Source organism: Tachysurus fulvidraco, chromosome 6 (assembly GCF_022655615.1).
Source record: "Tachysurus fulvidraco isolate hzauxx_2018 chromosome 6, HZAU_PFXX_2.0, whole genome shotgun sequence".
Taxonomy (NCBI): Eukaryota; Metazoa; Chordata; class Actinopteri; order Siluriformes; family Bagridae; genus Tachysurus; species Tachysurus fulvidraco.
Genome location: NC_062523.1, coordinates 21103551 through 21164498, shown reverse-complemented (window position 1 = coordinate 21164498; position 60948 = coordinate 21103551). Strand labels below are relative to the sequence as shown.

Here is a 60948-nt window from a genome sequence, read left to right as displayed (position 1 = left end):
GTTGTTGATCAGAGGATCAAGGTTTAAGCCCCAGTACTGCCATGTTGCCACTATTGGGCCCCTGAGCAAGGCCCTTAATCCTACCTGCTCCAGGGGTGCTGTTTTATGGCTGATTATGTGCTCTGGCCCCAACTTCGAAAGCTGTGATATGAGAAGAAAGAATTTTTCTGTGCTGTAATGTTATATGGGAAAATAATAAAGGCTTCTTCTTTAATAGGTTAATAATAACCCTAGACACGAACTCCACAATGATAAATATCCAGCAGGGCAACATGACAACAAAGCATACACAAGAAGCAGCTCAGTACACACATTATCAGTGATATTATTAAGGTTTCACAATGGCACTGAGTATGAATAAGCTTTATAGTGTGTGAATGGGCCCTCTGGTGGTGAATTGTCTCTGAGAAATCAGATATATCTGCATATCAGAATGTTTTCAAACAAATTTTTAATCATAAGTTTCATCATTCTATGAAATGTAAAACATTTTTATGAAGCTGTAATATTTAACTGAAAGCAGAAAGATTTGGTTGGCTTTTATAATATGTCTAGTGTTAGCCTTCTGCTTTGCTCTGTGAGGGAATGGGAATTTGAGCATGATGGGTTCTTGAGGCAATGGGATTATCAGAACCTCATGGTGGTGTTCTCCAATGGTCAAACGTAAGGGAATTGTCTCAATTCACGAGTAGCAAGCTCATCCTCCACCCCAGCTGCCACCCACTGTAAAAGGCATCATACAATGCTGTGACGACATTTTTGGCCAGATAGTACCGTCAGGTAGGCAGATGTGAAGACTAAATGCAGTATGCAGGAGAGAGTTTGAAATAAGAGTCTTTAATTAAAATAGGATTGAATAGTCCAAAACCACAAAATAATCCAAACAATTGACCAATGGGGTAAGCAGGATAGGCAGAGAACAAAACAGTGCAAAGACCAATAATCCAAATACCAGTGAATGGGGTAAATCAGAGCAGGCAGATATCATCAACTTAGCTCAGTCTAGTAATCCAAATACAGTGAATGGGGTAAAACAGAGCAGGCAGATATCATCAACTTAGCTCAGTCTAGTAATCCAAATACAGTGAATGGTGTAAAACAGAGCAGGCAGATATCATCAACTTAGCTCAGTCCAGTAAATTTCAGATGAATGTAATAATATGGAAAAATGCAGAATTCAGCAACTTAAGCACAGACAGGGTCAAACCAGGCAGGTAGGATCTTAATCCTTAATCCATGGCAGTAACTGAACTAAAGTATCATAAGTTAATACGTTTAGAACTCAAAATGAATAACCATGATTAAATTGTTAATATGGGAGCGGCAGGACTTCAAGGACTCTCTGTCACTAAAGAAAGGATATACGCGAGAATGATTACCCAGCCACGATGTGGCATGATGTGACCCAGCGATTTGGGAAACACTCAGTCCTTACACTTAATACACATTTATAAAATACAACAATAAAAAAGTATAAAATGTTTGAGCAAGATTTGTCCTGCATTCTTCTTGACTTCTATGAACCCAATGTTCTTCATGTATTTTGTCACTGCTACTCTGGAATAAACTCTTCATTATGTTCATTTTCTTCATAATTTTTTCTTTTCTTCTTACATTTGCAATCCAGCCAGGAGAATGGTGTGGATTATACATGGGGTGCTGTGACAAAACTCCCTTTAGTTTTATCTGCGTGTGTGATGCCTTGGAAAAATAACCATTGTGTGGAACAAAAAGGATTTGTGGAAGATATCCCAGAATTAGACTTTGAGTTACCAAAATTGAATAATATCTTAATGTCATTAATTTAAAGAAAGAACAACCATATTGTCAAAGCTCAAAAAGGTCTGGTAGTAAAAGACTAGGTTTGGACTAAACAAAAGCATGCTGGTGACTCTGTAATTTGGGATTTTACTTTTAAAAATGTTTGTGTATACTGTACATCTTTCTCATTTTTTGTCAATTCATTCATTGTGTTATGCTTTACTTGTTCCATATTGAGACATCAGATTGCAGATAATTCAATGATCAATGTAGGCTGTTCCCATTGGCTATGATAGTTTCTGAATGTCTCTGCTCCAAACCGAAAAAAATACATAGAACCAAATTTTAAGTGTGCATGAGGTGAGGCTGGTGCATAACCAGTGTGCATGAGGTGACAGAGACTCTGAGGGCCGAAGGACGACTACATGAGGTGTAATCTGTGTAAAGGAAATGATGTGACGCTTTAGGGCCAAATGCATCGAATTGGGGGACTGTAAGAAATTACAGATTGCACCCAGATTCCACTACAAGATACACGTCAGAAAGGGCTCATTTCCAAAAAGGCTTAAGTATCAAAAGTTAATATGTTTAGAACTCTAAATGAATAAACATGATTAAATTGTTAGTATGGGAGTGGTGTGCAATACAATGATTAACATTTAAAGAGATCCGACTAGTCGACAATGTACAGTATGACCCAGCCATTTGGGAGACACTCAGTCCCACTCAATATATATTTGAAGCGAAACCCCATTTAAACAACTAAGAGGAAAAACAGTATAAAATGTTTGATCAGGATTTGTCCTGCAAAAAGGGGTCACAACCTCTTAAAAACCTGACCTTTTTATACTCCTTATGTGTTTGATGCTTTTTAAGGTTGTTGTTTTTTCGCTGTTTTACGTTTGGGGTGTTAATTTTATTTTAAATGGATGATTGACTGAGTGCAGTTTTGTGCATTCCTGTCTTTTGTTTAAATAGTTTTTAAACAATGATTAATAGAAAAAAACATGATTATTTTTAACATAATCTTGTCAGAGTCCTTATATGCCCATGCTTTCCTTCTACTACTGAAGAACTTCTGGCTCTCCTAGACTTTTCAGGTGAATCAAAAGAGCCTTCTGTTAGCATTTGTTAGAAGGTCTTTCTCCAGATTGACTTCTATCACAACTGGTGTCCACTAATGTGTCCCAGGGTTACCACCATGACAGATATGAACAGCCCTCTTGCTGCTGCTGCTACATTCAGCATCCACAATCTGGTATATTATTTTTGAAATGTTTTCTTATTTCTTGTTTTCCCATGGTTTCCTTTAGAAATGTAAATCTGGTCTGGTATTCTTTTGCTTTGCTGGAATTATATATGTGTTGTGCTGTTTCATAGCTGCAACATATTCACCCACACATTCATGATTTATTTAGAGAAATTAATCATTAAAATGTCACCTAACCTGAAATATGAGCTAAGATCGCTGTGTTATTTTGTGGACCTTAAACACAAGGCATGTCTATACAGTAGTCTAAAAGTGCACTAAAATTGTTTTTTTGTGTTTAGATTATAACTCACTCACTGGGAATCCAAAAGTTTCTCTCAAATTCTTTGTTTAAGAAATACCAACAAACTATATATAACTATATATAAAAAATGACATGTCATCATATTTATTTATTAAGATAACATTTTATTCCAGAACTTTTGTACTAAACAACCTAAATCGTTTACATCTTGAAATATACACAAATGTTGACACTTTATTTACTATTAATAGCACTTTTCCTAGTTACATTTAAATGACAGATTTAAAAGTAAGCATTATTTATCATTCTTACTGAGGTTTGTCTTAAGATTCAATTTAAATGACCAGTCAGGTACATTTAAAAGAAGTCCAATCATCTGCTACATTAAACATCTGTTTCCTGGATCAAACCTGACTGTGTGATTTCATACCTTGTTTGATGTGGGTAACTTATGCGGCTTGTGACTGAAAACTCAATCTGTACTTGGGTGAACACCAGACAATAGTGTTAATCTTAGGGTGGTGTCTCACTTCTCATTTAATTTAACTGTTTCACTCTTAGAGTTTTTAAAATGTTCTCAAATTGCTCATAACTAGCTGTCTTATAAATCAGGGTTCTGCAGGATACTGTTTATGTCCTCTTTTTCTTCACTGGACCCCCTGCAGTTAGCGTATGATCCAAACCACTACATGGATGATTCTATTGCCTTGACCCTCCATCTGGCCCTTACCCACCTGGACAATAAAAATACATACGTGCAAATGCTGTTCTTAATTTTCACTTCAGCACTTTTTATCCCTCATCACCTGACTGAGAAGTTCAGCCTCTAGGCCTGAACTCCTTTTCTCTGAGCTTCCTCTGCAAATGGATCCTGGATTTCATGACTGGGAGACCTCAGTCAGACCAGGATTGGGAACAGCATCTCCAGCACCATCACACTGAGCACTGGGGCCTCTCAGGGCTGTGTTCTTAATCCACTGCTGTTCACTCTGCTGACTCACAACTGTGTAGCAATGCACAGCTCTGACCACATCATTAAGTTGGCTGATAACATGACCGTAGTGGTTCTCATCAGTAAGAATGACGAGTCAGCATACAGAGAGGAGATGAAACAGCTAACAGCCTAGTGAAGAGCCAACAACCTGTATATAAATGTTGACAAAACTAAAGAGATGGTTGTTGACTTCAGCAGAGCACAGAGCTACCACTATCCACTGAACATCAACATATCTTCCATGGAGATGATCAAGAGTACCAAATTCAAAGCATTATGGATGATCTCACACCCCTCACACGCACTCCTCAGTCTTGTGCCATCTGGAAAAATGTACCGTAGCATTTGGGCTTTCACAACCAGGCTGTGCAATAGTTTCTTCCCTCAAGCCATCAGGAACTGAACTATACCAAACACACACACACAATCCCACACCCAACTGTGTGAACTACACTTATCACTCACCCAGTTTCTGTTTTTGCACACCACATTGCTGTTTTACATACCACATTTTCAATCTCTCATCAAACTGCTACTACTACTTAAGTTTGCATATGTTTGCAATTTCTTTAGGGTCATAATGTACTTTATAATATACATTATGCACACTGGTTAGCGCTATTTTTGTATTTGTCTTGTATTGGTTTGTATTGTCAGTTTGCACTGTATTTGTCTCCCACTGTTTATATGGCTAGGACTTAAGTCCTAAGCTCTGTGTTGTTTTGTACATTTTATGTCATTTTATGTAGGACCATGGTTCTGGAGAAATTTCACTGCGTACTGCATCAACTATATATGATTGAAATGACAATAAAAGCTTCTTGACTCGATTTGACTTGTTTCTTCTTCACCCTGTATTTGTTTACCTCTGTATATACAGTAGTAATACAGCATATCTTTGGTTTAGAATTTACCCAACTTGAGCTTGACTGTGAATACAATATCCTCCAAGCATTTTGTTAGACCCCTAACGTATGTAAAATTAATTCATTTACAAAGACCACACGAATCATACTCTGTTTATGAGAATGCTCACTAATGAGCTTCAATACATTTTATATTAATGTCTCTATCGTCCTTCTTTGTCCGCTGACAAAGTAATGAGAATGCTCAAGATGTATTTTAGCTAATTTTAGCATGGTTTTAAAAAAGCAGATACTGTTCTTTGCATTCAGTGGAGTAAAAATACATTCGTCTGTATTTTTAGCTGTGTAGTGCAGCCTCAGGCAGTGATATTTTTCCAAAAGAGATCCTGTTGCTTAGATTAAATAGTTGCAGACGTGCAGACGCCTCGTATCTGAACTGATTGAGATCTTTGTGGTGAATTATGTTTCCAGATCCTAATCCCAGTGTTCTCACTGACCTGATGCATTGTTATCACACTGTGAAGAACCACTAGATGGTGATATTGACAAATCAATTAGCATAAAAGTTGTTTCACACTATTCAGTATCCAATGGGATTTGTTGTAGCTGCCAGATACTGTAGCTGGTTGTATTTCCTTAATAACTGTTCAAAGATTCATCTCCACCTGTAGGCAGCTAATTACAACCACAATGAAAGAAGTCTAGCTTATTATTCAATGTCAAGAGTCAAGTCAAGTCAAGAAGCTTTTATTGTCATTTCAACCATATATAGCTGTTTCAGTAGACAGTGAAATGAGACAACGTTTTTCCAGGATCAGGGTGCTACATAAAAACAAAGACAGAGCTAAGGACATGTAAGTAGTCTTAGCCACATAAAGTGCAACTGTGCAACCTGGTGCAAACAGTGCAGGACAAAACAGTTTTGATTCTACACACAGGATCTGAATTTTTATTTTTAAGAATTGTTTCAAAAGACGACAGGAAACCCACGTCTTGTCTCATTTCCTGTTGGCCTACATCACGATTTCAGTCTGACTCATTTAGCTAAACTATGAGCACATTCTACACAGATGTGTTAATAGTCTTATGGTGAAAAACGTAATTTGTGCAGTTTAAGATGTGTTTTCTTCAACCTCAGCTGTGGCGTCTCCTCCTGATGATGAGTCTCGGAGGACTCTTTCAGACCGGTGAGATCATATCTTTAACAAACTAATGTTACCAACATTTATGTAAAAAGAGAACAAGAAATATGTAAAATAAATTTGAGAAACTGGGAAAACATGCAAAAAAAAAAGTTCAGTTTAAATTTAATACATACATGTTTTATATAACACAAATATTTACCTTAAATTGTTGACATAACAGGTTTGTACTCAGGTTCGACATGTGATCTACTTTTCTCTGCTTTCTTACGCTGTACAGATATATTTCTCAACATGAATAATGAGAGGAAACCGAATGGCTAGTTGCAGTACAATGAACAATTATAAATGAATGAATAACTATAATTAAAAATAAATGAAAATAAAAAATGGACAAGGTTGTAGTAGGTATATGAACAAAAAAAAACTCAGGATCCTATCTTTCATTTATATTTGTCCAAAAAATTTTAAAAAGAATAAATATATAAACATGTAGTTAAACATTATATGCATGGAAAGGTTACCTAGTGCATTGAATTTATATTTGTTTGTCACTATAAGAATTAGTCAACTCTTCCTACCACTACCTCTTACTCAGTATATAAAAAGTTCTTCTGCTTCTCTGTTTTTGTCTATATTGTTAACCTTTACACAACAGTTATTAAGTTTCATGACTGATTTTATACGTGTATACAAAATGAAAGCTCATATGCAAGCTCACTCAATCACAGGAATTGCAATTTTATACATTCAGTTATTAGAGAGAGTCTCTATATAAAAAATAATAACCTATACTTATAATAATGTATGTGATTAAAAAAGAAAATAAATTGTATATTTTATGTAAAGGTTTTACATCTCCCTAGACACTTGGGTGTAAATCTTTGCATCTCTTTGCATAAAGAAAATTAAGTTAATGAGTGTTAATTGTAGCAATATGTTGGTATTGTTAGTATTCCGTTAGTTACTAAATTAAAAAGATTGAGCTGTGATTTCTGAAAACACTGTAAGCGAGTGTGAAAGAACATAATATGTATTAACTGGTCAGGTGACATGAACAGTCATGCTCTCAGAAAGCCACATAATTTTGCATAAAAGATTATTTCTGTATGAAATAATTCCAAATTCCAGTCAAGTTTCAGATGGTGAGCATACAAACTGGCCAAAGCTGAACACATATGAAAAAGAGGCCATGATGCTTCTAATCACTGTACGGTGAAATAGGCTAGAGAAAGAGGAGAAGCTTGTCATCAGAAGAAAAGCACTTATGAATAGTAAGAGGAAACAGATTCCTCTTGAAATCAGGCTACACTAGTTAACCGTTTCACAAAACTATGTGTTTGGGCTTCACATTATTTTACTTTGGATAGTGAACCTGAATCACAAAACTGTAGCTTACACAGGATACTTAATGGATATTAAAAATTCCTAAAAAAACATAACTCATTTCAACCAATTAAATATAGTTTTAGTCAGAACAATTTATAAGACAATGCTTGTTTTTCTCATACAGATGTTTGTGCCGGCCAGCATTTGGTAGAGATGCAGGAGGGTCCATTATACCGTGTGAAAGGATTTCCAATGTCTATCTCCTGTCATGTTAGTGGCCTTAAACATTCAAGAACTCAAGATTTTGCTTTTTCAATCTTTCAGTCAAAGAAGCCAGAGGTTCAAATCCAAATTATTAGCACTTTTGACCAATCTTATGCTTATGCAATGTACTCTAAAAGAGTGCGGGAGAAAAATATTGTGATTGAAAGGCAGTCAGAGACTTCAGTTATTTTCCACATTAAGTCTCTGGAAGCAGACGATTCTGGAGAATATGAATGTTACACTCCAAATAGAGATGGGGTGTATTTCGGAACCTACAATGCAAAAACAACAGTGAATGGTAACTAGCTTTATTGTTCTCTTTTCAATATTCCATGTGATTTGTAATTTGATCATTTTTGGGTAAATGTTATGAGAGATATGTCTCATATGTCTGATATTGTTTCATGGTCTTATATTTTTTCTATGTGTAAACAAAATGTTAAGGCTCATTTGTTCTGTCCTAGTGCGACACTTCAGATAATATGTATAACCAAGTGTGATTAATTCTAACGTCCCACAGTGATTGAGGATACTTTGTTGGCATCATACTCTGGACCTGCATCTCTTAGCGTCTTTGTAGGTGAATCCATTCAGCTTGAATGCCATGTCTCCAGTCAGACCTTTCAACACACTCATCTGTCTGTTACCTGGTATCTGCGTGGTAGCACTGACACTCGACCTATCATCAGTTTGGATCGAGATTTAACTGTAAGGCCTGGAGCAGAGTATGAGCACAGATATAATTCTGGGTTCATAACTATGGAGAAGATAGAAGACACCACTTACAGACTCAAGATAACTCAGGTACAGCAGTCTGACAGTGGTGAGATCTACTGCCAGGCTGACGAGTGGATCCAGGACCTAGATCGCTCTTGGATGAGGATTTGCTACAGAAATTCTACAGGCTCAAACATAGAGGTCAAAACTCTAGGTAAAATATATGAACTGGATATTTTCACTGTGTGGGTGAACTTGACACTGTGTGGTACTTTTACTGTGCTTGTATTATGCTAACTATGATCCTGTAAAATGGCAAATCAGAAATTGGGATTTTATATGGCTATTCTTTCTATATTTTCCAGCTCATGAAGAGGGATCATTTGTTACTCAAATTCAGGTTCTGAATGGGGCCCTTGAGGAAGGAGACATGATGGAGATCCACTGCAGATTAGAGGCTCAGAATCTACCTGGATATTTGTTCTCCATGACTTGGCTGAGAAACAACATGATTGTAGCTCAAATTGATCACAATGGTGTGCAGACTGTAGATGATGCCTACATGAAAAGAGAGAAAGATGGTGAACTGAGAACTGTGAAGAAGAAAAATACAATCTTCATTCTAACTATCCATCCAGTCAGGGTAGAAGATCAAGGCATCTATCAGTGTAAAGCTGAACAAGTAGAGAAGCTAGGGACTGGGCCGTTCGAAAGAAAAAGCCAGCTATCACACGAAGAAACTGTGCACATCAGAACCAAAGGTCAGACACTGTTTATTATTATTCTAACATAAAACTGGATGTACTGATTTTTGAAATATGTCAAGAAATATGAAATATTTCAAACAAATATGTAATACTGTAGTAGTTTTCATGTCTTTCTTGAACATATTGAGTAATCATTCACTCCCACTTTCTGGAAAAAGTAAGAAATTGTTATGTGAAGTGATGATTGTACAGATGATATGCACAAGACACAAAAACTTTCACAGTGCCTTAGATGACAAATTATAGAGATGTGTGTAGCTAGAAATGGCTGCAATAGCTTTTCTAAATACCTAGGTGTTCATCACTTCTCAATATGACAAACTGTCTCTTAGGCAACAGGCAATCATTAAAGAGGTGAAAAGAACCTACATATAACATATTTGATAGTGTGGGCACTATAAAAAAAATTGTCTTAATGAAAGGAGAAAAAAAACAGAAATCGGTGTTCTACAACAAAACATTTTGTGTGCAAGTTGGGGAAAATAAAACACCAGGATGTTCCAACATACCTCTGCAAAAGAAAATTCTCTGCTCAAAGTTTAGAGAAAAGTTGCCACAGGGCCTCAATGTATTGCAATCATTGAGAGAACAATAAAACTCTATCAAGACATTTTATGGGAGCATGTCAGGGCATCAATCTATAATCTCAAAACAGTGACCCATAGGACATAAGGAAATCAAATATAGGATGGCTTAAAAGAAGAACATTAATGACCTTTTCCTACTTGAAATGCTGTGGCTTAACATAAAGAGGGCTGTTCAATCAAGACAGCCCCAAAGTATTAATGAACTGAAACAGTTTTGTATGGATGATATACAAGTTAGCAAATTCAAGAAGACTCATTTTGGGGGATATATTATCCTAAGGTGGCACTGCTGGCCCCCTGAGAATGGCCCTTAATTCTAGTTGTATAAAATGATATAAAAATGTAAGTTGCTCTGGATAAGCCTTTGAAAGATAAACCTGCGCTGTGAAGGATTACTGAGTGTGCCCAATAAAGACATGAAATCTATTTGAAGTACAAACTACTATGTAACTAATTTAGTCACTCTATGCAAGTCTATAATTGTGACAGATGACTTTTTATGAAGAACCAATGCAAAAACACAAAAGGGCTCACATTTTTCTCTTACAACTATATAACATAATTTATATGTTCCTATGCAAAAATATTGTACATCTAATAATCTGTAAATCTGCTGTACTTTGATTCTAGAGAGTAGTTTGGCTGTGGTCATGACAAAGCAGCTGGTTTCTGTGACTGAAGGGGAAACACTACAAATCATCTGCAGTGTCTCTGGAACCAAAGGCCTGCTGTCTGTGTCATGGCAGCACAAAAAATCCTCAGGCAGCTCTTTCAGCGATGTTATAACCCTGAGTCGTGAGGGGGTGATGGGAGATGTAGGGGCTCAGTATCAGCACAGGGGTGTACGTACATTTCGGTCTAATGTTGCAGATTTCATTTTGCAGTTAAGTGGAGCTCTTCTTTCTGACAGTGGTGAATATATGTGCACTGTGTCTGAGTGGAGTATAGAGAGCAATGGCAACCTGAAGAAAGTGAACAGCCAGTCACAGCAAGGCCAGATTTCAGTTAATTCTATTGGTAAGTCAAATTCTTGTTAATGCATTAGTTTTGCATAGGAGGGAGAAAATGGTTTAGCAGGTTGAAAGTTTTCCTGTTGGAGCAAGTTCACTGCCAATATTATTCACATTTCTGATTCCCATTTGATGACCTTAACAATGTTTTTTAAACAAAATAAAATTAGAAAATGTCACTTCTTTTTCTTTCCTTTTACAGAATCACTTGTAAAAGTGGGATTGAAAAGTCGTGACACATCTGTAACTGAGAACTCTACAATAAAAATGATTTGCTCGGTAAAAGCACCTAAAATTTCCTTAGCTGTGAGTTGGATGTTTGAACTACAGAATTCAACAGCTCAAAAAAACATTATATGTATGGATCATACTGGAAGCATATCCTGTGGAGGACAGCAGCAGGACTATCAGGTAGAAACGCAAGTGCGAGAATCGAGCACAGATTTTATTCTCAAGGTGTTGAGAGCAAGTAAGCGACAAGAGGGACGGTACAGGTGCCAGATTGATGCATATGACAAAAATATTCAGAAGACCAAGAAACTGTCTAATTTACTGGCCGTCACTGTACACAGACCTGGTAAGAGTACACACAACTCAGGACACTAGTGGGTCCTAAAGCACAGGTTCCAAACCCTAGTCCTGGAGACCCCTGTTTTGCAAATTTTAGTGCTTTTCTTTTTCTAACACTCGATTTGTTTAATCAGCTAAAAGCTCTTCCTGAATTAAAGTTGTCATAGCATTGAAAAAGCACTTACATATGCAGAGCATGGGGAACTCAAGGACCAGGGTTTTGAACCTGTACTTTAGGAAATCCAACTTGCATATAGTCATGTTGTAATGTTTAGTTTGTAAAGAACATTGAAGATTTACAGCATAAACTATTTTTGTTTTGCTTACTTTTGTTTGCATTTTAGATAGCAAGCTGTCTGTCTCCACCAGCCTTAGGTCTCCTCTGAAAATCCAAGCCAATAGTGATGGAGTGATTAATTGCTTGGTGTCCACAGCAACTTCTGATTCTTCTCGTTTTGAGGTAACATGGACACGTGGCACCCAGACATTGCTGAAAATGGAACCAGAAGGAGTGGTCACTCTGGAAACAGATGAAAGGATCAGCATAATAAGGACTGATAGAAAGACCTTCCAATTGAGGATACAACAGGTGAAGGCAACAGACAGCGGACACTACCGCTGTTCTGTACAGGAATGGATTCAAGATCCCGATGGCATCTGGTATGGTCTTGACACAAAGTCTGTCACCAGGGAACTAGTTGTAGTTGAAAAAGGTATGTTGCAAACTGGACTTTTACTTGATTACACTACAGACTACAATGCAGTATGCTACCACAGATCAATACAATAGAAAAGTCAGCCATATACATTTATATACTCTTCAGTTGGCAAATCTCACCAATGGTAATGGTAAATCTGTAGAACCTATTCGGCTCTATAATTAATTGTATTCATTTTCTAGAAGTGCATTTTTTACTGTTACATTAGAGCATTATTTAATTGCAAATCCTGTAATGTAAAGGCATATAATAGCCACTTATGTGTGTAAATCTTAGACTGGCATACAAGTTCAAAAATATCTGTTAGAAAGATGCCTTCAAGAACATATGATATACCTTTATTTGTCCCACAATGGGCAAATTTCCCTATAAATGTAGCGGAATTTTTAAGAAAAATAAACATTATATCAGTGTGTTTTAAATATTTAACCAATATTTAACTAATGCTAACTAAACTATCATTTATTGCATGATTGCATTCATCCATTAAGCGTGGCTTGTTTTGTTCAATTGTTGGTTTGTTTTTCATAAACTGTCATAAAATACATATGGCTCATTCAGTTGATAGAAAGAATATGTCCTGGTGCTATTTTTAATCAAAGGTATAAAGTTAATTCACTTATTAATATTAAAATTGTATTAAAATTATGCATATTTACATTATTGATCATGGTAATGATTATGTAATTAGGAGAAGAGATACATTTACTGCTTAAGTATGCTTTTTTATTTAAACCTTCCAGAGTGGAAGTGAGTACCAAGCAGGGCCCGTTATCCGACTGGATAGGAGGTGGGAAATGGTGGACTGAAGCCAGATCAATAGTCTGGAGCAGACGAGAGAGAATGCCACTAGCCAAGCAATAATGTCAATAATAATGGATATTAGAATGGTGGCAAGAGTGGTACTCAAACCACAGCAGTCATGAACCACAATCTAAGACCCAATGCACTACCCACTACGCTACCGGCACATTGATATAGAGCAAGAGGAGTACATAAATAGGTGGCCAATGATTTCCCTGATAAAGCCCTCATGAGGTTAGAGTACCCCCACATCTACTGTATGGACAGCTCCTGAAGTTCCTAAGCCCTTAAGACTTCCTCTGGTTGTCCTTGATAAGCTATCGGTCCAGAATGGAGGATCTTGTTGTGCTGGGACCCTCGAATGTTCCATAACCCTCCCAGTCCACCAAGTACTGGACACCCCACCCCTATGTTTGAAGCATCAACCTCCACTATGGACTGGACTTCGGGTTCAGGTATCCGAAGTACTGGGGCACAAGCCTACCCTTTAGGGCCTCAAATGCTTCCTGTGCTTAAACTTGCCCTGGGTTTTCTAGGTCACAGTACAAAGTGGGCTGGCCAGGGTAGAAAAATTCTTCACAAAGTATCAGAAAAATTTGTCAAGCTAAGAACCTTTGGACCACCTCGAACCGAGTTGGGCTGAGGTCATTCCCTGAACACCCTAGTCTTAACAGGGTTCATACTCAGTCCTTCATGTGATACAACAACACCCAAGAAGGAGATAGTGCTGACATGACTTCTCTAGCTTGACGTATATGCCATTCTGAAGAAGAAGAATTCTTTTAGAGAGCTGCTGAAGATACAAATGCCATCAAGGTAGACCAATGCATAATGGTTCAGTTGCAGAGGGCCTCAGTAATAAAATGCTGGAAGACTGCAGGGATGTTCATTATACCAAAAGGCATCAGAAGATTCTCATAATACCTTGAGGGTGTGATGAATGTGGTCTTTCATTCAGCCCCTGCTTTGAGGTGACCCAAGTTGGTTCACCTCAAAGCAGGTATAGTTCAGAGAAGACATTGGCCCACTGCAGATGGGCAAAGGCAGAGTTCATCAGGGACAGGGGTGATTTAAGGCTTCCATCTGTAAGAAATAAAAAATGTAAGAAAATAAGACAATGCGGGTGAAGTGGCGATCCTTGATGTCCTGCTGCCGCTCCCATACTAATGATTTAATCAAGTTTTATTCATTTAGAGTTCTAAACATATTACCTTACGATACTTAAACCTTTTTAGGAATGAGCTCTTTTCAGTGTGTATCTTGGAGTGGAATCTGGGTGCATTTATCTGTAATTTATTACACATTCTTCTTCTTTAAAATAACATGCCTGTGTTAGCTGTTGACGTGGATGCATGAATATGTCCGTGAAATAAAGCCTGTGGGTTGTATTAATAGGAAAATAGACCTTTGCACCTGGAAGCAGGTTAATAGCACAGTCAAAGGGCCTTGTGCTTGGAAAAGACATCTTGGAGGTAGCAGTAATTCTATGAAACACCTGACAGCTACAAATGTTCCTTTATAGTTGTTGAGAGGGTGTGAGCACCTCTGAGGCGGCTTGGGTGGCATTGGGACCCCCACACAGAGATTGAACCTGGGTTGTTCCAGCCAGAGCTATCTGCCACAGTCAAAAGTTAATAGTGTAAATAGCTACCAAGCGGGCACCCTGGTGCCTCCGGAGGAGGAATGAAATCAGACCCCTCCCACCAGATCACCCAAAAGTGCTTCATAGTGCAACAATGAATGAATCAACAGTGGGATTGCAGGGGATGCTGCCACACTGCCGTAGCCCATGCCAAAGCATTACCTGTTAGTAAGGCAATCATATATGCTATCTTAGACCTCTCTAAAGGGAACTGGGAGGGCTGCATATCAAATACAAGGAAGCATTGTAGAATGAATGGGTTGAACCTCCTGGTTGCCCAGCAAAGGGCTGTGGGGGTGGGGCGGTGGGGTGGCAAACATGTCCCAACAACTGAGGGGTTCACTGGCTCTGGTGACTGGATTTGGGGCTTTGCCCCGAGACAGTCCCCCTGGGGCTGCAGTAGAGACAGGATCTTCCCCAGTCATACTGAGATATCTTGGACTTCAGTGAACAAGGTTGCCAAGGCCTGCTCATGTTTACCGAAAGCTGTGGCTTGACCAGCTGCAACCTGCCCTATTTGCTTGAGACTTTTACAGAGGCAACAAGATGATGGGTGAACAGAAGTGGCTCAACAGAGCATTCTGTCCCACACTCTTGGTGGGGAAATGGAGAACAATCTCCATGCAAGGGGAGTTGCCGCTTAACCAGACACAAAAGATTTTAAAGGAAAGAGGGGAGGAGACAAAACTCTTGGCCTGAATCACAATAAAACTTCTCTAACCCTATACTAGGGAAAAAATAACATGGATCAGGAATATTACATTTAAAGGCAAATTACCTCTCAGAGAAATTACCTGTCACAGATTAGGTCCAACATTTTTCACACCAACCGAAAAAACCCTGGGGTTTAAATAGCGGCATGCACAGGTGACACGTGTCAGTGCTGATTATATCTATAGGATATGTCCCCACAGATTTGCCTCTGAAGGCACCTGACACATTACATGTTTCAGTGCTTATCATTATCGTTTCTGTTTCTTTTTTTTAATTTGCCTAGTTTTCCTTCCTTTTTTTCATAGTCATTTTCCACTTGCTATGCCAAGTTTGTGATTGCCAGCATAGGCTTCTGCTGTTAAATATGTTGCCAAAACCTGCATCTTTTCAAGCTGACACATTTTTTAGCAATGTTAAATGACATTTGATGGAAGGGTTCTAAAGGAAAAACAATAAAAGTTCCTGTGTGTATGTATGTGAAGTGTATTGTACCTGTGGTGTCCTGGACTGCCTAGCATTAATAATAGAAATTGATGACAGATTGCTTGTTAAATTGACCTCTAATACCCACTCTGGTTAGGCTCAGAGTTGCTTAATGATTTATTATTTGTGTAGACTTTTTTGTAATTTTTTTTGTATTGACATCTGTTTAATCTATTATTTTTTTTTTTTTTCAGAAAGTGATTTTAGCATGGATAAATCTAATGTTCAGCTGAAGGCCACAGAAGGCGAACAGGTGAAACTCAGCTGCTCCCTGGGGCCTGGTGTACTTGACCATACATTTCGTTACTCTCTGAGCTGGTTCTTCCAACAAGATCAGAGTTCCTCCATAATTAAGCTACTTACCTACAGCCATGATGGGCGTCTTATGTTCCAAGTATCTGATCCAGATCTTCAACATAGACTTTATTTCTCCAGACCCACTTTTAGTGTCTTTCATCTGTCCATCTTGAATTCCATCCCATCTGACAGTGGAAGTTATTATTGTGAAGTAGATCAGTATCAGTATGATTGCAAAAGCAAATGGGAAAGGAAAGCGAGCGACAAATCCGGGTTTTCCAATGTCACTGTACATTCTATAGGTAAGTTCTTTCCTTCTGCTTCTATATGTTATAATATATGTAGAAAGTGAGTGGAAATATAGTAAATAAGGGACAATTTTTGACTTTCATTCATCAGAGAGCAAGCTGCATGTACACAAATCTAGTCGCTTTCTCAACGTTACTGACATTCAGACCGGCTTCATGGTGGAGTGTGAGATCAGCTCACGTTCTAGCGAGAAGTCTGTGCTTGAAGTAATCTGGTCCAGGAGGCAGAGAGACAACCAGCCTCAAAATATTTTCACTGCGAGTCGAGATGGAACTCTACACAGCACGATCCTTGATAGAACTCTGGTGTATGACCGGCCCAGTACCACTTGCTACACACTCACTGTACCCAATGTTGATGCTTCTGATAATGGCCAGTACCAGTGTCAGGTTATAGAATGGCTACAGACAGCTGCTAACACCTGGAGGAAGGTGGCTGAAGACAAATCAGGAGAAATTTCTGTCAATGTCCCTGTTAAAGGTAATTTGAAAACTTTAAACATTCTATCTTTTATAGTCTGTTTTTATATACTGAATATGCTCATATATCTTTAATGTTTTCTAGCACCTATATATGAACCAGGATGGTCTTCTGGAGTACCACTGTACATCCTCATTGTTCTGATTTTCTTCCTGCTTGCGATTGTTGTATTTCTGTGGATTAAACTTAAAAAGATCAAATCTGCTTCAAAAAAACAGGAGAAATCTCTGTGGGCTGAAAATATGCCACTTAGTGCTGTTACAGAAACAGCAGCAGGTAAAATGGACGGTGACTAAAGCTGAAAATCACATTTTTACTGACTTTTAAGACTTTAATGTGTCCATACTATGTTATGCAGTATGAGAATTAAGATCCTGAAACATCTGCCTTATAGAATATCAGTATGATGACCATAGACATGTTTTTAACTTTCATAGTTTTATTGAATTACAGTACATTCTTACTTAAACATGGTCTGTTAATTGCTAAGATTCTGCTTTTTTTAAACCTTACATCTGTGCAAACATAAAACATCAGTATAAAAAGAGGAAGTTAGATTTTGTGGTAAGATGTGCAGAGTAAAGACTTGACACAGGACTTGTAGTTTTTGTTGCAGTGTAAGCAGTAGATTAAACATATAGTGGGTAAAAACTTTCTTGAATAGAATGAGTATCTGCTTTGGATAAATGAAGTTGATGCATTAAGTTGATAGCTGGCAAACCTGTATGTACCTGTTTCTCTTTGTATGTTTTAATGTCAGTTTGTGTAACAAAGATGTGACCTTTTAATGCTTTATTTAAATATAGTTTATTTAAACATTATAGTAGTTTATTATCTGACTTTTTTAAAGGTATTTTTGATAATAATAGCTCTTGTAAATTGTATTAGAATTAAAACATCTAGAAAGTAAAACAACAAACAACTTTTGTACAACTAACTGCCTCTGTGGTAAGATGTTTAGTTAAGAAACAGGAAACACCAAATATGTCAAAATGCATTAGGAGAACCATGAATAGATATTCTTTATCATGTCAACTACAGAGTGTCAGAGACAATGATTTACATATAACACCACAACCCAGTGTCTGGCACCTGTCTGTCTGTCTGTGTCTCTGTCCGTCCTTTTAATCTTACATCATTTCATGGCCTTGTAAGTTCCCTGGTGAAAGTGTTAAATGTTGCAATACATTTAAAAATTCCTCTTTCTTTGTATGTTGTCATTTATTCTTTGTAGTATGTTGCATCAGGGGATATTTTGGCATGCTTTAAAAAAAATAAAAACATGATACTTTGAAATAAAGATACACCTTTTAAAAAGCAAATAGCAGTTAGACAGCCTCCTCTGGTGGTTAAAGGCATTATTACACATGTCAGTAATTCACCCTACACCTTTTAATGGAAAACATCATGTACACTCATAGAGGTTGAAATTTCAGTGCTTATGAAATAAGTCCTAATTGGAAATTTCTATTCTTTAAGTGTGACACAATTTTATTTAAATCTCCATTAAGGATTTTCCAAGAAGGACAATTTTGTTTTTGACATGCCTATTATAAATCTGCTGTGCAAAGGAGTGGTGTAGTACTCGAAAAAAAAGTGGTATACTACTACCCCCGACCACCTCTGCCCCTGGTAACCCCCTGTTCCCTGCCACGCTGCCAAAACAAGAAAAGCAAAAACAACACACAGAAGTCAATGTTTGCATTTACATGACATTAACATTTATGCCTTTAGCAGACACTTTTATCCAAAGAAACTTACAGTGAATTTGAGTTACATACATTTTATCAGTATCTGTGTTCCCTGGGAATCGAACCCACAACCTTTGTGATGCTGAGAGAAGTATTATTAGGTTATTTATTATTATTAGTATTATTATTAATAAACTATATAATACTTTTCTACTCATGAAGTCATGAACTGAATTTAGTTTTTTTTCTTTGGGGAGACCTGTGCTGGAGTTCTAGGCTGTGCTGCTCTGACTTTGGCCTGTGCTGGAGTTCTGGGCTATGCTGCTCTGACTTTAGCCTGTGCTGGAGGTCTGGACTGTGCTGCTCTGACTTTGGCCTGTGCTGGAGGTCTGGGCTGTGCTGCTCTGACTTTGGCCTGTGCTGGAGTTCTGGGCTGTGCTGCTCTGACTTTGGCCTGTGCTGGAGGTCTGGGCTGTGCTGCTCTGACTTTGGCCTGTGCTGGAGTTCTGGGCTATGCTGCTCTGACTTTAGCCTGTGCTGGAGGTCTGGACTGTGCTGCTCTGACTTTGGCCTGTGCTGGAGGTCTGGGCTGTGCTGCTCTGACTTTGGCCTGTGCTGGAGGTCTGGGCTGTGCTGCTCTGACTTTGGCCTGTGCTGGAGGTCTGGGCTGTGCTGCTCTGACTTTGGCCTGTGCTGGACTCTGCTTCTGACTTTTCTAATAAATTGGAGAAGAACTGGCTTACACTGCTTCTCTTACTCTGGACACTATATCACAACATGTAATGATTAGAAATCAGAATTCAAATCGTCTTAAAACAATAATTGAAGACACACAGATTATGAAAATAAACAGTTTTCTGATGGCTGACAGATCAACACCCAACATATAAGACACTATGTGCTATAAAATTTCCTTTAGTTTAGTTCATTTAGTTACCTTCCAAAATAGTCAGTTAGACTGACCTTCCTCTTTTCCCTTCTTCCTCTTCCTACCATTTCTAGATGAGAAATGGTCAGAATTACACCTAAACTGTGCTTAGTTAAACTAACATGGTCAACAACATAATCTAGTTAGCTAACTAATTTATTTGACTAGGCATCTTAAAGCTAAAACAACACATGACATGTTAGCTTGACATGACTAATGTTAGCTACTTCTTTCAATGAAATGTATTTACATTTAGGAAAAGACAGACGTTTGTGAACATGAATAATCTGGTACGTAAGTCTGAATAACTTCTGTGATTTTTTTTTCTAACTCTTTTGTTGTTAGATTAACATTAACATTAATGATTGCTGTCACTTTAAGATCAAATGCACGGATTACACACGCATCAATTGTATCACAACTTTAATATATTGTGTGTATTTGACCATTTTACTGCAATAAACTTCGAAAGAGAACTCAATTCCTGACATAGACAGCAGTAACTTACTGCATACAGTATAATAATTCCCTTTAAACTAAAGCATGTAGCGATTTTCTCATTTTAATACTGAGATATAGCAAATCATGACATACAGTATATATCGGCAATTCGGCATACTGCCCAACCAAAGGACTAAAGTTTATTTTGAAGAAATGCATATTCTTATTTTAATAGGTTTAAACACAACCTCAAAACACACTTGAGTTGAGCCGAAGCCATTACATTGTAAATCACGTATATTTCCTGACTGCTTCAGCATGACACCAGCTTCTGTTGATGAAGTAAACTCCTCCCTGTAAACGCTCGGTGAAGTTGGTACAAATAAAAATGAACCAATTACAACGACGTTTTGCATTTAAAGGGGAAGAAAAAACGAGGGTAAATTATGGACGTTTTAAGCAGCAAAACAAGTGAGTATACGCTAATATTAAGCCATAGAGGTCATTATACGCAACCAGCCCTGGGGAAAAAGTAACACCACTCCGTATACGTGCGTTAGACCCCTAACGCATGTATAGTCCCTGAATTTAAAAAGACCACACGAATCACGGTGTTTATGAGAATGCTCACTTCAATACATTTTATATTAATGTCTCTATCATCCTTCTCTGTGCACTGGCAAAGTTATGAGAATGCTCAAGATGTATTTTAGCTAATTTTAGCATGGTTTTAAAAAAAGCAGATACTGTTCTTTGCATTCAGTGGAGTAAAAATACATTCGTCTGTATTTTTAGCTGTGTAGTGCAGCTTTAGGCAGTGTTATTTTACCAAAAGAGATCCTGTTGCTTAGATTAAATAGTTGCAGACGTGCAGACGCCTTGTATCTGAACTGACTGAGATCTTTGTGGTGAATTATGTTTCCAGATCCTAATCCCAGTGTTCTCACTGACCTGCTGCATTGTTATCACACTGTGAAGAACCACTAGATGGTGATATTGACAAATCTATTAGCATAAACGTTGTTTCACACGATTTTGTATCCAATGGGATTTGTTGTAGCTGCCAGATACTGTAGCTGGTTGTATTTCCTTAATAACTGTTCAAAGATTCATCTCCACCTGTAGGCAGCTAATTACAACCACAATGAAAGAAGTCTAGCTAATTATGTTGGCTTTGTAGAATCCAACATTCTGATTTCCGTTATAAACTTTTTATATTATTATTATTATTATTATTATTATTATTATTATTATTATTATTAGACAAAAATTTAGTTAAAAAATGCGTCCTAGGGCTTTCGAACCACATGCACCAAATTCGGATATGTCGTAGAAACTGGTCTGAAGTTTGTTGCTTCTATTTTTCTAAGCGATCGGAGTTCTGGCATTTCCGGTAGCTCAAAGTGGCCTTTTTTCCCATAGACTTCCATTATAAACTTTTGAGGTTTGTAACTCGGCAAGTTTTCGAGCGATTTACACCGAACTCGGACAGGTTCTTTAGGACCTTACTCCGGACGAAATTTTTATTTCGGAGTTCCGACGGAATTTTCGGTTTTCCCGTAGTCGACGATCGAACATCCCATAGACTTGAATAGGGAATTCTGAAAAGTCCTCTAAGCTCTCACATACACAATACATCCAACATTAAGAATTGCATGTACTGTTCTATGCAGTATAATAAGTAGAATCCCATAATGAATGCAGTATTGACATGAAATGTCCAAACCCTCACTTTTTGTCAAAAGTATTGGCACCCCACGGGGTATTCTGGTGACGTCACGTGTAGCCCCGCCCCCAAAAGAAGCGAAATCAAAACTTTGCACAACATGGACATGTGACATATCAAAACACTCAGCACAATGAGGGGAACTGCCCCACGGGTATTCTGGTCACGTCACGTGACGTCACGTGTAGCCCCGTCCCCAAAACAAGCGAAATCAAAAAATTTGCACAACAACAATGAGGGGAACTACCCCACGGGTATTCTGGTCACGTCACGTGACGTCACGTGAAAATTAAACATTTGCACAACATGGACATGTGACATAACAAAACACTCAGCACAATCAGGGGAACTACCTCACGGGTATTCAGATCACGTCACATGCTTATGTCCGCTCACCTCCAAAAGTATTGGCACCCTAGTGGTCCAGTAGCTTTCTCAATCTTTCTGTCCACTCGCCTCCAAAATGCACCGGTCTTTGCGAATACTTGCACCATCAAAGCCAACATCAAAGTTTGTCGCGACAAACTTTACAAATCTAGTTATAAAATGTCCTGTCCCCTATAAAACAATGTTTTGATTCTACACACGGGATCTGAATTTTTATTTAAAATTTTCAAGTATTTTTTTTTCAAAAGACGACAGGAAACACACGTTTTGTCTCATTTCCTGTTGGCCTACATCACGATTTCAGTCTGATTCATTTAGCTAAACTATGAGCACATTCTACACAGATGTGTTAATATTCTTATGGTGAAAACCTGAATTTGTGCAGTTTAAGATGTGTTTTCTTCAGCCTCAGCTGTGGCGTCTCCTCCTGATGATGAGTCTTGGAGGACTCTTTCAGACCGGTGAGATCATATCTTTAACAAATTAATGTTACCAACATTTATGTAAAAAGATAACAAGAAATATGTAAAATACATTTGAGAAACTGGGAAAATGTGCAAAAAAAAACCCCAGTTCAGTTTAAATTTAATATTTAATGTTTTATAATATTTAATATTTTATATAATGTTTTATATAAAACAAATATTTACCTTAAATGTTGACATAACAGGTTTGTACTCAGGTTAGACATGTGATCTACTTTGTTCTGCTTTCTCATGATGTATATATTTTATATATTTTATTGAGATATATTTCTCAACAGTATATACATGAAACTGAATGGCTAGTTGCAGTACAATGAACAATTATAAATGAATGAATAACTATAATTAAAAATAAATGAAAATTTAAAAAATGGACAAGGTTGTAGTAGGTACAGTATATCAAGTTTAAGTTCAACTTCATTTGTATAGCACATTTACAAACAGCCACACGGCTGACCAAAGTGCTTCACAGTGCGTTTGACATTGCACATACACTTAAGATAGTTCAAGAAACTAAAATAAGAATTATTAAAAAAAAATAATAATAACCAGTTTAAAAGAAGGTGATATAAATATAAACCATAAGATATAAACAGACATAAAACTCTGGGCAATCATGAAAATTCTAGAGAAAATAAGTGGGTCTTTAGGACTTAAAACTAGAAATGGTGGGTGCCATCCTAATCTCTAGTGGCAGGGAATTCCATAGTCTATAACCGGCCACGGAAAAGGCACGCTCTCCTCTACGCTTGAGCCATACACGAGGGATGACCAACATACTGTAGCTTGGTCAGATGAACGAAGACTTCTAATAGGAAAGTAGGGATGAAGAAGTTCAGATAAGTAGAGAGGAGCAGTATTATGGAGAGACTTATAGACAAAGAGTAAAATCTTAAAATCTATTCTCTGAGAAATCGGCAGCCAGTGTAGAGATTTGAGAATGGGAGTGATGTGTTCATGTTTGCGACAACTAGAGAGAAATCTGGCAGCAGCATTTTGAACGAGCTGTAGACGCGTAATCTGAGTTTTAGATATACCTCAATATAATGAGTGACAGTAATATAAGTGAGAGGTTATAAACGCATGAACAGCCATTTCTAAAGTCTTAGGGGTAAGAAAGTGTTTAATTTTGGAGAGAATCCGCAGTTGGTAAAAGCTAGACCCAATAACAGACGAGATGTGTTTGTTAAATTTTAAGTGCTGATCAATAAAGATGCCAAGATTCTGCACGCGTGAAGATCTAAAAACAGATAAACTCTAGGTTGATGCTTGAGGACTGAGAGTTCTCATTTGAGCTAAACATTATTACCTCAGTCTTTTCTTCATTTAAAAACAGAAAATTTTGTGCCAGCCATAATTTAACCTCTTCTAAACATTAGAGAAGAGATGAGATTGCTGAGGGATTATTTTTCCTAATTGGAAAGTAGATTTGGGTGTCATCAGCATAGAAATGAAAGGATACACATGTTTCCTGAGAATAGAGCCCAGGGGGAGCATATTTAACGAGAATAGAGAAGGAGCTAAAGCCTTGTGGAAGGCCATAGGACAGCGCGGCAGGAGCGGAGGAAAAGTTACCCAGTTTCACTATGAACTTTCTGTCAGTCAGGTATGACTGAAACCAGCTCAAAACATTTGCTTATGAACAAAATATGAACAAAAAAACTCAGGATCCTGTCTTTCATTTATATTTATCCAAAGGATTTTAAAAGAATAAATATATAAACATGTAGTTAAGCATTATATGCATGGAAAGGTTACCTAGTGTATTGAATTTATATTTGTTTGTCACTCTAAGACTTATTCAACTCTTCCTACCACTACCTCTTACTCAGTATCTAAAAAGTTCTTCTGCTTCTCTGTTTTTGGTCTATAATGTTTACCTTTACACAACAGTTAGTAAGTTTCATAACTGATTTTATATGTGTATATAAAATGAAAGCTCATAGGCCGGCTCATTCAATCACAGGAATTTAAATTTTATACATTCACTTATTAGATAGAGTTTCTATATAAAAATAATAACCTATACTTATAATAATGTACAGTATGTGATTAAAAAAGAAAGTATTTTGTATATTTTATGTAAAGGGTTTACATCTCCCTAGACCAGGAGCCACAAGTGGCCCTTTCATCCCTCTGCTGCGGCGCCTTGTAGATTTGGAAAATAAATATTTAATTTATATTTATTTTATTTTAGTTATTTAATTTTTTTAAAAAAAAGTAATTCTAAATTTTAAGATTATGATGCTCTTGTAAAATTAAAATAAACCGTTTTTCATTTTTTTTGTCGCTCAAAATATGCACCATAACTGCCGACTTGCGAAATCCGACACACAGAAGCAGACGCATTTTTGGTTTGCTGCAGCCGGGAAGTTAAAATTTTGATGTCATGCAGGGCGTTCAAGTGTCACACATTGAGAGTGACAGTCACGCATTTGGGTCTTTTGTCACGCTCTCCCGCCACACATCGTATTTCTCACGCAGAAAAACTTTTTGACTATTTATCATATATTTAATACGCCGGAGTGCCCAAAATGTATCTCTATGGAACCGGGCAGGAATGACACGCGTCTCAGTTCTTAGTCGAGCCTGACACTTATCGGCCAATCAAAAAAATAGGCTACACAATAGCCAATCCGAAAATAGCACTATTGGTATTTTATACCAATATTCATTTTATTGAAAGTAACCTTCAACCCAGCGTCTTTTTTGTTAAAGTTAGTTCAAACTGTTCAAAATATTTTTGTTTGCTTGCAGAAATAAAATTACGTTTACTCGGTAGCAGTTCATTGATTTCATAAATGCAGCACACTACAGTTTTTCCTATACTTTCCATAAAGGTAAAAATCAATATATACAGTGTTATCTTCATTTTAGATGTCAAATGGGTTTTGTGGCTCCCTGTGTTTTTCTGTGGGAAACGGGTCCAAATGACTCTTTGAGTGTTTAAGGTTGCTGACCCCTGCCCTAGACACTCAGGTCTAAATCTTTGCATCTTTTTGTATAAAGAAAATTAAGTTAATGAGTGTTAATTGTAGCAATATTGGTATGTTGGTATTGTTAGTATTCTGCTAGTTACTAAGTTAAAAAGATTGTGCTGTGATTTCTGAAAACACTGTAAGCGAGTCTGAAAGAACATAATATGTATTAACTGGTCAGGTGACATGAACAGTCATGCTCTCAGAAAGCCACATAATTTTGCATAAAAGATTATTTCTGTATGAAATAGTTCCAAATTCCAGTCAAGTTTCAGATGGTGAGCATACAAACTGGCCAAAGCTGAACACATATGAAAAAGAGGCCATGATGCTTCTAATCACTGTACGGTGAAATAGGCTAGAGAAAGAGGAGAAGCTTGTCATCAGAAGAAAAGCACTTATGAATAGTAAGAGGAAACAGATTCCTCTTGAAATCAGGCTACACTAGTTAACCGTTTCACAAAACTACGTGTTTGGGCTTCACATTGCTTTACTTTGGATAGTGAACCTGAATCACAAAACTAGCTTACACAGGATACTTAATGGATATTAAAAATTCATAAAAAACATAACTCATTTCAACCAATTAAACATAGTTTTAGTCAGAACAATTTATAAGACAATGCTTGTTTTTCTCATACAGATGTTTGTGACGGGCAGCATTTGGTAGAGATGCAGGAGGGTCCATTGTACCGTGTGAAAGGATTTCCAATGTCTATCTCCTGTCTCGTTAGTGGCCTTAAACATTCCTCCAAGATTCAAGATTTTGCTTTTTCAATCATTCAGCCAAAGGTTCAAATCCAAATTATTAGCACTTTTGACCAATCTTATGCTTATGCAATGTACTCTAAAAGAGTGCGGGAGAAAAATATTGTGATTGAAAGGCAGTCAGAGACTTCAGTTATTTTCCACATTAAGTCTCTGGAAGCAGACGATTCTGGAGAATATGAATGTTACACTCCAAATAGAGATGGGGTGTATTTCGGAACCTACAACGCAAAAACAACAGTGAATGGTAACTAGCTTTATTGTTCTCTTTTCAATCTTCCATGTGATTTGTAATTTGATCATTTTTGGATAAATGTTATGAATGATAATGTGTCTGATATTGTTTCATGGTCTTATATTTTCTCTGCATGTGTAAACAACATGTTAAGGCTCATTTGTTCTGTCCTAGTGCGACACTAGTCAGATAATATGTATAACCAAGTGCGATTAATTCTAACGTCCCACAGTGATTGAGGATACTCTGGTGGCATCATACTCTGGACTTGCATCTCTTAGCGTCTTTGTAGGTGAATCCATTCAGCTTGAATGCCATGTCTCCAGTCAGACCTTTCAACACACTCATCTGTCTGTTACCTGGTATCTGCGTGGTAGCACTGACACTCGACCCATCATCAGTTTGGATCGAGATTTAACTGTAAGGCCTGGAGCAGAGTATGAGCACAGATACCATTCTGGGTTCATAACTATGGAGAAGATAGAAGACACCACTTACAGACTCAAGATAACTCAGGTACAGCCGTCTGACAGTGGTGAGATCTACTGCCAGGCTGAGGAGTGGATCCAGGACCCAGATCGCTCTTGGGTGAGGATTTGCCACAGGAATTCTACAGGCTCAAACATAGAGGTCAAAACTCTAGGTATGTCAGGATCCAGCCCGGACTTTGGCCATGTGCATTTGTTTATGTTCTGTGTTCATGTGTTATGTTTATTCCTCCCTGCCTCTGCTCTCCTGTTCCTGATATGTCTAATTGTTTTGTAAATTTAACCATGCCGCGTTGCCTATGGCGGCGCAGAATCTTCGTCTCGTGTCAAGTCTTGTCATGTCTTTGTTCCTGTTTTGTGTTTTTTCAGTTAATAAATCCAGTTTATGTTTATGCTATCCTGCATTTGGGTCTGTTTTTACCTCACATCGCTGACAATGAAACAGGATACTTTCACTGTGTGGATGAACTTGACACTGTATGGTACTTTTACGGTGCTTGTATTATGCTAACTACGATCCTGTAAAATGGCAAATCAGAAATTGGGATTTTATATGGCTATTCTTTCTGTATTTTCTGTGTTTCAGATACAGCTCATGAAGAGGGATCTTTTGGTACCCAAATTCAGGTTCTAAATGGGGCCCTTGAGGAAGGAGACATGATGGAGATCCACTGCAGATTAGAGGCTCAGAATCTACCTGGATATTTGTTCTCCATGACTTGGCTGAGAAACAACATGATTGTAGCTCAAATTGATCACAATGGTGTGCAGACTGTAGATGATGCCTACATGAAAAGAGAGAAAGATGGTGAACTGAGAACTGTGAAGAAGAAAAATACAATCTTCATTCTCACTATCCAACCAGTCAGGGTAGAAGATCAAGGCATCTATCAGTGTAAAGCTGAACAAGTAGGGAAGTTAGAGACTGTGCCATTCGAAAGAAAAAGCCAGCTATCTCATACAGAAACTGTGCACATCAGAACCAAAGGTAACACTGTTTATTATTATTCTAACATAAAACTGGATGTACTGATTTTTAAGGAATATTACAAACAACAAACCTAAATAAGTACACAGAAAGGATTAAACTCTAGGTAAATATATGAACTGGATACTTTCACTGTGTGGGTGAACTTGACACTGTATGGTACTTTTACTGTGCTTGTATTATTCTAACTACAATCCTGTAAAATGGCAAATCAGAAATTCGGATTTTATATTGTAATTTTCCTGTATTTTCTGTGTTTCAGATACAGCTCAGATGCAGATTTGTCTCCCACTGTTGCACTAGGTTGCACACAATGCACTTTATGTGGTTATTACTTAAGTCCTTAGCTCTGTGTTGTTTTGTGCAACTTTGTCATTTTATGTAGGACCAAGGTTCTGGAGAAACATTGTCTCATTTCACTGCGTACTGCATTAGCTATATATGATTGAAATGACAATAAAAGCTTCTTGACTCGATTTGACTTGTTTTTTTCTTTACCCTGTTTACCTCTGTATATAGTAATACAGCATCTCTTTGGTTTAGAATTTACACAGTTTGAGCTTGACTGATTACAATGTCCATTTTGTTAGACCCCTTACGCATGTAAAGTCCATGAATTTAAAAAGACCACACGAATCATATGTTGTTTATGAGAATGCTCACTAATGAGCTTCAATACATTTTGTGTTAATGTCTCTATCATCCTTCTTTGTGCACTGGCAAAGTAATGAGAATGCTCAAGATGTATTTTAGCTATTTTTAGCATGGTTTTAAAAAAGCAGATACTGTTCTTTGCATTCGGTGGAGTAAAAATACATTCATCTGTATTTTTAGCTGTGTATTGCAGCCTCAGGCAGTGATATTTTACCAAAAGAGACCCTGATGCTTAGATTAAATAGTTGCAGACGTGCAGACGTCTTAATAACTGTTCAAAGATTAATTTCCACCTGTAGACAGCTGATTACAACCACAATGAAAGAAGTCTAGCTAATTATGTTGGCTTTGTAGAATCCAACATTCTGATTTCTGTTATAAACTTTTTTAAAATTATTATTATTATTATTATTATTATTATTATTATTATTATTATTATTATAATTATTAGACAAAAATTTATTTAAAAAATGCGTCCTAGGGCTTATTATTCAATGTCCTATCTCCTATAAAACAATGTTTTGATTCTACACACAGGATCTGAATTTTTATTTTCAATTTTTAAGAATTTCTTCAAAAGACGACAGGAAACCCACGTCTTGTCTCATTCCCTGTTCAGATCATATCTATAACAAATTAATGTTACCAACATTTATGTAAAAAATGAACATGAAATATGTAAAATACATTTGAGAAACTGGAAAAAAAAGTTCAGTTTAAATTTAATACATACATTTTTTATATAACACAAATATTTACCTTAAAATGTTGACATAACAGGTTTGTACTCAGGTTAGACATGTGATCTACTTTTCTCTCCTTTCTCATGCTGTATATACTTTATATATTATATTGAGATATATTTCTCAACAGTATTGTCAGGACTCAGCCCGGACTTTGGCCACGTGCATGTGTTTACGTTCCTCGTCACGTGTCTGCCCCGCCTTCGTCTGCTCCTCCCTGTCTTCACACCTGTTTCCTATTGTGATTAACCTGTCTATTTAACTGTGCCACGTTGCCTTGTACAGCGCGGAACTGTTGTCTTGTCCTGTCTCTAGTCCATGGCATGTTTCGTGTTTTCTCTGTTATTAAACCCTGTTTATTTTGCTATCCTGCGTTTATATATATGTTTGTGTGTATATATATATATATATATATATATATATATATATATATATATATATATATATATATATATATATATGTGTGTATTTTGCTATCCTGCGCTATATATGTTTTTATCGCGCATTTGTGACAGAAGATTCCGCCACACTAGGACCCAGCAGGATAGCTGTATCCTGGACCGGCCGATTGGGAGTATTATTTTTTTTTCTTATTTGATTTTTTTTTTCTCCTGGACTTCGCGGGTTTGGTGACATCGGCCCGCATTTTTGAGGGACGCCGCTCCGCATCCGGTTTCTCCGGGGGGGGGGGCGCCACCTCACTTCCTGGTTGTGGGCCATGTCACCAGCCCGAGTTTTTTGTTTTGTTTTTTCGGTGTCTTGTGACATCGCCCCGCATTTGTCCAGTGCGGTCGTCGCTTCACATTTGGTTTCGCCCCACTTCCTGTCTGCGGGAGGTGTTGCAGGCCCATGTTTTGCCCCATGGATTTTTTCTGTTCTTTGGAGGACTCCCCCCCTTCCTGGTGTTCTGGACTCTTGTAGGGAGTTGCACTCGGCCTTCAGCTCTGTTGTGGACGGCGCCTTGTGCCTTGCTCCCTCCACCTGCCTTCGCCGTGGTCCGTGCCATGTTTCGTGTTTCCTCTGTTATTAAACCCTGTTTATTTTGCTATCCTGCGTTTGGTTCCGTTTTTATCCCACGTTCATGACAAGTGTATACATGAATAATGAGAGGAAACTGAATGGCTAGTTGCAGTACAATGGACAATTATATGAATGAATAACTAAAAATAAATGAAAATAAAAAAATGGACAAGGTCGTAGTAGGTATATGAACAAAAACTCAGGATCCTGTCTTTCATTTATATTTGTCCAAAGGATTTTAAAAGAATAAATATGTAAACATGTAGTTAAGAATTATATGCATGGAAAGGTTACCGTGTATTGAATTTATATTTGTTTTTCACTCAAAGAATTAGTCAACTCTTCCTACCACTTACTTATTATCTAAAAAGTTCTTCTGCTTCTCTGTTTTTGGTCTATATTGTTAACCTTTACACAACAGTTAGTAAGTTTCATGACTGATTTTATACGTGTATATGTCAGTTATGCGGGGAATAAAAACGGACCCAACTGCAGGATAGCTCAAATAAACGGGGATTTATTAACAAAACAAAACACGAAAACAGGACAAAGACAAAGCAGACAAAGCAAAGCAGACTGTGTTGTCCGAAGTAAAATTCTTCACAAAGCATCAGAAAAAGTTTGTAAAGCTAAAAACCTTTTGACTACCCGAACCGAGTTGGGCTGAGGTCATTCCCTGAACACACTAGTCTTAACAGGGTTCATACTCAGTCCTTCATGTGATACAACAACACCCAAGAAGGAGATAGTGCTGACATGACTTCTCTAGCTTGACGTATATGCCATTCTGAAGAAGAAGAATTCTTTTAGAGAGCTGCTGAAGATTCAAATGCCATCAAGGTAGACCAATGCATAATGGTTCAGTTGCAGAGGGCCTCAGTAATAAAATGCTGGAAGACTGCAGGGATGTTCATTATACCAAAAGGCATCAGAAGATTCTCATAATGCCCTGAGGGTGTGATGAATGTGGTCATTCATTCAGCCCCTGCTTTGAGGTGACCCTAGTTGGTTCACCTCAAAGCAGGTATAGTCAGAGAAGACATTGGCCCACTGCAGATGGGCAAAGGCAGAGTTCCTTAAGGACAGGGGTGATTTAAGGCTTCCAACTGTAAGAAATAAAAAATGTAAGAAAATAAGACAATGAGGGTGGTGGTCCTTGATCCTTGATGTCCTGCTGCCGCTCCCATACTAATGATTTAATCAAGTTTTATTCATTTGGAGTTCTAAACGTATTACCTTACGATACTTAAACCTTTTTAGGAATAAGCTCTTTTCAATGTGTATCTTGGAGTGGAATCTGGGTGCATTTATCTGTCATTTATTACACATCCTTCTTCTTTAAAATAACATGCCTGTGTCAGCTGGCAATGTAGATGCATGAATATGCATGAATATGTCCATGAGATAAAGCCGATGTATTAATAGGAAAATAGACCTTTGCACCTAGAAGCAGGTTAATAGCACAGTCAAAGGGCCTTATGCTTGGAAAAGACATCTTGGAGGTCCCAGTGATTCTATGGAACACCTGACAGCTACAAACGTTCCTTTATAGTTGGGAGGATGTGAGCACCTCTGAGGCAGCTTGTGTGGCATTGGGACCGCCACACAGTGATTGAACCTGAACTATATGCCACAGTTCAAAGGTTAATAGTGTAATTAGCTCCCAAGCGGGCACCCTGGTGCATCCGGAGGAGGAATGAGATTAGACCCCTCCCACCAGATCACCCAAAAGTGCTTCATAGTGCAACAATGAATGAATCAACAGTGGGATTGTCTTGCAGGGGATGCTGCCACACTGCTGTAGCCCATGCCAAAGCATTACCTGTTAGTAAGGCAATCATATATGCTATCTTATACCTCTCTAAAGGGAACTGGGAGGGCTGCATATCAAATACAAGGGAGCATTGTAGAATGAATGGTTTGAACCCTCTGGTTGGGTGGCAAACATGTCCCAACACCTGAGGGGTTCACGGGCTCTGGTGACTGGATTTGGGTCTTTCCCCCGAGACAGTTCCCCTGGGGCTGCAATAGAGACCGGATCTGCCCCAGTCATACTGAGATATCTTGGACTTCAGTGAACAAGGTTGCCAAGGCCTGTTCATGTTTACCGATAGCTGTGGCTTGACCAGCTGCAACCTGCCCTATTTGCTCGAGACTTGCGGGCATATTGTCATGGGAGGTCTTGGTACAGATTAGTAAGCAGAGCCTGTTATCCGATTGGATAGAGAGGTGAGAAACAGTGGACAGGAAGCCGGATCAGTAGTCTGGGGCAGACAAGAAAGAATGCCATTAGCCAAGCAATCACCTCAATAAACAATAATAACGGTAGATATTGGAATAATGGCTAGAGTCCGTTGTGAACCAAAATCAAAACGAACTGCCCACTAGGCTACTGATTCACAGAGGCATCAACATGATGGGTGAACAGAAGTGGCTCAACAGAGTGTTCTGTCCCACACTCTTGGTGGGGAAAACTCTTGGCCTGAATCACAATAAAACCTCTCTAACCCTATGCTAGGGAAAAAATTACGTGGATCAGGAAGATTACCTTTAAAGGCAAATTACCTCTCAAAGAAATTACCTGTCACAGATTAGATCCAACATTTTTCACACCAACCGAAAAAACCCTGGGGTTTAAATAGCGGCATGCACAGGTGACACGTGTCAGTGCTGATTATATCTATAGGATACGTCCCCACAGATTTGCCTGAGAAGGCACCTGCCACATTACATGTTTCTTCGCATATAAAATGTGTTTCTTTGTAATACAATTTAAAATAATATAATTAAAATATTGATTTCAGTGCTTATCATTATCGTTTCTGTTTCTTTTTTTTAACTTGCCTAGTTTTCCTTCCTTTTTTTCATAGTCCTTTTTACACTTGCTATGCCAAGTTTGTGATTGCCAGCATGGGCTTTGGCTGTTAAATATGTTGCCAAAACCTGCATCTTTTCAAGCTGACACATTTTTTAGCAATGTTAAATGACATTTGATGGAAGGGTTCTAAGGGAAAAACAGTCAAAGTTCCTGTGTGTTTGTATGTGAAGTGTATTGTAACTGGTGTCCTGGACTGCCTAGCATTAATAATAGAAATTGATGACAGATTGCTTGTTAAATTGACCTCTAATACCTTCCCTGGTTAGGCTCAGAGTTGCTTAATGATTTATTATTTGTGTAGACTTTTTGATATCTTTTTTTGTATTGACATCTGTTTAATCTTTTATTTATTTTTTTCAGAAAGTGATTTTAGCATGGATAAATCTAATGTTCAGCTGAAGGCCACAGAAGGCGAACAGGTGAAACTCAGCTGCTCCCTGGGGCCTGGTGTACTTGACCATGTTCATACGTTACTCTCTGAGATGGTTCTTCCAACAAGATCAGAGTTCCTCCATAATTAAGCTACTCACCTACAGCCATGATGGGCATCTTATGTTCCAAGTATCTGATCCAGACCTTCAACATAGACTTTATTTCTCCAGACCCACTTTTAGTGTCTTTCATCTGTCCATCTTGAATTCTATCCCATCTGACAGTGGAAGTTATTATTGTGAAGTAGATCAGTATGAGTATGATTGCAAAAGCAAATGGGAAAGTAAAGCGAGCGACAAATCCTGGTTTTCCAATGTCACTGTACATTCTATAGGTAAGTTCTTTCCTTCTGCTTTTATATGTAATAATATCTGTAGAAAGTGATTGAAGATATAATAAATAACGGACAATTTTTGACTTTCATTCATCAGAGAGCAAGCTGCATGTACACAAATCCAGTCGCTTTCTCAACGTTACTGATATTCAGACCGGCTTCATGGTGGAGTGTTAGATCGGCTCACGTTCTAGCGAGAAGTCTGTGCTTGAAGTGATCTGGTCCAGGAGGCAGAGAGACAACCAGCCTCTGGATATTTTCACTGCAAGTCGAGATGGAACTCTACACAGCACGATCCTTGATAGAACTCTGGTGTATGACCGGCCCAGTACCACTCGCTACACACTCACTGTACCCGATGTTGATCCCGCTGATAATGGCCAGTACCAGTGTCAGGTTATAGAATGGATACAGACAGCTGATAACACCTGGAGGAAGGTGGCTGAAGAGAAATCAGGAGAACTTTCTATCAATGTATTCGGGATCAAATCAAGTGAAAGTTCTTTCACTTTGGAGACGTCTGCCACACATCTGAACACCATGGAGGGAGAGCAGTTGGATCTTAGTTGTTCTATTAATTCTGAAATAATGGACGCCACCTATCATTACAGTCTTACTTGGTTTGTGGAGAGGCAGGACTCCAGTGTTAGCACTTCTTTACTAAGCTATACCTATAATGGCCTTCTACAGTATCAGTCAGAGAACCAGCAGCTCAGTGGCAGGCTATTGTTTTCCAGGCCCACAGCCAAACAATTTCAGCTCAGTATTTTGAACTTGGATCCATCTGATAGCGGTAACTACCAATGCAGTGTTGAACAGTACCAGCTTAACTGTGAAGGCAGGTGGGAAAAGAAGGGATCTCCGCAATTGGTTACAACTAAGGTCAATGTGCAAAAAATAGGTAAAGTATGGCTTATCTTTTATTTTTAATTCTAGAACCATGCAAGATTTTTCTCAGACTGTACATATTTATTCACACATTAACTTTGGATCATTTTTAACTAAAATTTTTAACTAATAATTTTCTGCTTTTGTCCAAAAATAGTAATTTTGCTTAATGATTTGCTTCCACTTAACAGAGAGCAAGCTGCATGTACACAAATCCAGTCACTTGCTCAATGTTACCGATATTCAGACCGGCTTCATGGTAGAATGTGAGATCCGCTCCCGTTCTAGCGAGAAGTCTGTGTTTGAAGTGACCTGGTTGAGGAGGCAGAGTGAAGAGAAGCCTCTGACCATTTTCACTGCAAGACGAGATGGAACTCTACATAGCACAATCCTTGATAGAACTCTGGTGTATGACCGGCCCAGTACCACTCGCTACACACTCACTGTACCCAATGTTGGTCCCGCTGATAATGGCCAGTACCAGTGTCAGGTTGTAGAATGGCTACAGACAGCTGCTAACATCTGGAAGAAGATGGCTGAAGACAAATCAGGAGAAATTTCTGTCAGTGTCCCTGATAAAGGTAATTTGCAAACTTTAAACATTCTAATATCTTTTATAGTCTGTTTTTATATACTGAATATGCTCATATATCTTAAATATCTCAGAAAACCCCTTATGAGAAAAGTTAAATCAAGGTCCGTGACGTTGCCCGGTAAGGCGCAACCGGGGCCCCGCCCTGGAGCCAGGCCCGTGGTTGGGGCTCACATGCGAGCGCCTGGTGGCCGGGTCTTGCCCCACAGGGCCCGGCCGGGCTCAGCCCGAAAGAGCGACATGGGGCCGATCTCCTGTGGGCCCACCACCTGCAGGAGAAACCGTAAGGGGCCGGTGCAATGTGGATTGGGTGGCAGTCGAAGGTGGGGGCCTCGGCGAGCCGATCCCCAGACACGGAATCTGGCACTAGGGACATGGAATGTCACCTCGCTGGGGGGGAAGGAGCCTGAGCTGGTGCGGGAGGTTGAGAGATACCGACTAGATATAGTTGGGCTCACCTCCACACACAGCTTGGGCTCTGGAATCCAACTCCTTGAGAGAGGCTGGACTCTCTACTACTCTGGAGTGTCCCATGGTGAGAGGTGGCGGGCTGGTGTTCAATTCAATTCAATTCAAGTTTATTTGTATAGCGCTTTTTACAATAGACATTGTCTCAAAGCAGCTTTACAGAACATAAACATAGAGCAGAAGGTAAACATAATTAATGATAAAGGAAATAACGAATAATAAAAGAAATAATAATTAACAGAATAAAAATTCTAGATTATTATTAGATATATAGTTCACAATGTGTATGTATTTATTCCCCTATGAGCAAGTCTGAGGTGACTCAGGCAGCAGTGGCAAGGAAAAACTCCCTTAAATTGGTAAAGGAAGAAACCTTGAGAGGAACCGGACTCAAGGGGGAACCCATCCTCATATGGGTGACACTGGGGGTGTGATTGTAATGTACAGTCAGTTAAATGTTGTATTGGTGTAAGGATCATGGACTTCGGATCTCCTTAGTATCACAGAGTCTAACTGGAGATGTCTCAGGATTCTTAGAGTCGGCCTCGGCTCAGTGGACGTCCAAAGGCTTCGTCCCACAGAGGACGTTAGGAGCTGGTACAGTGTCTGGATGCCTCAAGATGGGTACAAAGAGAGAAGCAGTGGAAAGGGATTAACATATCTGCTGTTCATAAAAATGTGCAGGTCTGATGTACTAGTGCATGATATGATAGTATCGATAGATGTAAGGATAGATGTATTATGTGTACGCCTGACTAAAGAGATGAGTTTTTAATCTACATTTAAACTGGGAAAGTGTGTCTGAGCCCCGAACACTATCAGGAAGACTATTCCAAAGTTTGGGAGCTAGATAAGAAAACGCTCTACCACCTTTAGTAGACTTAGATATTCTTGGAACGACCAAAAGTATTGAGTTTTGTGATCCCAGAGAGCGTGAAGGATTGTAACGTGTTAGAAGACTAGTTAGATACATGGGAGCTAAACCATTAAGAGCCTTGTACGTAAGTAGCAGCAGTTTGTAATCAATTCTAAACTTAACAGGTATCCAGTGTAGAGATGATAAAATTGGGGTTATATGGTCATATTTTCTTGTCCTATTGAGAACTAACTGTAAACTATTTATTAAAGATGCAGGACAACCACCTAGTAATGCATTACAATAGTCCAGTCTAGAGATCATGAAGGCATGAACTAGCTTCTCAGCATCAGATACAGACAGGATGTTTCTCAGCTTGGCAATATTTCTAAGGTGGAAGAAGGCTGTTTTGGTAGTATGAGCGATATGATTTTTAAAAGACAAGTTGCTGTCTAATATAACACTGAGGTCTTTCACTGTCGAGCTACTAGTAACAGTAAATGCCTCTAAAAGGGAGTTAAATGGTGTGGGCTTGCTCACAACCCCCCAGCTCAGCAACCATGTGTTGGAGTTCACCCCGTGAACGAGAGGGTCGTTTCGCTGCGCCTATGGGTCGGGGAAAGTTCTCTCACGGTTATTTGTGCTTACTGGCCAAATGGCAGTGTAGAGTACCCAACCTTCTTGGCGTGTCTGGATGGGGTGCAGGAAAGTGCTCAGACTCCGTCGTTCTACTTGGGGACTTCAACGCTCACGTGGGCAGTGACAGTGACACCTGGAGGGGCATGATTGGGAGGAACGCCCCCCCCGACCTGAACCCGAGTGGTGTTCTGTTATTAGACTTCTGTGCTAGTCACAGTTTGTCCATAATGAACACCATGTTCGAGCATAAGGGTGTCCATCAGTACACATGTCACCTAGGTCGGAAGTCGATGATCGACTTTGTGGTTGTTTCATATGACCTCCGGCTGTATGTCTTGGGCACTCAGGTTAAGAGAGGGGTGGAGCTGTCAACTGATCACCACCTGGTGGTGAGTTGGATCCGATGGCAGGGGAGGAAGTTGGACAGACTTGGCAGACCCAAACTGTACTGTGAGGGTCTGCTGGGAACATTTGACAGTGTCTCCGGTCAGAGAGATCTTCAATTGGGAGAGGGAGGTTGGAGACATTGAGTCCGAGTGGACCATGTTCTCCACCTCCATTGTTGACGCGGCCGCTCGGAGCTGTGGCTGTAAGGTCTCCGGTGCCTGTCGTGGTGGCAATCCCCGAACCCGGTGGTGGACCCCGGAAATAAGGGATGCCATCAATCTGAAGAATGAGTACTATCGAGCCTGGTTGGCTCGGGGGACTCCGGAGGCAGCTGATAGGTACCGAAGAGCCAAGCGAGCTTCAGCCCAGGTGGTTACGGAGGCAAAAACTCGGGTCTGGGAGGAATTCGGTGAGGCCATGGAGAAGGACTATCGGTTGGCCTCGAAGAAATTCTGGCAAACCGTCCGGCGCCTCAGGAGGGGGAAGCAGTGCCCTGCCCACACTGTTTACAGTGGGAGTGGTAATCTGCTGACTTCGACTGGGGACATCCTCGGACAGTGGAAGGAATACTTCGAGGTTCTCCTCAACCCCACCGACATGTCTTCCACTGAGGAAGCAGAGGGTGGGGGCTCAGTTGTGGACTCGTCGATTCCCCAAGCTGAGGTCACTGAGGTAGTTGAGAAGCTCCTCAGTGGCAAGGCACCGGGGGTGGATGAGATCCGCCCTAAGTACCTCAAGTCTGTGGATGTTGTGGGGCTGTCTTGGTTGACACGCCTCTGCAACATCGCATGGAGGTTGGGGACAGTGCCTCTGCACTGGCAGACTGGGGTGGTTGTCCCTCTGTTTAAGAAGGGGGACCGGAGGGTGTGTTCCAACTATAGGGGGATCACACTCCTCAGCCTCCCCGGAAAAGTCTATGCCAGGGTACTGGAGAGGAGAATTCAGCCGATAGTCGAACCTCAGATTCAGGAGGAACAATGTGGGTTTCGTCCCGGTCATGGAACACTGGACCATTTCTATACCCTCGCCAGGTTGCTGGAGGGTTCATCGGAGTTTGCCCAACCAGTTCACATGTGCTTTGTGGATCTGGAGAAGGCTTTCGACTGTGTCCCTTCCCTTGTGGTGACCTGTGGGGGTGCTCTGGGCGTATGGGGTCCGGGGCCCTCTGTTAAGGGCTGTCCGGTCCCTATATGACCGGAGCAGGTGTTTGGTTCGCATTGCAGGCAGTAAGTCAGACTTGTTCCCGGTCCATGTTGGACTCCGGTAGGGCTGCCCTTTGTCACCAGTCCTGTTCATTACTTATATGGACAGGATTTCTAGGCACAGTATGGGGCCGGAGGGAGTCCAGTTTGGGGACCACAGGATTTCGTCTCTACTTTTTGCAGATGATGTTGTCCTGCTGGCTTCCTCAAATCAGGACCTTCAGCGTGCACTGGGATGGTTTGCAGCCGAGTGTGAAGCGGCGGGGATGAGAATCATCATCTCCAAGTCCGAGGCCATGGTTCTCAGTCGGAAAAGGGTGGCTTGTCCCCTTCAGGTTGGTGGAGAGCTCCTGCCTCAAGTGGAGGAGTTTAAGTATCTTGGGGTCTTGTTCACGAGAGGGAAGGATGGAGCGGGAGATTGACAGGCGGATTGGTGTATCTTCTGCAGTGATGCGGTCGATATACTGATCTGTTGTGGTGAAGAAAGAGCTGAGCCACAAGGCGAAGCTCTCTTTTTACCGGTCGATCTACGTTCCTACCCTCACCTATGGTCATGAGCTTTGGGTCATGACGGAAAGGAGGAGATCCTGGATACAGGCGGCCGAAATGAGTTTCCTCCGTAGGGTGGCTGGGTGCTCCCTTAGAGATAGGGTGAGGAGCTCGGTCACTCGGGAGGAGCTCAGAGTAGAGCCGCTGCTCCAACCAGTTCACATGTGCTTTGTGGATCTGGAGAAGGCTTTCGACTGTGTCCCTTCCCTTGTGGTGACCTGTGGGGGTGCTCTGGGAGTATGGGGTCCGGGGCCCTCTGTTAAGGGCTGTCCGGTCCCTATATGACCGGAGCAGGTGTTTGGTTCGCATTGCAGGCTCCTCTACATCGAGAGGAGTCAGCTGAGGTGGCTCGGGCATCTGTTTCGGATGCCTCCTGGACGCCTCCCTGGGGAGGTGTTCCGGGCATGTCCAACCGGGAGGAGGCCCCAGGGAAGACCTAGGACACGCTGGAGGGACTATGTCTCTCGGTTGGCCTGGGAACGCCTCGGTATTCCCCCGTAAGAGCTGGAGGAAATGTCTGGGGAGAGGGAAGTCTGGGCTGTACATCCTCATTGTTCTGCTTTTCTTCCTGCTTGCGATTGTTGTAATTCTGTGGATTAAACTTAAGAAGATAAAATCTGCTTCAAAAAACAGGAGAAATCACTGTGGGCTGAAAATATGCCTCTTAGTGCTGTTACAGAAACAGCAGCAGGTAAAAAGGACAGTGACTAAAGCTGAAAAGTCACATTTTTACTGAAAAGACTTTAATGTGTCCATACAGTACTATGTTATATGAGAGTTAAGATCCTGAAACATCTGCCTTATAGAATAGTAGTAATGCACTAGTATTCTCTTAAATAATGTCATTTTATGAATATGAAAAAAGCCGATTAGTGTCTGCAACTCTGATTAGATTAACGTAATAGAAAAAATGCGAAATAAATAAATAAGAATTCTTTAATACATTTAAATCTTCGACAGATGTGGACAATATGGAAAAGTTACACACTGGTTTTATAACAATATTGTTGTAGTAAATCTGAATAGAAATATCCATGTGGTGATGGCTACAACTAGAGCTTGAACTAGAGCTAGCAATGTTGAATAATCCAGAATAAGTATAAAGGCAGCAGTATGATGACCATAGACATGTTTTAAACTTTCATAGTTTTATTGAATTACAGTACATTCTTACTTAAATCTGGTCTGTTAATTGATAAGATTCTGCTTTCTTTAACCTTACATCTGTGCAAACATTAAACATCAGTAAAAAAAGAGGAAGTTAGATTTTGTGGTAATATGTGCTGAGTAAAGACTTGACACAGGACTTGTGGTTTTTGTTGCAGTGTAAGCAGTAGATTAAACATATAGTGGGTAAAAACTTTCTTGGACAGAATGAGTATCTGCTTTGGATAAATGAAGTTGATGCATTAATAGCTGGCAAACCTGTATGTACCTGTTTCTCTTTGTATGTTTTAATGTCAGTTTATGTAACAAAGATGTGACCTTTTAATGCTTTATTTAAATATAGTTTATTTAAACATTATAGTAGTTTATTATCTGACTTTTTTAAAGGTATTTTTGATGATAATAATAGCTCTTATAAATTGTATCAGAATTAAAACATCTAGAAATTAAAACGACAAACAACTTTTGTACAACTAACTGCCTCTGTGGTAAGATGTTTAGTTAAGAAACAGGAAACACCAAATGGCTCAAAATGCATTAGGAGAACCATGAATAGATATTCTTTATCATGTCAACTACAGAGTGTCAGACACAATGATTTACATATAACACCACAACCCAGTGTCTGGCACCTGTCTATCTGTCTGTGTCTCTGTCCGTCCTTTTAATCTTACATCATTTCATGGCCTTGTAAGTACCCTGGTGAAAGTGTTAAATGTTGCAATACATTTAATAAAATTCCTCTTTCTTTGTATGCTTTAAAAAAAACAACATGATACTTTGAAATAAAGATACGCCTTTAAAAAAGCAAATAGCAGTTAGACAGCCTCCTCTGGTGGTTAAAGGCATTATTACACATGTCTGTAATTCATCCTACACCTTTTAATGGAAAACATCATGTACTCTCATAGAGGTTAATATTTCAGTGCTTATGAATTAAGTCCTAATTGGAAATTTCTATTCATTAAGTGTGACACAATTTTATTTAGCTCCATTAAGGATTTTCCAAGAAGGACAATTTTGTTCTTGACTTGACTATTATAAATCTGCTATTTAATATTTATCATGAAGTGTTTTTTTTTCTTATTTGCACCCTGAATCCTTTTACATCACATGGCATATCCCTGAAGATGTATTATGTCTTAAATCTAATTTTGTAACTGTAGAACCTTGGATGCATGAAGTATTTTTTCAAACATTAGTGTGGGTGGTGGTTTTAAGATATTTAAAATTCTCCACTGACTGTCTGGCACAGCAATAAGCTCAAGAAATTGGCAATCGATATTAATATGCCACATACAGCTTCATTAATGAGTGAATTTAGAAAATAAGAAATCACAAGGGCTGACTGATCTTGTTAAAGGAACTATGTATAAGAATAATTGTGTTAATCAAAATACTTTCACTAATCATTTCAGCATTATATTTAAATTGGTAGTGCTATCTAATATGCCTGGGACTGTACAATAATGCAGTGGTAAACTGCTCAAACAAGTATTTGTAATATTGCATGCTGCTGTCCAAAACAGTCTTGTTGTCGGAGCCAAGAAAAAGGGACGATAATGTATTTGTCATGGATTGGAGTTGAGGACAGATCTGAACACTGACATACTGTACGGCTAAGTATGGTGACCCATACTCAGAATTCGTTCTCTGCATTTAACCCATCCAAAGATGCAACATATACTGAAGATAGACAATAAAACACTGAAACACAGGGGTGCTGATCAGGGTGAATCTGGACATAGGTTAGGGTACAGTAAGTGGATATGTAGTTACAGATTCATTCTTTGTCTTCTATACTGATAAATATTAACAAAAAGGTTGTTCTTGTGCAAGTTGTACCCGGTGTCATTATAAAATACGATGGTTAGGAAGATTTCACACAACAAATGTCAGTCATGGTAAAATCTTCCTAAAGTTCAATACAGTATTATTAAACACTTGATTGGAAAATGCTACAGACTGTAAAATTTTAAAAATATGCTCTCAGAAAAGAAATTAAGAATGAAACCAGCAGTCTGTCAAACTGTTACAGTAAAACCATAAGCAGTGAACTGAACTGCAATCATCTCCATTTCTTACCCCATATAAAACCCCTCGGCTAAAAAAAGAACAGACAAGCGAAAGAAGAAATCTTGGGAAATAATTTATCATATTTGGATAAAGATATGCACACCATACTTAGAGCTGTAATTTGCATTATGTTACTAATCAGTTTCATCTTATGAACATACTAATACCCTGGCATAGCCTCCATGTTCCCTGTGACACTGTGTAGGATAAACACTACAGAAAATGGACGGATGGGAGACTTTTGTTTACACAAATACACAAAAACATACTTTTTTGCTTATATTTCGATGCTTAAATATTTATTGCTAATTATTGTTTATTGTTTACTGTTGTTACTTGTTGTGTCTACCTATGCACCTTGGTCTCCATAGTAACATCATTTCATTCTTTTGTATACTGTGTATGTGGAAGAATGACAATAAAGCTTGAGTTGAGTTGAGTTTGTATATTTAATTACAAAGACAAAAGACATTATATGTGTAAAAGTGCAATGTGTCAATTCAAAAGATTAATACAAACTTTACAATGCATAAAAGCTTTATTAAAGATGAATCTCAAGTAACAGTAGTAGTCTGATTTAGTGCTGTGAAGCAGTTGTGCATCCTCTCTTGAATGGCAGTGATTTGTATACCAAATAAGTGACTTTTTCTTATTCATAAGTGACAAAAAGCCCATAGACACTGCACATGCAGGTCAGCTGTAATATCAACATGATGCACCCAAAACATGAATGCGTAATGATGAGATCTATTCATCTCTATTTCTTTGCAGCTGTGCAGAGCATCAGAAACTCAGGGCTCCAAGTGAATTTTCATTAAGGAGATAAACATAAATTGAAGAATCACATTGAACTGATAACAAAACATGAAGAATCACATTGAACTGATAACATCTGTACTTGTTTGGTGGAAGAGGAAGTTCTGAAAATCTTTCAACTGGAGAAAGAATTTAAAGCCAGCAAAACTGACATGTCTAGATATTAACGTTAGACTGTTGATTGTTTGTATTTTATGTCTTTACAGAAGATTTTTCAAACCTGCATCGTCTCAGCCATGTCTCAGGCCGTCACTATGACGTTTGATAGCACAATGGTAAGTCTGAATCTAGATTTCTTTAAAAGGACAGGTTAGAAAAATAATATGTGTGCCATGGGACATGGGACAAGAAAATAATTTCCCTGTGCTGTAATGTATATGGGAAAATAATAATGGCTTCTCCATCAATAGTTTAATAATAATTCTAGACACGAAATCCACAATGATTAAAATCCAGCAGGGCAAATCCAAAAAGTAGGCAAAATAAACGTGGAAAACAACATGACAGCAAGGCCTACACAAGAAGCAGCTCAGCACACACATCAGCAGTGATATTATTAAGGTTTCACAGTGGCACAGAGTATGAATAAACTTTATTGTTTGTGAACAGGAAATGGTAACAGAGTCAACAATGTAAGTGTCAATGGGCCCTCTGGTGGTGAATTGTCTCTGAGAGATAAGATAAAAGTGTGCAAAAGATCTTCCTGATATGTCATGAATTTATGTACACACACACACACACACACACACACACACACACACACACACACACACACACACACACACACACACACACACACACACACACACACACACACACACACACACACTTTGTTTATTACATCTGCATACCAGAATCTTTTCCAAACACAACATTCATTTTTAATCACAGGGCTCATCATACTTTGAAGTGTAAAACATTTTCATCTAGCTGTAATATTTAACTGCTTTCTGACAGCAGCAGAAAGAATTGGTAGCTCTCTGGCTTTTATAATATGTCTAGTGCTGGCCTTCTGCTTCACGCTCATGTCTAACTCTGTTAGATGGCTAGATGTCATATGTGTGTGTGGGAGGGGGGTATTCTTTGATCCCATTTGTTTTTTACCTCGAAATTTATTTATATAGCACTTTTCATATGTTTTTAAAGCATCTCAAAATGCTTCATTGTGTTACCAATAAAATCGAGGAACAAATAAATAAAAACAGGTAAATTATATTTACTGAAATAAATTACAAAGTAATAAAAGTGTTAAAATGTATGAATATATGCTAATATGAAAAAAAAAATTTGTTTCTTTGTTTGTTTTTAGCCCTGATAGCTTGGTGGTCATGTGTTCTAATTTTTGCCATCTAAAAACTAACATACAAAAAATACCATTCTCTTTTTTGTAAGTCATGGGAAATGGGAGGAAAATACTGATGTTAGCTTCATACTGTAGATCCATCCCAAAACATGAATGTGTCACTGCATGCTTGCCAGTCATTGCCGCTCTAGCGTCCTTCTATTTTAGCCTAGCCACATCAGAGTGTGCTTGGTTTTTGGGGAAAAAAAGGCATAAGGTAAGATTTGGATGGTGTCACGATGAGTCACAGAGGAATGCGGATCCATGAGCAGTTAATCCTTTTAATAATCAAAAAACAAGAAACAGGTAACAAACAAGAAGGCAAAACAGATCAGAACACTGAGCAGGACAGGAAACAGGAACAGACATAACCCAACAGCACAGCACACACTAACAACGACTCACAACCGGGAAGTGAACAAAACAGAGTACACGTAGTGAATGAGAACCAATCACAAGATGGAGATAGACAAGGACTAAGACAAAACACATGGGGAAGAGATTGAATGCAATTAAATGTCCATGGTAACAAATAGGTGGGTGGGGTCAACAATTAACAGCAGGCAGAAACAAAGGGGAACACAGACAGACTCATTACAGATAGACTGTGCTAGTTTTAATGATCTTCTGCCAAATTGTTGACTATACCTTGTACATTTTCAGCATTTGTCAGACACCCTTATCCAAAGCAACTTCTATTTATCTAATTTATATAACTGAGCACTTGAGGGTTAGGGGCTTTGCTCAAGGGCCCAGCAGTGGTGGCTTGGTGATGCTAGTATGTGTATTCATAAGTAGTCTTAACACCTTAACTACTGAGCTACTACAAGCCTTAATTATCACTCCACTACACCTTTAATTAACTCCAGTAATATAACCTCATAATATTGATTGTATGATTTTTTTTTTTTTTTTTAGTTAAAGCAAGTCTGATTTTTATCTGAGCAAACATGAGCTTATTTCATTTAATCTGTCTTCGAACAGATCTGTATACCTTCAGCATACTGGCAGGTCTTGATTTGTGAAGGTAACAGACTCAGTCTACATTTTTGTACAAACTGTCCAGATATGTTAGCGTGTGAGCTGTGATTGTGCCTTGGTCGAATTGATATGTCCAGAATGTCTTTAGCATGGTGAGAAAGTGGGTGCAACAGGAACTAGGTGGGTGATATGGAATCGGTTAATGTACAGGGATATAGAGTGTGTGAATTTTGTATACTTGGTAAGTTGACACAGTGAACAGCTTTGTGACAAGTGCTCAGTGAAAGTGTGAAAGAAGGCTGAAGGAGTGATTATTCCACTGACAGGGAGCAATGGCCTGAGGGAGGGTTGCTAGTAGAGTGGTGGTGATAGGGAAGGTGTGTGTGAGAGGTGTGTGGTCGGCTTTGATAGGGCTCCGTGTAGCAGTGAGGTGCAGGCCATTTAAAGGCTGTCTCTTTGGGGAAAGTGGAGAGTGGCAGGCTTCTTGCTGCCAGGTAGAGTCTATATTTAGATAGAAACACAGGAGGGAATTGCACTTGGTGTGAGCCTCATTATTTCTGTGTGTGCATGAAAAACAGTTTTCAGAGTTTGTGTTCATGTTCCAAAATAGCAGTGTGTGTGTGGGTGTGTGGGTGTGAGGGTGTATGTGCGTTTGATAGGAAGATGTCTAAGGTCCATAGTGTAACTGGCATGTGTCAATATAATCAACAATAAAGCAGTGTTTTCTGTGTGCATGTAGAGTAAATAAGAAATTTACTTTTCCTATAGCATTTTTTTTTATTGAAAATTTCATTTCCAGGTTTTTATCATGTTATCAGGTTCTCGAGTCACTGATTTGTCTGTTGCATAAGATCAACAGAGACAGAAATTGTTGACAGATGGCTCTGTATTTCTGCATGGGAATGTTGTCTGGTTAGAAATGAACATAATCAATCTTTCTCTCCTTCACTGCAGTTCTTGCATCTGTTTTTTGAATTCATAATTCAGTGTAAGTATTTCAGGGTGCTTCTCGGCACAAATACATTACTGCATTGCATAAACTATGATCATTATTTGGGTTTTGGCAGTGTATGTGTTAGTATTAGCAGACAGTGGCTGAAAAGTCACAGTCATATTAAAAAATAATCTCTCAGTTGAGGAATATGACATCACTGTGATATTTGGAGTCTCTGGGGTTAGCTTTTTTTTTAAACTCTCATCTCTTTTCTTCTCTTGTTTCCTACCATCCGCTTTTATTGTTCCTTTTCTTTTTTACTTCTACCTCATAACCTCTTTTATTTACTGTATATCAGCTAGTCTTGTGGCACATCAAGAGCATAAGTGAATATTTTGAATAGATGTAGAAACAGATGAGATTTTCACACATAACAGTCTCTAGAGTTAATAAGACCTTGTTGATAAGAGTGTCAGAGAAACATGGCCAGATTTGTTTGAGCTGCAAGGAAGTTTGTAGCAACTCAAATAATCAGTCTTAACAACTGTGATGAGCAGAAAAGCATATCAGAACACATCAAACTATCAGGTGGATGAGCTACAAGAGCTACAACAACAGAAGAACACATCAGGTTCCAGTCCTGTCTGTCAAGAACAACAATCTGAGGCTATCATCACCACAGAGTCACTGAAACTGGTCAAAGACTGGGAAAGGTTTTTTGCTTTCTTTTTCTAGTCTTAAGCTGCCCAGTTTCAGTGAGTTGAATAGGCATGGAAACCGATGTGATAATAATATTTACTTCACCTATCAGTGGTGGTAATGTTATGGTTATTGTTATATGGTTATCTGAGTATACACAGTATATATTATTGTGGAAATTATCTGTTTTGCTTTTTTTTTCCCTTAGAAAACCCTAACCACTCATTTTCAACACACTCACACTTTTTATCATGCACTACACAAACACATTTCAGCCACCCACACATGCAATAAAAAAACTGGTCACACCAATAGAAGTCATAGAAGAAGTGGGTGAAGAAAAGGCAGCTAACCTCTGTTTTCACACTTCACAGATAATGAAAGGAAATTAATATTTGCATTTATTATGCTTCTGAAATGGCTCTGGCAGAGCAGACAGAAGAATTTTGTAGGTCTGTGATGATCATCTGCTCTCAGAGCCTACATTTGGCATCACGTTGCAATCTATTTCCCCGTCAGATCTCTCTCTCTCTCTCTCTCTCTCTCTCTCTCTCTCTCTCTCTCTCTCTCTCTCTCTCTCTCTCTCTCCTACTTCATAGTGTAGGAAGGCCTATTATGTGATAATGTTCTCGTGTGTATATATGAGAGAGTTGTCAAAAGATGTACAGCCCAGGTAGTGTTTTTATAGCTGATACCATAAAATAAAACAAAACCACAGATCTTCATTTTCTAAATGTCCTGATCCTAGTAGCACTCATATAGCCTTCTATGAGTTCTATGATCCATGTATATATGGTGTCCCTGATGTGTGTGTGTGTGTGTGTGTGTGTGTGTGTGTGTGTGTGTGTGTGTGTGTGTGTGTGTGTGTGTGTGTGTGTGAGAGAGAGAGAGAGAGAGAGAGAGAGAGAGAGAGAGAGAGAGAGAGAGAGAGAGAGAGAGAGAGAGAGAGAGAGAGAGAGAATATTCTTATTAAAATCTTATTAAAGATTCTAGAACAGTCTAATGTTGCCATTAAGCTTTGATCCTGGCATCAGGTGACCTCCCAGAAACATGGCAGTAACTGAACTGGCTTTGATAAATTGCCCCGTGTGTGTGTGTGTGTGTGTGTGTGTGTGTGTGTGTGTGTGTGTGTGTGTGTGTGTGTGTGTGTGTGTGTGTGTGTGTCTTATCCAGGGTCAATTCCCTCCTCAGAGCCAATGTTGCCATATATATGATCAGGATAAAACAGCTACTGAAATTGAGCAAGATGATTCGTTCTCAAAATTGTAATTAATGCTTCATTTATCCTACCACTTTATTTTCTGTATTTACATGTTTAAGTCTAATAATAAGATCATTTACGTCTATTAGGGTTTTTTTTGTTTGTTTGTTTGTTTGTTTTTTGTTTTTTGACTTGAGTAATGTACTACAGTAGAGAATGAAAAATGAAAATGAAGACCTGAGCCAGGAGATGATGTTCCCTTAACTTGGGCATGTTGGACAAGTTGCCATGTTTTTACTTATGGGGTTAAAAAACAGATACTGTACATTCAAATATTTAGGTACATAATCTGTGCTAAGTGAAGAATTCATTTTTTTATTTTATTTTTTTTTGAAGAAAGGGTTCTATTCTTAGGTAAGGGATCTAGAAGGGGTTCTGAGAGCTAAGAAGATCATTGGAGTCTCTCGTCCATGACAGAGGGAAGAGAGACTCCAATGATCTTCTTAGCTCTCAGAACCCCTTCTAGATCCCTTACCTAAGAATAGAACCCTTTCCCTTTCCATACAGTTGGACTGCACAGACCTACATTAAATACACACACTTCCAATATATATCCATCAATATGTTTACATGCTGTTTAGCACACTGTATTTTGCTCTTAGCACATGCTGTCTCACATTTCAGTCGATTGCTGTTTTGCACAATACTTTACAATACCTCATGTAACGGCTGCTATAATACTGTGTTCATCCCTGTACTTCTGCACAAGCAATATTGTTTGAATATACAGTATTTACACTGGTCGGCACTGTTTCTGTTTATTGTCTTTTGTGTTTTGTCTTTTGTGTAATGTCTTGTATTTTTGGTTTACACTGTCTTTTGTTCTGCACTGTCTTGTCTGTCTTGTTTGTCTTGTCCTGCACTGTTTGCACCAGGTTGCAAAGATGCACATTATGTATCTAGGATTAACTTATTAAGTCCTTATAGCTCTGTCTTTGTTTTATGTACTGTAGCACCTGGTCCTGGAGAAACGTTGTCTCATTTCACTGTGTACTGCAACAGCTGTATATGTTTGAAACGACAATAAAAGCTTCTGGACTTGACTTGACTTGAAGAGGAAATTAGTTAAATTAGATTGGTCTCTCAAAGGGGTGTGAAACATTGTAAACACTGATCTGAGATATTATCTACAGGATTAGGTATCAAAATTCATTTATAGTCATCTCAGCTGTATGTTGATGATGTGCATGTTTCTGTGGTGGTTTTATCCCTAGTTGATATTGGTACAGTCTTACATAAAATTCTAGGATTATTTTTGTTGTCTTCAATTAGTTAGGAAAGATATACTATAGATATGACAGGCTATGTATATGATTTAGCAGCACTAAGAGATTTTTTGTAGTTCATTTTTGATGCTCTCCATCCACACAACTTAAAATACTATAAATTTAGTTTGACTCCAGTTACATTCTAATTTTCTAGTGGTCTGTTCTTCAAAGCACTTTGTAATGGCTTATATGCCTAGCTAGGCTTTCAGTGGGTGCATGTGTCTTGATTTCTTTCTGAAATCGTATTCTAGAAACTCTACTTAGATTTTGACATGATGTAAAAGTAATAATTTGAAATACAAGACAAATAAACACAACATTATAAAACGCTCTGAAGCGTCTTTTAAAAATGCCTTTGTTGTCTTATTGCTGTTATCTTTATCTCTGAGCACCAATCATTACAACTTCCTGTCTAGTGAAAGCCACAAAGTTGTAATGTTACCCATAAATAGTTCCATATAGTTTTGTAATGGATTTTATACTGCAGGGATAAACTACTTGCAGCATGACTGATCACACTGTTGATGGTGAAACCCATTGCTCAGCATCGTTTGCCATGGAAACAGAACCAGTGGGTTGCCAGGGTGACAATTTTCATTCCGGCAATGACACTTAACTGTTGCCTTCACTATGGAGCTTTTTGGTTAGGTATGGCTGTCACTGCTTTCACATATTATTACAAAAGAGCCTCTGGTCACCTGTAGCCAGCTTAGAAATGGCATTCAAAAACATAAAATCCATCATATTAGGCCTCATACACAGGACAGATTCAAATTGTATTATCTCAACAAACTATGGGTCTTGTTTATCAATCTTTTAGTAGAGATGTGTGCAAATGTTTGCATAACCTACATTGGATTTACAAAAGTTTAAGAACTGTTGATTTACACACATATGTATGCTAATCACTTGTGAAGTCTATAATGCATTCCAGAAACAGCTCATTTGCCTTTAGCGACATCCACAAATCTCTTTATTGGTTCAAGTGTGCGTATAGCTAGGGGCAAGTTATTTCACCTCACTTTCAAGGCTTAAATCTACCATCAGCGCAGGCATTTGTTTACAGCTTACAGCTATGCACAGAAACACAGGCCTGTCCTCCCTTTATAGCACAATTTTTTCCTAGATGTTATCAAATTATTAGTTTCTCTTCATTTAAAAGTTTGTGGGTGCTCTCTTTTTTATTTATCGCATTCTTAAAATAATAGCAATAGTAGAAGATGACTGGTTTTCAAATATCCTTCTCATGACTTAGTGAACTACCGTGAGGAAGTGTTTTTGATAGAGACTACAAATCACTTTTATAAGTCTCTGAATAAGGGGGTCTAAATTCTGGAAGTTTATACTCACTCAGGAGCAGGAGTAAGTTATGAACGGTGTTTTCCACATTTACATGATTTTCATGGCTAACAAATTGTTTAAGGTTCTTTACAAACAATTTACATACATTTATGTAACAAAAGGTTATGTTGTTGTGTACAACCTCATATCTTTGTTGATTTTTGTAGTTCTCTTTATAGGATGGACACCGTTGCATGGTCTGGACCCATTATACAGAAGAACTGTCTTTTTCTGAGCAATTTGTCCCCCTGTGGCTTGTTGGCATGTGTGAGCCTATATTCATTATCACACTTCAAGTGTTTCACAACACCAACCCTGATAGTAAAGTAAGACTGAAAAAATTATTGATTTCATTTTTCTACAAGAAATGCTGAACATCGCTGTGTAAAGCGTTTAAGCTTAGATTAATTCGAGTTAGGTGAAGACTAACAATGCAAAAATATCGACAGATTCATTTCCAGAAAGATGTACTGAGGAATGCACTGAAAACTTCACCCTGAGCTTTTTTTTTTTTTTTTTCGGTTTTATAATTATGCTGATTAATTAATGCCCATGTGTTTAGAAATGTAGTCTTTTGAGAGGTAAATTCCAGAAATTTATTTTACACTAACATTTAATTCCTTGAATTTAATTAGGAGTAATTGGACCTTTGGCTCTGAATAGATCTCTGCAGTATGACTCATGACACATATATTATAATTATGAATACACTTAAAAAAAAAATATAGGGCTGTGCCTTTTCAGCCATAAGCAATAGCAGCTTGTGGGAGATTATTTTGCACTATAATCTACACATACAGTATAAGCAGTGAAGCTACAGAGAGCTGTGCAACTGTGAGTATACACGAATAAAGCAGAAAGTTTGCAGTGAGGTCAGAGTGTGCAGGTCAGGATTATAAGTACAATAACTTCTTGCCAGATTGAGTAGAGAACGGAGCCGTGTTTTGATTTTGGAAAAAAAATAAATAAAGATAAATCTATTTTCTTCCACCATATATATCACATTGTTGTAAAAAGGGCAGAGAGGTTGAAACTCAATAATATCCAGCGCTCAATATTATGTCTGACAAAGAAAATCCCTCTGAACTGGATAAATGTTTGGAATCTCAGAGTTAGGGGACATTTAAAAAATCTTGTTCAAAGAAGGAGTTTAGAGAGACTTACGAATGGCTCAGTAAGGATTTGTCTCCATTTTTCCCCTGTAAAAGAAAACCAACCAATGGCAGCTAACTAAAATAAATTGGGTATCAAATGCTTTAATTAATTCTTGGACATTAAATATGTTCTCTTAAGGTATAGTCTAAAATCAGGGCCATAGTCCACTTCACTTCCCGGATTTTGAATGCTTTATATCATTTCAGTTGATTTGAATGAAACTACAGAAGTTAAGTTGTACTTTGTAGATGTTCAGTGTCTCTTGATAGACACTCATTTAACTGTCTTCAAAAATGAACCTTGTGTTGATTAAGAATGTCACATCTCGAACAGCGGGTTTAAAATCCAGAGCAGACCTGCATCATGTATCATTTACTAATCTACTACACATCAAACCACAACCAAAGCTGAAATGGATCTCCTGATGCAGACCAAAGTGGCAGTTAATTTCATTAAAAGAGAGAGGTGGAAAAGGGATTAGTTTTGGTATATGGTGTTCACTGAGATGCTCTTCTCTGAAGGAACTCCCTTGGCACTGCGTTACCTTAGTTTCTATCTCTAAAGAGACAGCACAATCTTAGCAGCATGAAATCAAAGCTCCCCTCCCCTCCTTCTATCCTGATCCCTCAGCTTTTCTGCTTTCTCACTGCCTTCTTTTCTCTCTTCAACCTCGACCACGATCCTCTCCTATCCTTATCATGGTCTTGTGCTCCCTTATTCACATTCTGCTTCATGCTCTCCTACAATCTGGGCTTGTAGAACCCTTGTAAGGTTTCACATTCTGATATTCATGCAATATATATATATATATATATATATATATATATATATATATATATATATATATATATATATATATATATATATATATATATATATATACACACACGTGTCTGTGTGTGTGAGTGTTCACACTTCTAACACAAATCATTATCAGCACTCGTTCTGTGTTTTCTCTCTCTCTCTCTCTCTCTCTCTCTCTCTCTCTCTCTCTCTCTCTTCCTACACAGTGTTTCTCTCAGGGGTTTGTTATGTTTTATGAACAGTTTGTTTACACCTTTTTTATTATCATTTGTAGTACATCATATACTTCTCTAAATGCATTTTTCTGACACAGTATATACAGAATTTGAGAATTGTTACCTTAGAGGAGAATCATATGCTGAGGGATTTATCAAGAGAATCCCCAAAAGACAGATGAGTCAGAAATCCTTTGAGTCAGAATACGCAAGAGAAAGATAGCAAAAAAAAAAAGTAAATGGTGCAACACAAAGTAATTCTATTGAATATATTCAATATATGGAATAAAATTTTGGAAATGCTGGTAACACAGTAAAGATATAGTATTGTATTATATTTAAGGTGTCCCAAAAGTCCCCATATAATGTAGATTAATGCTGGTTAACAAAGTGTAATTTCATTTGTACATCTTCTACATGATAATACTATATACAAATGGATTTTGAGTATCTCATCTAGTCATTCATGATGTTTCTGTGCATTTACACTATGCTCTGAATTGGACAGGAAATGCATCAACTAATAACCTTATAAAAGCAGAACTAGTTATATAATCAAGGCCACATGCAGTATGTATATTACACTATATTCCCAACAGTATGTTAACTCCTGAACCTCATATCCATATGTGAGCCTTCTCCATATTGATGCCACAAAATTTTAACCACAAAATTATCTAGAATGTCTTATAATATTAAGATTTCCTTTTAGTGGATCAAAACATGTTCCATTTTGAATACAAAGCAATGTCAATAAAGACTTGAGGTTTGCCAAGGTTGGAGTGACAATCTGAGACACTCTAAACTATACAGTAGTAGAAAGCCTTCATTGATAAATGGAGGCTGTAGCATTAGAGGCAATGTTACGGTGGCAGAGAAGTGCAAAACACATTAAAATTTTGCTTTCGGATTTGTTATTTTGGTTTTGCATTTGTTATTTTGTTCTCGGATTTGTTGTCTTGTTTTTGCATTTGTTATTTTGTTTTCGGATTTGTTAATGTGTTTTACACTTCTCGGCTACCGCACAGTGTTTATATTATTGCTCTTTTTTTTTTAATGAAATATTCAAGAAGAGGTTAAATGATGATCAAATGTCCACCTTTTTTGCACATATAGAGTGTGTGTATGTGTGTGTGTGTGTGTGTGTGTGTGTGTGTGTGTGTGTGTGTGTGTGTGTGTGTGTGTGTGTGTGTGTGTGTGTGTGTGTGTGTGTGTGTGTGTGTGTGTGTGTGTGTGTGTGTGTGTGTGTGTGTCCAGAAAATCTCCCAAAAAACTATGGTAAGAATGATAATGATGTCAGTTAGATAATGTACATCGAAGAACAGCTGAGCCCATATACACTTCGTAATTAGATTGATATCTATATTCATCTCCCACTGTCCTATCTTTCATTATACACATGCCACAACCCTGACCACCAAATGCAATATTCAGGGTAGCAACCCTTTATCATCACTCGGATACAGCTGCTGATTTACACCTGCTGCATCAGATCAGTTGATTTGTTTCTGAGCTATAGCGGCAGCTTATGAAACACAGATTTTATCAACATAAATCTAACTTTAAGACACGTCCTGCTTGACACTTTCATAAAGGAAATATTGATGGACCTAGATGAATCAAATTATTTTTGATTTCCTGAATAGATATCATATGCATGTGCTAGGAAAATGGAATAGGATTTTTTTTTCTTTTCTTTTTGATTATGCATCAGAATTATTTACTGGCTGTTACTGTAATGTTTTTATTTCTAAATTCATAGTGAGGAGACAGTGGCACCGCTTCATATCTTTCATCTGCTATGTTATGTTTATTTTCATGATATCAACTAGGAATACAGGTACTCTAAAATATATATATATATATATATATATATATATATATATATATATATATATATATATATATATATATATATATATATATATGAAAAATAAAGGTACTCTAGATGTTTCTAATGTGACCTATTGGCCTTCACATTAATTTACCAGCTTCATTTATGTAAAGAGTCATTTGAGAAAAAGAACAGAGAGAAGAGGGAAAGTACTAATTTACTACTAACTGACATCTTTGAATATTTGCCTTTTTTATGGAACAATCATTTCCTGGATGAAACATTAAGCTACAAGAAAGAGATAAGGAGCCTTTCTGTAATGCCTTAGCCTCAAACTAATGACAAATCTCTTTTATATTCGCTTTGTTTGAACCATATTGAGTTTTTGGAAAGACTTCAACACCTGCTTAAATGGGTTAATAGAATGAGAACAATTACAGGTGTGAAATCTTTGTTCTTCATCATCATTTATTATTATTATTATTATTATTATTATTATTATTATTATTATTATTATTATTATTATTATTATTATTATTGTTGTTGTTGTTGTTGTTAATAATAACAATAATAATAATAACAATAATAATAATAATAGTTATTATTATTATTGTTATTATTATTATTGTTATTATTATTATTATTATTGTTATTATTATTATTATTGTTGTTGCTGTTGTTTTGCTGTTCTTTGTTGTTGTTCAGATGAAGAAGGAGAAGATGAAGAAGAATCGTCTTGAATCTTTGAGGAACTTAACTTCTGTTAGTAAATAAATTTTTGATTAACATTTTGTCCACACAAATAACAGTAACTCATGATTGAATAGACGATGGATAACTGATGATAACACATATGGTACAAAGGCTGTGGTGGTGCATTTTATGTATCATTCACAAAGGGTCCTTAAAACACAAGCGTCTGATGCTTGTAGGGGGAAAAAAACTGGCTGAAGTATTGTTGATACTACCATGGGACATTAGAAGTGCTTCAAAGGACTGTGGGGAACTTTGTGCCAGGAAACTAGTGAGGGTTATTAAACAAAAGAATACATTTGAAAATAAAGGATCAAAACGTCAAATGACAAAAAAGAGGGTTGTATTCATCATATATCATCCAATTCCCTGTGCTTATTTAACAATGCATCGCTTCATCCTCACAAAAGGGAAGGTTTTTATCTGCAACTGCATCTGCTGCCTCAGTTAAAGTCTAAACTCTTATCTGACAACAGCTCATTATTTTGTGGTACCAAATCACTCAATGTTTCAAGTGAAAGATGAATCTGGGCTGAAGAGAGAAATGCCACAGCTGATGTGACATTTTGTGGCTTGCTCCCTGTGGTGATTCGAGAGTGGGCTGAGACACTTTTCCTGCTGGTATCACACTGCTCATTGGAAAACATTTGGGCCATCATCTGCATGCTGGGATTTCTTCAACCAATAGAACATGCACATTATTGTGTATGATTAAACAGTTTCTTCTACCTCACAAGTCAGTTCCCCAACTTCTTTAGTTTCTTCTATAGTTTATCTCATAACTTATATCACAAATGTGATTCATAGGAAACTTAATCAGATATACTGTATACTACAATGATCTCTTTGACTACTGTATATCTTCCAGGGACCTTTTAAATATCTGAGATTATGGCTATGAAGCTCCACTCTCATTATGCTTGTGCTGATGTTCATGCATAAATAGCCTTAACCTCAGGCATTTATCAGCTCTTGGTTCCAAAACCAGGCTCTTTGAGCTTTAATGTGCTTTCTATGATAAGACAATAGAGGTGCATTTCAATGACAGATGTAGTGTCTGATCAATAAACTGACAGGTTTGTTACAAACTAGTAGACCCTACTAATGACAGCAACATTTCTGACCACATTTTCTCATTTCTCAAATTTCTCAATTCCACTTCTGTTAGCCTGAGGTTTTAAGCCTGAATCCTCCATTTGCCACTCTGTAATGATACCACAAAATAATAAACTACAGTTTTCTGACAGATGCATGCGGTTTACAACGTCTGTCTGCAGAAAGCGTTTGTATGAGCTGATGTGTATTGTAAGACATAAGCAATCTGGTGTCCTGTAATGGGACTGTACAGTATGCAGTATTCAAACTTGTGATCACTGTGAACATTTAATTTGATGGAAAACAGCCTGAATCTAAATATGTAGTACACTTCACAATCACTTTAACTGGACTCCTACTCAATTATTGAGTTATCCAATCAGCTAAACTTAACGTCATGCATATACAGGTAAAGAGCTTCAGTTAATGTTTGCATCAAACATCAGAATGGGGAAAAAGATGATCTCTGTGACTGTGGCATGGTTGTTGTTTCCAGATGGACTGACTTGGGTATTTTAGAAACTGCTGATCTCCTGGGATTTTCACTCACAACAGTCTCTAGAGTTTACACAGAATGAAGCAAAAAAAAAAGAAAAAGAAAGCATTCTGTGTGCAGAGGGTCTGCAATCTGAAACACCTTGATGATAAGAGAGTGTCAGAGGAAAATGGCCAGATTTGTTTTAGGTGACAGGAAGTCTATAGTAACTCAAATAACATCACGGTTGTAAAGAGTTGACTATTCACCTCTGATCTCTCTTATCAACAAGGCTTTTCCACCCACACAGAACTGTCGTTCACGCTATGCTTGTTTTTCACACAATCTATATACACTCTCTCTGGAAAAATGTGTTCTATCAGACATTCATGAGTGACATCAGTTCCTACCTGCCTTATGCATTTTAGTTCATCAATGTCATCTTATCACTAGTAACACAGGAAGTGAGTGGTATTTGTACTGCTCCATAGAAGACCTGTCTCTGTATATTGCTTGTAAAGGTAATTCAATTCACCTTATAAGAAGCCCGCTGAAGCTTTCAGATACGAGGCGAGGGATTTGAGCTGAAGTGTAGAGAAAGGCGAGAGCTGCAGCTGAAGTTGCTGCATTCATTCACATCAGGCTGACATTCACTTAGGCCAAGACACTGACTCACTGTCACACAACATCACAGAGCTGTGGACACTGACGGTATGTGACAGAAGAGCAGAAGACCTGGCAGCAAGGGGCTAACTGCCCTATGTCTCACACTGTCAAGCTCTGTGTTCTCAGGAACACTTTAGGGGTCTGGAGTCATGCTACTACAGCAGCTACTTGATTATTATTTTCATATTCACGGTCAGGTCACAAAATATAGATCAGAACGCAAAATACACAGAGAATACAGATAGACTGATAAAAGCCTACACACAACATCGATTTTAGCTGGATGTAGCTGGCCTACCAGGTAGCTACAGTACCATTTGCACATAGGTAATGCTATCCTCTCATTTTGTGAGAGATTTCTTCAATATCATACATCCATCAATATTAAATTGGGCAAAACTACCGAGCTGAATAAACTTGTACATAGACGCCTCTAAATACAGCTGACATTTTAAATGTTCTTTCACATAAAAGCTCTTTTCACTTCAACCACACAAGCACTTCAGTACAAAAGTGATCCTGCTTGTGCTCCTAAGATATGTTTCCAGTAAATCTCTTTGATCCAAAGTTTATAACAAAGTTTCCAGAAGGCAGCTATCAAAAATAGCAAAACTGCATTTAATCAGTTAAGTCCTGATGCTTGCTCTTTATTAATGATGACTGTTTTGTATACTCTGGCTCCTGCTTTCTCATGAGAGCAACACCAGAAGACTTCATCATTGAGGGGATTGTGCTTAGTGTCAGAGTGAGTCAGATCAGAGCTGGGACACCAATCTTCAGAGACACTGTGCATTTGCAGACACTAATAACATTGCAGTAGTGTGCTGTCTAAAACAGTGTCAGGAAGGCTATACTTCCCTTCATTCCCTCACACACTATTAATCCAGTTTGTAGCAGAGATCACAGTGATTAAACACTGAAATCACAGAGAGGAATTTCCAGACCTGTGTCTGTATCTTCAATAAATTTTCTGTTTGTATGATTTGATCATCACAAAAAAGATACACCAAGTTTCTCTTGTTTGTTTAGGTAGCATGTAGGCCAGCATTTTAGTTATCTTATCTGAAGCTATTGTTACATGCCTTATGTAGCATAAATACCATGCATAAAATGTCTTTTGTAAATGATGAGCCACATAGATGGGGTTATCATTCTGATATTCTGATAAGAATTTGCACACACTCCCTTGTAGATTCCTTTTCATGTCTAGTTTGCAGACCACTCCCAATCATCCCTCACTTCCTATACAAACTCTGGTGACGCAGCCCAGGGCCAAAGTGCATCAACAGAAGCAGGAACAAAGTTGTTAGGTCAGGAAAGATAACTGAGATAACTAACTTCCAGCTTCAGGCACTAACTGACATTTTCTCTGAGTGTAATATCTCACATGTTCACTGTAGCTTGCAAGTATTTTATGCTTCTGTACTTGAATAACTGTTCAGAAAAGCTACAGTAAACAAAATTCACCTTAAGGAGACAAGCATGATGCACGCAGCTCTCAAATGCTTTGGTTCTGATTATTTGTTGTAATGCTTTAATCGTTTTAAATACTGAGCTGTATGGCTTTGGTAAAACAGATTCCTATGTGTCGTGGGGAAATGTAGAAAATCCTCTCTCTGTCTCGTAAGCTCTCTCTCGACTATGACTTTATCCTGTGTTTATGTTGTTTGCTATTAGTGAAAGTTGTATATGTTGCTATTTATATTAACTATAGGCATAAAACAAGTCCTACTACATACTCTCAAACTCATATTGAAAATATTCACAATTAGGGAAATAACAAGAAGGTAACATCCTATAACACTATGTTTATACTGTTTTTTCTAGTTCTGCAGTAATTCTGCTGTACTTCATCCTTATCCTTAGCTATAGTAGGATTCATTGGGAAAGAAATGCGCATGAACTTTATAAGTTAATCCTCATAGCCTGTAAAAGGTGATTAAACAAGTTAATGAAGTCTGGGTTGGGAGTTTTGAAGAATTTCCATGATAACTGTTAGAAATATTCTCCTGCACAGTACACAGTTAAGAGAAAACATTAAATGAAAAGCCCAACATCTATAGTTTTGTCCAGGCATGAAAAAGTTTATACTGAATCCTTTACTTTTGCACTGAAACTGTACAGAAGCTAATGTTCACTCAATTGCATCATGAAATTACAGGGTATACAGGGCTGCTACAGTAAACTTACATCAGTATGAGAGTATGATGTAGTATGAGCTGCAGGTAAGACTGGTCGAAGGTTTGAGGGTACAATTTCAATGTGTGAATACATTGAAGAAATGTGACAAGTGCTTTATTTGCTCAGTGTCTTGTTAGGGCATGTTAAAAAGATGTCAGC

The 60948-nt window shown here is 38.2% G+C and overlaps 2 protein-coding genes and 1 long non-coding RNA gene across 4 annotated transcripts; 2 read left to right on the top strand and 1 right to left on the bottom strand.

The window, feature by feature from the left end:
• The first annotated feature begins 6086 nt into the window (after nt 1–6086).
• Nucleotides 6087–18181, top strand: LOC113648026 (immunoglobulin superfamily member 3-like). The gene is made up of 10 exons (XM_047814719.1): nt 6087–6322; nt 7791–8168; nt 8391–8801; nt 8953–9348; nt 10572–10958; nt 11154–11528; nt 11866–12234; nt 16078–16482; nt 16580–16969; nt 17054–18181. Exons 1-10 carry the CDS (start codon nt 6253–6255, stop codon nt 17263–17265), a joined length of 3393 nt encoding a protein of 1130 aa, XP_047670675.1. The 5' UTR covers nt 6087–6252; the 3' UTR covers nt 17266–18181.
• LOC125141399 lies at nt 9007–14275 on the bottom strand. Of its 2 annotated transcripts, none has more exons than XR_007140762.1 (3): nt 13969–14275; nt 11849–12041; nt 9007–9145 (listed from the first exon to the last, which is right to left on the bottom strand). It is a non-coding gene; the product is annotated as an uncharacterized LOC125141399 (long non-coding RNA). The 2 variants fall into 2 exon arrangements; XR_007140763.1 differs by having other exon boundaries at nt 11849–12011.
• Nucleotides 18182–22461: 4280 nt separating the features above from the next.
• On the top strand, nt 22462–35713 carry LOC113648025 (immunoglobulin superfamily member 3-like). Its single transcript, XM_047814598.1, is given in 8 exon segments — nt 22462–22603; nt 26249–26620; nt 26841–27251; nt 27683–28151; nt 28347–28387; nt 34243–35046; nt 35225–35614; nt 35700–35713. Coding segments are annotated over 8 exon segments (2571 nt in total). The 5' UTR covers nt 22462–22533.
• Nucleotides 35714–60948: the final 25235 nt, after the last annotated feature.

Bases quoted from the DNA above. Each gene is read 5' to 3' on its own strand.
- LOC113648026 (XM_047814719.1), top strand. From the start codon at position 6,253: ATGTGTTTTCTTCAACCTCAGCTGTGGCGTCTCCTCCTGATGATGAGT. The intron at 6,323-7,790 runs GTGAGATCATAT...TTTCTCATACAG, and splicing joins CGGAGGACTCTTTCAGACCG to ATGTTTGTGCCGGCCAGCAT. The intron at 8,802-8,952 runs GTAAAATATATG...TATATTTTCCAG, and splicing joins CATAGAGGTCAAAACTCTAG to CTCATGAAGAGGGATCATTT.